General features: G+C 45.2%; 5 protein-coding genes across 5 annotated transcripts; 1 reads left to right on the plus strand and 4 right to left on the minus strand.

Annotated features, from left to right (window-relative positions):
- Positions 1-1,453: 1,453 nt before the first annotated feature.
- LOC128848140 (olfactory receptor 52P1-like) lies at positions 1,454-20,660 on the plus strand. Its single transcript, XM_054047976.1, has 4 exons — positions 1,454-1,567; positions 19,782-19,926; positions 20,047-20,343; positions 20,470-20,660. Exons 1-4 carry the CDS (start codon positions 1,454-1,456, stop codon positions 20,658-20,660), a joined length of 747 nt encoding a protein of 248 aa, XP_053903951.1.
- A 7,738-nt stretch (positions 20,661-28,398) lies between these two features.
- Positions 28,399-29,346, minus strand: LOC128833818 (olfactory receptor 52E4-like). Its single transcript, XM_054021982.1, has one exon. The coding sequence runs from the start codon at positions 29,344-29,346 to the stop codon at positions 28,399-28,401; it is 948 nt and encodes a 315-aa protein (XP_053877957.1).
- Positions 29,347-37,514: 8,168 nt separating this feature from the next.
- On the minus strand, positions 37,515-38,450 carry LOC128833855 (olfactory receptor 51E1-like; the record flags this gene model as incomplete). The annotated part of the gene is made up of 1 exon (XM_054022068.1): positions 37,515-38,450. A coding segment is annotated over exon 1 (936 nt), but the record flags the coding sequence as incomplete, so codon positions are not given.
- Positions 38,451-49,894: 11,444 nt separating this feature from the next.
- On the minus strand, positions 49,895-50,842 carry LOC128833861 (olfactory receptor 52E4-like). The gene has a single exon (XM_054022081.1). The coding sequence runs from the start codon at positions 50,840-50,842 to the stop codon at positions 49,895-49,897; it is 948 nt and encodes a 315-aa protein (XP_053878056.1).
- A 15,227-nt stretch (positions 50,843-66,069) lies between these two features.
- On the minus strand, positions 66,070-67,017 carry LOC128833869 (olfactory receptor 52E4-like). The gene has a single exon (XM_054022095.1). The coding sequence runs from the start codon at positions 67,015-67,017 to the stop codon at positions 66,070-66,072; it is 948 nt and encodes a 315-aa protein (XP_053878070.1).
- Positions 67,018-71,611: the final 4,594 nt, after the last annotated feature.

The following is a 71,611-nucleotide window of genomic DNA, read 5'->3' on the forward strand; positions in this document are numbered from 1 at the left end:
CCAGCTGGAGGAGAGGGATCGCTTGGATGAACCGAGCCCTGTCCCAGAGAGAAGCCGCCCGGCGGATGCAGCATGGTCCCTGGGGCCTGACATGGCTGGGAGGGGTCAGACTGCTGCCGAGGACATCCCAAGACCCTGCCTACCTATACTTAAGGGAGGGGTTGGGGGAAGCCCAGCGAATACCGAGGGCACCCTGACCCCGGCAGCCAGCAGGGGATTGTCCCGGCAGAGCTCCCCGTCCCAGGAGTGGATGCGGCTGGAATGTGAATGGGAGATGAGACAGGAAGAGCTCGAGTTAAGGCAGCAAGAACTGAAGCAGGAGTGGGAAGAGAAAGAAAAACAACGTCAGCAGGAGCGGGAAGAACGGGAAAAACAACGTCAGCATGAGGCGAACCAGCATCAGCATGAGCTGGAACTGGCCAGGCTGAGGAGCAGTTGGGCCCTGGCTGAGGTGAGCGAGGGGGGACCCAAGACTGCAAAGAGCTTTGATAAGGGCTTCCTGCCCCAGCGTAAGGAGGGGGAGGACATGGATACCTTCCTGAAGGCCTTTGAGGATACCTGCGAGCTGCTCCAAGTTGACCCTGCAGAGAGGCTCCAGTTTCTCATTCCCTCACTGAACCCCACAGCCAGGGAGCTGTACAGCCGACTGAAAGGGGTGGAGACAGGGGACTACGAACTGTTCAAAAAGGCCCTGCTCCGCGAGTTTGGGCTGACCCCTGAGATGTACCGGAAAAGGTTCCGGAGTCAGCATAAAACCCATGAGGTCACATACCTACAACTAGCCAACCGGGCGCAGGGGTATGCCCGCAAGTGGACGGCCGGGGCCCAGACTAAAGAAGACCTGCTTGACCTAGTCGTACTGGAGCACGTGTATGAGCAGTGCCCATCCGACCTGAGGCGATGGTTGATGGTCCAAAAGCCAGGGAACCCGCAGCATGCAGGCCAGTTGGCCGACGACTTTGTGAACAGTCGGGCAGGGGATAACCGGGAGGAGTCCCAAAGGAACAGGCCCACCACAACGCAGAGAGAGATTCATCATGGGACCTCCCAGCGAGGAAATATGGAGAACCCCCACCAAAGGGGAACATCCAGCGTCAGGTCCATCCGACCCGCTCGAGGGGACCCACGGGACATGGGCTGCTATCACTGTGGCCAGAAAGGCCACATACGGGCCCAGTGCCCCAGGCTCAGGGACAGACTGAGCAGACCGAACCCACAGAGGGTTGACTGGGTAGAGGCCCAGCCGGGCAAGAGGCAGCATTCCCAGGGAAGGGGGGCTGGCAGAGTACCACCTGCTAAGGAGGGAGGAGAGCTCCAGGCCAGCTCCTCTGGGGGGCTGGATGCTCCAGACTCAGGGTTTTTGGTTTATACGGTGGGCGCGGGGTTGTCCCTCCGCAGAGAGTGCCTTGTTCCCCTGGAGGTGGATGGGAGAAAGGTCAATGGATACTGGGATATGGGCGCAGAGGTGACGTTGGCCCAGCCCGAGGTGGTGGCTCCAGATCGGGTGATGCCCGACACCGACCTGACCCTGATGGGGGTGGGTGGGACCCCATTCAAGGTGTCTGTGGTGAGGGTACACCTGAAGTGGGGGGCCAAGGAGGGCCCCAAGGATGTGGGGGTGCACCACCATTCACCCACTGAGGTGTTGATGGGGGGGACCTGGAGGACTGGCCAAGCGACCCTCCGGGTGCCCTGGTCATGACCCTAGTCAGAGCCATCGAGGGGCACTGCACCCTGACCTTGGGGAGGGTACTTTGCCCCAGGCGCAGGACCCTAACCGGGTGGGGAGGGACCACCCAGGGACACAGCTCAGGGGGGCTACGGCCTAAGACCCAGCCGGCGAGAAAGAGCACTTGCCCAGCCCTGTCCCAGCTGCTGAGTCCCAGGCCGAGTTGCAGAAAGATCCCTCCTTGCAGAAGATAAGGGACCTGGCGGACCTCAGGGTGGTACAGACCATGGGGAGAGGCTGCCAGGAGAGGTTCCTGTGGGAGAAGGGGTTCCTGTACCGAGAATGGGCTCCCCCAGGGGACGTGGAGTCATGGGGGATCAGGAGGCAGCTGGTGGTTCTCCAAAAGTTTCGTAACAAGATATTGTACCTGGCCCATGACATCCCTCTCGCAGGGCAGCAGGGAATCCGGTGCACCAGGCAGAGGCTGCTACAGAACTTTTACTGGCCTGGGGTCTTTACCAACGTCCGACAGTACTGCCGATCCTGTGACCCCTGTCAGAGGGTAGGAAAGGCCCGGGACAAGGGGAAAGCAGAGTTGAGGCCTTTACCCATCATAGAGGAGCCTTTCCAGAAGGTGGCCATGGACATAGTGGGACCTCTCAGCAAGACGACGCGGTCAGGGAAGAAATACATTTTGGTGGTGGTAGATTTCACCACACGCTACCCCGAGGCAGTGCCCTTATCGTCCATCGAAGCGGAAACTGTGGCAGATGCGTTGCTGACCATTTTCAGCCGAGTGGAGTTTCCCAAGGAAGTCTTAACGGACCAAGGGTCCAACTTCATGTCGGTGGTGCTTGTGTGAGAAATGCGGAGTCCGGCACAACTGGGCCTCAGCGTATCACCCCCAATCCAATGGGATAGTGGAGAGGTTCAATGGGACACTAAAGATGATGCTAAAAACATTTATGAACCAGCACCCGCAGGACTGGGAGAAGTACTTACCTCACCTGCTGTTCGCGTACAGGGAGGTACCCCAGGAGTCTACCAGGTTTTCGCCTTTCGATCTGTTATATGGAAGGCGGGTAAGGGGGCCCCTGGACCTGATGAGAGATGAATGGGAGGGTGTCATAACTATAAAAGGAAGGGTAACAGCTGTGCTGTGTACAGTACTATAAAATCCCTCCTGGCCAGAGACTCCAAAATCCTTTTCCCTATAAAGGGTTAAGAAGCTCAGGAAACCTGGCTGGCATCTGACCTAAAGGACCAATAAGGGGACAAGATACTTTCAAATCTTGGGCGGGGGGGGGAAGGCTTTTGTTTGTCTTTTTGTTTGGGAGTTTGTTCGCTCTTGGGACTGAGAGGGACCAGACATCAATCCAGGTTCTCCACATCTTTCTAAACAAGTCTCTCCTATTTCAAACTTGTAAGTAAATAGCCAGGCAAGGCGTGTTAGTTTTCCTTTGTTTTCTCAACTTCTAAATGTACCTTTTACTAGAGTGTTTATCTTTGTTTCCTGTACTTTGAACCTAAGACTAGAGAGGGGTCCTCTGAGCTCTTTAAGTTTGATTACCCTGTAAGGTTAATTTCCATCCTGATTTTACAGAGATGATTTTTACCTTTTTCTTTAATTAAAAGCCTTCTTTTTAAGAACCTGATTGATTTTTCCTTGTTTTAGATCCAAGGGGGTTGGATCTGTATTCACCAAGAGTTGGTGGGAGGAAGGAGGGGGAATGGTTAATTTCTCCTTGTTTTAGATCCCAGGGGGGTTAGAACTGTATTCACCAGGGAATTGGTGAAGGTTTCTCAAGGCTTCCCAGGGATGGGAATTCTTGGGATGGTGGCAGCGGACCAGAGCTAAGCTGGTAGTTAAGTTTAGAAGTTTTCACGCAGGCCCCTACATTTGCACCCTAAAGTTCAAAGTGGGGATACAGCCTAGACATGGTGGCAGAGCGGTGGGATTCATTTTAAACCCAAAAGCCGGTGAGATTTTTTTCTCCTTCTAGATGCTTGGAAAGCAGAGCTGAAGGTAGATGCATATCTTATCTCTCCTTGCCTGAAGGCAGAGGTGTTAAGTTTTTTTAACAAGATCCTTTGTTAAGAGAAGGCATCGCTTCCAGAGGGACCAAGCCCCAGTCCACAGTCCAAGGAGAACTGATGTCTCCAGCATCAAGGGAACAGTTCCAGGCCGAGCAGGAAGCAGACGACAGCCTTCAGAAAGCTTGGGCGGCGGCGCGGAGCACCCCACCGCCTCTCAGCTCTTCTAACCGATCCCCATTTGTTGTAGAACAAGGACTATTATACAAGGAGACTCTTTCTGGTGGGCACCAGGAAGAATGGCATCCTCAAAGACAGTTGGTAGTTGCCATTAAGTATCAGGTAAAACTCTTGAGCTTAGCCCATGATCATCCCAGTGGCCATTCTGGGGTGAACAGAACCAAAGACAGGTTGGGGAAGTCCTTCCACTGGGAGGGAATGGGCAAGGACGTTGCTAATTATGTAAAGTCTTGTCAGGTGTGCCAAAGAGTGGGAAAGCCCCAAGACCAGGTTAAAGCCCCTCTCCAGCCACTACCCATAATTGAGGTCCCATTTCAGCAAGTATCTGTGGATATTCTCGGTCCTTTCCCAAAGAAGACACCCAGAGGAAAGCAGTATGTACTGACTTCCATGGATTTTGCAACCCGATGGCCGGAAGCAGTACCCTTAAGCAACACCAGGGCTAAAAGTGTGTGCCAGTCATTAACAGACATTTTTGCCAGGGTAGGTTGGCCCTCTGACATCCTTACAGATTCGGGAACTAACTTCCTAGCAGGGACCATGGAAAACCTGTGGGAAGCTCATGGGGTGAATCACTTGGATGCCACCCCTTACCACCATGAAACCAATGGCCTGGTAGAGAGTTTTAATGGAACTTTGGGGGCCATGATATGTAAATTTGTAAATGAACACTCCAATAATTGGGACCTAGTGTTGCAGCAGTTGCTTTTTGCCTACATGGCTGTACCACATCCCAGTTTAGGGTTTTCACCATTTGAACTTGTGTATGGCCGCGAGGTTAAGGGGCCATTACAATTGGTGAAGCAGCAATGGGAGGGGTTTAGGCCTTCTCCAGGAACTAACATTCTAGACTTTGTAAGCAACCTACAAAGCACCCTCCAACACTCTTTAGCCCTTGCTAAAGAAAACCTAAAGGATGCTCAGGAAGAGCAAAAGGCCTGGTATGATAAACATTCCAGAGAACGGTCCTTTAAAGTAGGAGACCAAGTCATGGTCTTAAAGGAGCTCCAGGCCCATAAAATGGAAGCATCGTGGGAAGGACCATTGACGGTCCAGGAGCACCTAGGGGTTGTTAATTATCTCATAGCCTCCCCCACCTCCAACATAAAGCCTAAGGTATACCATGTTAACTCTCTTAAGCCCTTTTATTCCAGAGAATTAAACGTTTGCCAGTTTACAGCCCAGGAAACAGATGATGCGGAGTGGCCTGAAGGTGTCTACTATGAAGGAAAAAAGGATGGTGGCGTAGAAGAGGTGAACCTCTCCACAACCTTTGGACGTCTGCAGCGACAGCAGATCAAGGAGCTGTGCACAAGCTTTGCACCAATTTTCTCAGCCACTCCAGGACGGACCGAACGGGCATACTACTCCATTGACACAGGTAATGCTCACCCAATTAGAACCCCACCCTACCGGGAGTCACCTCATTCCCAAACTGCTATACAAAGGGAGATCCAGGACATGCTACAGATGGCTATAATCCGCCCCTCTAATAGTACATGGGCATCTCCAGTGGTTCTAGTTCCCAAACCAGATGGGGAAATACGCTTTTGCGTGGACTACCGTAAGCTAAATGCTGTAACTTGTCCTGACAACTATCCAATGCCACGCACAGATGAGCTATTGGAGAAATTGGGACATGCCCAATTCATCTCTACTTTAGACTTAACCAATGGGTACTGGCAAGTACCCCTAAATGAACCCGCTAAGGAAAGTTCAGCCTTCGTTACCCAGGCAGGGGTGTATGAATTCAATGTACTCCCTTTCGGGTTGCGAAATGCACCCGCCACCTTCCAAAGACTTGTAGATGGTCTCCTAGCGGGATTGGGAGAATCTGCAGTTGCCTACCTCGATGATGTGGCCATTTTTTCTGATTCATGGGCAGAGCACCTAGAGCACCTGGAAAAAGTTTTCGAGCGCATCCAGCAGGCAGGACTAACTGTTAAGGCTAAAAAGTGTCAAATAGGCCAAAACAAAGTGACACCAGGTGGGTCGAGGAACTATAAATCCCCTACAGGCCAAAGTGGATGCTATCCAAAAGTGGCCATTTCCAAAGTCTAGGAAACAGGTCCAATCCTTCTTAGGCTTGGCCGGATATTATAGGCGATTTGTACCCCACTACAGCCAAATCGCCGCCCCGCTGACAGACCTAACCAGAAAGAAACAGCCAAATGCAGTTCAGTGGACTGATGAGTGTCAAAAGGCCTTTAACCAGCTTAAGGCAACACTCATGTCTGACCCTGTGCTAAGGGCCCCAGACTTCGACAAACCATTCCTAGTAACCACAGATGCGTCCGAGCGAGGCGTGGGAGCAGTTTTAATGCAGGAAGGACCGGATCAAGAATTCCATCCTGTCATGTTTCTCAGCAAGAAACTGTCTGAGAGGGAAAGCCACTGGTCAATCAGCGAAAAGGAATGCTATGCCATTGTGTACGCGCTGGAAAAGCTATGCCCATATGTTTGGGGACGGCGTTTCCAACTACAAACAGACCATGCTGCGCTACAGTGGCTTCATACCGCCAAGGGAAATAACAAAAAACTTCTTCGGTGGAGTTTAGCTCTCCAAGATTTTGATTTTGAAATACAATACATTTCGGGAGCTTCAAACAAATTGGCTGATGCACTCTCCCGGGAAAGTTTCCCAGAGTTAACTGGTTAACAATTGTTCTTGGAATGAAACATATTGTTAGTTTTTATATAATCAGTAGTATGTCTAAAGGTACATGTGTCTTATTAACTCTGTTTTCTCCTAGAATTCCAGGAAGAAATCACAGCCAGTGTGGAACCGAACGTCCAATACTATCTGTGATTTGGGGGGCGTGTCATAACTATAAAGGGAAGGGTAACAGCTGTCCTGTGTACAGTACTATAAAATCCCTCCTGGCCAGAGACTCCAAAATCCTTTTCCCTGTAAAGGGTTAAGAAGCTCAGGTAACCTGACTGGCATCTGACCTAAAGGACCAATAAGGGGACAAGATACTTTCAAATCTTGGGCGGGGGGGCGGAGGCTTTTGTTTGTCTTTTTGTTTGGGAGTTCGTTCGCTCTCGGGACTGAGAGGGACCAGACATCAATCCAGGTTCTCCACATCTTTCTAAACAAGTCTCTCATATTTCAAACTTGTAAGTAAATAGCCAGGCAAGGCTTGTTAGTTTACCTTTTACTAGAGTGTTTATCTTTGTTTGCTGTACTTTGAACCTAAGACTAGAGGGGAGTCCTCTGAGCTCTTTAAGTTTGATTACCCTGTAAGGTTAATTTCCATACTGATTTTACAGAGATGATTTTTACCTTTTTCTTTAATTAAAAGCCTTCTTTTTATGAACCTGATTGATTTTTCCTTGTTTTGGATCCAAGGGGGTTGGATCTGTATTCACCAAGAGTTGGTGGGAGGAAGGAGGGGGAATGGTTAATTTCTCCTTGTTTTAAGATCAAAGGGGTTTGGATCTGTATTCACCAGGGAATTGGTGAAGGTTTCTCAAGGCTTCCCAGGGATGGGAATTCTTGGGATGGTGGCAGCGGACCAGAGCTAAGATGGTAGTTAAGCTTAGAAGTTTTCATGCAGGCCCCTACATTTGTACCCTAAAGTTCAAAGTGGGGATACAGCCTTGACAGAGGGGAAGGCCACTCCCGATGGAGAGTCAATGGTGGAGTATGTCCTGACCTTCCGGGAACGACTTGCCGAGCTCATGGGCCTGGCCAGAGAGAATCTGGTCCGAGCCCAGAGGAAGCAAAAGGTCTGGTATGATCACACGGCGCGGGGCCTGTGCCTTCGCCACTGGGGATCAGGTGATATTCCTCATCCCCATGAGGAAGAACAAACTCCAGGCCTCATGGGAAGGGCCCTTCAAGGTTGTCAAGCAACTAAATGGGGTAAACTATGTGGTGGAGCTGTCGAACCAGGCGCACCACCGCCGGGTGTACCATGTGAATATGATGAAGCCATATTATGACAGAGGGAATGTGGTGTTGGCCGTTTGTGTGCACTGGGAGGAGCAGGGAGGTGATCCTTTAGTAGATCTATTCCCTGGGACAAGAGCTGGTCCCCCCTGGAAACAATTCCCCTCTCTGATCGGCTAACCCCTACCCAGCAAGCTGAGATCAGAGGGGTGCTGCATCTGTACCGAAGGCTGTTTTCCAACCAGCCTGGATGCATTAATCTGACTGTCCACCGGGTTCAGACAGGATCGCACCCGCCTATAAAATACTCCCCCTTCCAAGTCACAGGGAAAACCGCTCAGGAACTGGAAAGAGAGGTCAATGACATGCTGGCTTTGGGGGTGATTCAGCCGTCCTCCAGTCCTCGGGCCTCGCTGGTGGTGCTGGTCCCCAAAAAGGACGGGTCGATCCGGTTCTGTGTGGACTATCGGAAGCTCAATGCCATCACTGTAGCCGATGCCTACCCCATGCCCAGGCCTGACGAGCTCCTAGACAAGCTGGGAGGTGTTCGGTACCTTACCACCATGGATCTTACAAAGGGCTATTGGCAAGTGCTGCTGGATGCAGATGCCAGGCTGAAATCGGCCTTTATCACCCCTCTTGGGCTCTTTGAGTTCCTGACCCTGCCTTTCGGCCTCAAGGGAGCGCCGGCCACCTTCCAGCGCCTGGTGGATCAGCTACTAAGGGGGATGGAGAGTTTTGCTGTGACATATATTGACGACATTTGCGTCTTTAGCCAGACCTGCGAGGACCATGTGTCCCAGGTTAGACAAGTGCTGGACCGACTACAGGAGGCTGGGCTGACCGTAAAAGCTGAGAAGTTCAGGGTGGGGATGGCTGAAGTATCCTACCTAAGTCACCGGGTGGGGAGCGTCTGCCTAAAGTCAGAACCAGCCAAAGTGGAGGTGATCAGAGACTGGCCCGCTCCTCAAACCAAAAAGCAGATTCAAGACTTTATTGGGATGGCGGGATACTATCGAAGGTTCGTGCCCCACTTTAGCGCCATAGCCGCCCCCATCACTGAGCTGTGCAAGAAGGGGAAGCCAGACAAGGTGATCTGGACCGAGGAGTGCCAGAAAGCACTCCGGGCGCTGAAGGAGGCTCTAGTCAGTGGCCCAGTTCTGGCGAACCCAGACTTTGACAAGCCCTTTTTGGTGTTCACCGACGCCTCAGACACGGGACTGGGGGCGGTGTTAATGCAGGAGGATGAAAAGAGGGAGAGACACCCGATCGTGTACCTGAGCAAGAAGTTCCTACCTCAGGAGCAGAACTACTCGGCCATCGAGAAGGAATGCCTGGCCATGGTGTGGGCCCTCAAGAAACTAGAGCCATATCTCTTTGGGCAACACTTCACCGTGCACACCGACCACTCTCCCCTGACCTGTCTGCACCAGATGAAAGGAGCCAACGCCAAGCTCCTGAGGTGGAGCCGGCTCCTGCAGGATTATGACATGGACGTGGTTCATGTGAAGGGAAGTGACAACCTGATAGCGGATGCGTTGTCCCAGAGACGGGGCCCTGAACTTCCCCAGGTCACTGGGCAGAGTGACCCCGCTCAGTTCAGTCTCGAAGGGGGGAGAGATGTGACGGAGCAGGGAGCAGGCCGGATTTGACCTGGGAATGTAGCCTGGGAGTTACATTGAGTTACCTGAGCTGTAACCTGAGCCAGGAGGGGGGTGGGAGAAGTGACACCTTCTGCCCGGGAGACTGAACAAAGGGGAGGAGGAGCAGAGGGGATGGGGGAGAGAGCTGCTGGAGGGTTTTGGGAGTTCTTCAGTTTTGGGCTGGGAGGTGCAACACAGGGAATCCCAAGCTGGGATCTAAGCTCCCTGCGCTCCCCAAGAGGTCCTCGTTGTATCTACAAGCTCTGCTGTAGACTGTGTTCCTGTTATCCAATAAACCTTCCACTTTACTGGCTGGCTGAGAGTCACGGTGAATTGCAGGAAGCCGGGGGTACAGGGCCATGAGTCCACCACACTCCTCGACACTCCCTTAGCTCCTCCAGTTCCGCCACCCTGGCCTCCAAAGTCCATACGTGGTCTCTGAGGGCCAGGAGTTCCTTACACCGCTTGCACACATATGCCACCCACCCACAGGGCAGGTAATCATACATGCTGCACTCAGTGCAATAAGAAGGATGTGGAAAAATTGGAAAGAGTCCAGCGGAGGGCAACAAAAATTATTAGGGGCCTGGGGCACATGACTTATGAGGAGAGGCTGAGGGAACTGGGATTGTTTAGTCTACAGAACAGAAGAATGAGGGGGGATTTGATAGCTACTTTCAACTACCTGAAAGGGGGTTCCACAGAGAATGTATCTAGACTGTTCTCAGTGGTACCAGAAGACAGAACAAGGAGCAATGGTCTCAAGTTGCAGTGGGGGAGGTTCAGGCTGGATATTAGGAAACACTATTTCACTAGGAGGGTGATGAAGCACTGGAATGGGTTCCCTAGGGAGGTGGTGAAATCTCCATCCTTAGAGGTTTTAAGACCTGGCTTGACAAAGCCCTGGCTGGGATGATTTAGTTGGGGATTGGTCCTGCTTTGTGCAGGGGGTTGGACTAGATGACTTCCTGAGGTCCCTTCCAACCCTGATACTCTATGATTCTATGATTCTATGATCTCTTTCTGCCGTACTCCTTCCTACTACATGTTAGCAGCTTCTGCCTATGCAGCTCGCCTGTGTGCCTCTTTGATCCTTGCCCGAGTAATTGAAGAATGGGGCGGAAAAGTGTCACTCAATGGGGGAAGGAATAAAGCAGCTCTGCCAGAGACCATTGTGTGGCTTATTTCCTTAGCTTTCAGTTCCCTTTTGCTCCTCCTGGCTGGGGGCCTGTAGCTGGCAGTGTCCCTGCAATGGGTATGGGCTGGGAGTCCCTTGCCCTAAGCCAGGTCTTGGGGTCAGGGTAAGAGAGGACAACAGCTGTAAGCTGGGAAGGCCGGATGCTGGGTAGATGCCAGGGAGGTTCTTGTAGCTCACAGTGAAGAAGCTAAATGGCAGATCTTGCATTATTTGGCTATGAAGCTGAACACTGAAGGTGACTCTAACATACGCTCTGCATGACAGTTTGATCACTACACCCAGAAGCTGTTTAGCTAAGCTGCTAGGCAGAGTCATGATAGAATCATAGATTCACAGAAGATTAGGGTTAGAAGAGACCTCAGAGATCATCTAGTTCAACCCCCTGCTCAAAGCGGGACCAATCCCAACTAAATCCTCCCAGCCAGGGCTTTGTCAAGCCGGGCCTTAAAAACCTCTAAGGATGGAGATTCCACCACCTCCCTAGGTAACGCATTCCAGTGCTTCACCACCCTCCTAGTGAAATAGTGTTTCCTAATAGCCAACCTAGACCTCTCCCACTGCAACTTGAGACCATTGCTCCTTGTTCTGTCATCTGCCACCACTGAGAACAGCCGAGCTCCATCCTCTTTGAAACCACCCTTCAGGTAGTTGAAGGCTGCTATCGAATCCACCTTCACTCTTCTGTTCTGCAGACTAAACAATCCCAGTTCCCTCAGCCTCTCTCATAAGTCGTGTACCCTAGGCCCTGAATAATTTTCATTGCCCTCCGCTCTACTATCTCTAATTTGTCCACCTCTTTTCGTAGTGTGGGGCCCAAACTGAATGCAATACTCCAGACCTGGCCTTACTAGGGCCGAATACTGGGGATAATCAGTTCCATCGATGTGCTGGTAATATTCCAACTAATGCAGCCCAATATGCCGTTAGCCTTCTTGGCAACAAGGGCACACTGCTGACTCATATCTAGCTTCTCATCCACTGTAATCCCCAGGTCCTTTCTGCAGAACAGCTGCTTAGCCAGTCGGTCCTCAGCCTGTAGCAGTGCCTGGGATTCTTCCTTCCTAAGTACAGAACTCTGACTTCTCCTTGTTGAACCTCATCAGATTTCTTTTGGCCCAATCCTCCAAATTGTCTTGGTCACTCTGGACCCTATCCCTACCCTCCAGCCTATCTATCTCCCTCCCGCCCCAGCTTAGTGTCATCTGCGAACTTGCTGAGGGTGCAATCCGTCCCATCGTCCAGATCATTAATGAAGATGTTGAACAAAAATGTTATTCCCATGTCCTGGAGGTACTGAAATACACAGCAGTAAAGTGATTGTCCCAAGGCCACACAAGGAGTCACTGCAAGAGCTGACAATAGAAACCAGGAGTCCTGGCCCTCCCGCACCATTGCCGTGTCCATGAACTGGTATTGTTCCTCTGGGTTGTTTTAGATGCAGTGAGGCTATTTGTGTGTTGTGATCAGTGGAGTTGACGTCCTTCTTAAACAGGAGAAATTTATTAAACAAACAGCTAAAAACTAAAGCCACAAAAACAGGTTTCCACACAATTCAGTCTTCCCTGTTTACCATGGACCACATGCTGCTTGGAACGCTGCACGGTGCATAGAACCCAACCATGTTCTGTGAGCAATCACATCAGTACAACGTGTGCCTGTACAGCCCCAATTAGGGACTTTCGGTAGCAGCACACTAGAGATAATGATTAATAATCTCCATTTAATACATGGAGAGGCTGTGGTTTGTGAGGAAGTGGTTTTCCCAAGGTCACCCAGTGAATGCATGGCTGAGCTAGGACTCTTCACTCCCAGCTCACTGGTCTCTGGTGATGTTTTATCTCTAGTTAAATGTCTTGGATTCAATCCTCAGCTGCTGTAAGTTGTGCAGCCCATTGAAATCAGGGGAGATCCTTTCACTAGAGAAACCAATGGAGAGAGAGCACCAGCCTCTGTTCTGCTGCGTGGACCATAGGAGCCAGGTCTGAGAGAGACTAAGCAAGAGATTGGCAGCTAGGGACTCCTGGGCTATGTTCCTGGCTCAAGACAATTCCCTTCCTGCTGCCTCAGTTTCCCCATCTGTAAAAGTGGGATACCTCCTGGGAATAGTGAGAAATAGTCTGTGAAACACCTATCAATAGTGAACCCTGTGTCCATGTATTACCGTGCTTCAGTGGGACACAGCTGAGGATGCCAAATTGATGACAAGCTGCTGAGAAATAGGGCAGAGTCACCCCAGACTGGTGGTTATTCTATCATTAGATTATACCAAGCCAACAACAAATGTAAATGTCTGTCTGACTTTTAGAGCTGATTATAAGTTCAGCTGTCATTTGAAAAGCTGTCGGCGGGGGTGGAGTGGAGGGGAAAGCATGATGTCCCTGACATCTGAAAGGAATGTCTGGCTGGAGTTTGGGGAGGTGTAACAGGGCGTATCAGCCCCGCACTGGTGCAGCATGAGTTGTCTCTTCTCTCCTGCCCGGGGAGGCCATGCCGCCTCAGCTCCGTACCATGGATTTATAGAGCGGCAATATGATATTTTCTATCTTATTATCTGTCCCTTTCCTAATGATTCCCAACATTCTGTTTGCTTGTTTTGTCTGTCACTGCACACTGAGCAGATGTTTTCAGAGAACTTTCCACAATGACTCCAAAATCTCTTTCTTGAGTGGTAACAGTTAATTTAGACCCCATCATTTTGTATATGTAGTTGGAATTATATTCTGCCCTGTGCATTACTTTCAATTTATCAGCATTCAATTTCATATGCAATTGTGTTGTCCAGTCACCCAGTTCTGTGCAATCCCTTTGTAACTCATTGCAGTCTCCTTTGTACTTAATTATCTTGAATAGTTTTGTATCATCTGCAAGTTTTGCCACCACTAGTACTGTTTACCCCTTTTACTAGATCAAGGTCCTCTCATGGACTGGTAACTGGCTAAAAGATAGGAAGCAAAGGGTCGGAATAAATGGTCAGTTTTCAGAATGGAGAGAGGTAAATAGCGGTCTCCCCCAGGAGTCTGTACTCGGACCTGTCATATTCACAAATGATCTGGAAAAAGGTGTAAGGGTGAGGTGGCAAAATTTGCAGATAATAAACTACTCAAGATAGTTAAGTCCCAGGCAGACTGCAAAGAGCTACAAAAAGATCTTTCAAAACTGGGTGACTGGGCAAGAAAATGGCAAATCCCAACTATACATATAAAAGGATATGGTCCAAATTAGCTGTTACCACTCATTCGGCAGCAGCACTCAAAAAAGCGAACAGAATGTTGGGAATCATTAAGAAAGGGATAGACAATAAGACAGAAAATATCATATTGTCTCTCTATAAATCCATGGCACACCCACATCTTGAATACTGTATGCAGATGTGGTTGCCCTATCTCAAAAAAGATATTTTGGAATTGGAAAAGCTTCAGAAAAGGTCAAGAAAAAAATATTAGGGCATGCAACGGGTGCTGTATGAGGAGACATTAATAAGACTGGGACTTTTCAGCTTGGAAAAGAGATGTCTAAGGGGGGATATGATAGAGGTCTATAAAATCATGACTGGTGTGGAGAAAGTAAATAAAGAACTGTTGTTTACTCCTTTTTCATACCACAAGAACTAGGGGTCACCAAATGAAATTAATAGGCAGCAGGTTTAAACAAACAAAAGAAACTATTTCTTCACACAATGCACAGTCAACCTGTGGAATTCTTTGCCAGAGGATGTTGTGAAGGCCAAGACAAAGAGTTCAAAAAAGAACTAGATTAATTTATGGACAATAGGTCTATCAATGGCTATTAGCCAGGGTGAGCACGGATGGTGTCCCTAACCTCTGTTTGCCAGAAGCTAGGAATGAGTGACAAGTAATGGGTCATGTGATGATTACCTGTTCTGTTCATTCGCTCTGGTGTACCTGACATTGCGCGCTGTCAGAAGACAGGATACTGGGCTGGATGGACCTTTGGTCTGACCCAGTCTGGCCGTTTATATATTTTTATGTTCTTTATATATACTGTGAACATCAATGGTCCAAGGACTGACTCCTGGGGGACACGCTCTTTAACTCTCTCCGTGTGTAAAATGGCCCCTTTATTTGTACACTTTGTTTCCTATCTTTTAATGGAAGTGCCTGTCAATGCTTCCAGGATCATCTAATGATCCTTAATTTAATTTAATGACTTCAGGTAGGAAAACTGGGGGGGGGTCTAGAACCCCCGCCAGCTCCCCTAAATGGCACCCCTGCCCAGCTAGGTGCTTTCTGCTCCCAGGCTGGGATGGGAGCTGCTGCAGCCTGAAAAGGAGCCTCCCCGCAGGTAGGAGGCAGCCCCGGCTGACCAGGGGCTGGCTTGGGTTAATGACCCGATGCCTCCCCCCATCCTGCAGTAACTGGATACTGTCGGGTTCCATTTCCTACTTGACGTTCTGGTTTAAAACTAGGTACCTGGCAACCCTAAATGGCACCCAGACACAGAAGCAAAAAGACAGATTGTACAGGCAAAATCATGATGATGTGTGCCTTTATTTCTTAGATAGCCAACTTTGTAGATAGCCAAGTTCAACAAGGACAAGTACAGCTGGGTGTGTCCCTGTCTGTCAAAAACTGCATACGTGCAAGACCTGGAGAGGATTGCAGCTTGTCACAGCTTGTCACAGTGACACTCACAGTGTCAGTGGGGCTTCATACTGGTATGCCAGAGGGCTTGGCGGTACCCCAATTCCAGGTTGCACCGTGCAGAAGTCATCACACCCACCCAATGAACAGGCCCTGGGAGATTGTGAGTCCATTTCCCGTTTCTAGTGCACACAGTTACTGACGGAGAGACCGTCGTTTTAGCCGGGAAATCAGGACTCCTGGGTTCTGTCTGTTATTCTCTGTGTGACTTTGGCCAACTCATATCTCCCTGCACCTCAGTTTACCAATGGGTATAATGGGGATATGTATATGTTCATAGTGACTTTCCTTTGCTAGGTGTTTTGAACATCCTTCAATTAAAGTTTCTACGTTGTATGATGATAATTACTGATGAGAATTACTGATCTCTGATCCCTTAGCCACAACCCCGGTGCCAAGAGAAAGTGTTCATGTCTCCCATCAGTCATCTTTTTCCAGCTCTGTCTGTCTACTACTGTTTAGCCTGGGCATTTACACAGTATCAGACCCTATGGGACCTAGGCATTATCCCTAGCTTTTTAGTAATCAACTATAATTTTTAAATATACTCAATTACAAAGAACAGGTAATTCCTCTCTGACTCAGTGAGGAGCCCAAGGGGTCTCAACTCCCTCTGGGAAGGTCCCTTAATTATTGTTTACTGCTAACCCTGGATAACAAACACAGAAGCATGGACATAGAGAGAGAGTCATTGGGTAGAGTGTCTCTAGTCTCCAGCCTGTTTACATCCAGATGCCACTTCTCCCCAGAGGCTGAGCGAAACCCACTGGGATTGCATACAGCTATATTTAAACGGTGCACACCCCTGTTTTGGCTATTAGCGTGGGATTCTGCTGCAGATGCTGGGGTCAGAGAGGTTCAGGGCACAGCCACTGGAGGGTGATTCCCAGGGAAGACACTTCCATCTCAGAAATCACAGGTACCCATCTCTTTCTGTTTGACATGCGCAGTGCAATGTGAGCATGATGGGACAGGGAATAGGTCTGTAGTCATTTCCACTCTGCACGGGCGTTAAACATCCCACAGCCCTTTCCACAGCGGATGAGTTTGCTCCAGTATCAGGGGCCAAAATGTTGCTAGGACTCCTCACTAGAATAAATATAACAATTTTTCAACATGGGCAAGACATCATTTCTCCTGCTGCATTCGAGAAGTTGGCTGAACCGTTATGCCTTAAACTTTCAAAATGCAATTCTACTTGATGCAGACAACCAACATGGTAAATTTCAATCCATACAGTTAATATTTGGCAAATGCATAAGCATCTTAAATTGCGGTCTTCTCCTTGAAGTTGTCAGAGAGCCTTAACTAACTGTCATGCCACCAGCACCACTTACAATGGCCAATCCCTTTGTGAATCCCATTCAGCTAAGCTCTTTGCTCTAATAAGAGCTGTGGTAAGGAGTTCCACAGGCCAAATATGGGTTATATAAACAATTTTATTTTTTCAGTGTTATATGTTCAGACTATTAATGTAATTGAATGTTCCCTTCTCGTGTTTTATGAGACAGAGTAAATATAAATGCCTGATCTACTTTCGTTATCGATAGATTCATAATGTTCAAGGTCAGAAGGGACCATTAGATCATACAGTCTGACCTGCATAATGCTGGCCACTAAATTTCACAGTTACGCTGGTATTGAGCTCCATAACTTGTGTTTGACAAGGATCTGGTCTACATTAGGATTTTATATTATGGAATAATAGATATACACTAGCATTGAGTGGTGGGATCGCATCATTATGCAGGTCTGGAATGAGGAGCAGTGGCTGCAGAACTTTAGGATATGGAAAGCCATCTTTCCGGAAGTGTGTGCTGAACTCATCCCTTCCCTGCAGTGTAAGGACACAAAAATGAGAGCTGCCCTCTTGTTGCAGAAGCACTTGGTGATCACAGAGTGGAAGCTGGCGACACCAGGCTGCTACCGGTCAGTTGCAAATCAATTTGGAGTCGGAAAATCAGCCACTGGGGCTGTGTTAAGGCAAGTGTGCAGGGCCATTAATCACATCCTGCTACGAAGGACTGACTCTTGGCAATGTGTATGAAATTGTGGATGGCTTTGCAGAAATGGGGTTCCCTAACTGCGAAGGGGAGATAGATGGCATGCATATTTCAAATTTGGCACCAGACCACCTTGTGATGGAGTACATCAATTGGAATAGGTACTTCTCCATGGTGTTGCAAGTGCTCATAGATCACCAAAAGCGTTTCATTGACATCTATGTGGGGTGGTCCGGAAAAGGGCATGACGCACGAGTGTTCAGGAACACCGGCCTTTACTGAAAGCTGCCAGTGAGGACTTTCGTTCCAGACAAGAAAATCCCACAGCAGATGTCGACATGCCTATAGTGATCCTGGGAGACCCGGCATACCCCTTAATGCCATGGCTCATGAAGCCGTACATGGGAAACCTGGATAGCAGTAAGGAGCATTTCAACAATAGGCTGAGTAGGTGCAGGATGATCGTGGAATGTGCCTTTGGCAGATTAAAGGCACAGTGGTGATGCCTTTATGGCAGGTTAGACCTCAATGAGGATAATATTCTCATGGTCATAGCCACATATTACATGTTGCATAATATTTGGGAAGGAAAGGGTGAAGAAATTGCTTAGGAGTGGACTGCTGAGGCAGAACGCTTGGCTGCTGATTTTGGGCAGCCACATACCAAGGCTATTAGAGTGGCACAAGAGGGGGCAACTTGAATCAGGAGGCTTCGAGGCAACACATTGAAGATGAGAACCAGTAATGTTTGTTGCTATGCTTGGGATTGCAATGCATAATGAAGTCCAGTTTCCGTAGAGTAGGAACCAGTTCTGATTGTTCAGGCCCAGGATGCAATGTAAGGAAATGATAAAAATGCTTCTTTGTTTGCTGCTGCCAGATGCTGTCATAACTTCCATGGAAACAAATAAAGAATGCTTATTAATGAAATCACTTTGCTTTTGTAGCCAAAAAAACACAACACTATGAGCTCACACACAGACACACACACATTCATGGTTGTGGGGGGTTACCAGAGGAGAGGTGAAGTTTAGAGTTAAGCGTAAGTCCAGCAGTTGTTTGAAAAGCTGTTTGTGGGGGTGCAGTTTAGGGGAAAGCGTGAAGTCCCAGTAATCGGAAATCAATGTGTGGATGGAATATGGGGAGGGCATGGGAAAGAGCTCTGAATGTTCTGAAGGGGAAGGCAGACATGCATCTTCTCAGTGTGGAGGGTTATGAGGGACAGCAGTATGTTGGTTTGCTGCTTGTATCAGCCTCTCTGTTGCATCCCTAGTTTATGCCTCAATTTTTTTTCTTTCCTGCTTGTCGCTTTCCCTCCACAGTCTGCGTTCCCTCTTGTCTATATCAGAGTACTGCAGCACCTCCCAGAACATATCTTCCTTGCTCCCTCTTGGGAGCTTTCATATCCAGGAGATGCTCAGCTTGAGCGGAGGGGGTGTCTCCTTTCAAGGACATATCTGGTGAATCACAAGTAACTGTGAAATTCCTTTGGCTGGAGCACAGCTGGGACTGCACAGCCTCCTCTCCCCAAATACTGAGCAGGTCCAGCAGCTCCGCAGGGGTCCAAGGTGGAGAGCGTTTGCTGTGTGGATCCACAATGGTCCCCTGAGAACAGGCAGTGTGAGCGCTCCACGCCAAACCGGAAGGGGGATTTCAAAATTCCCAGGCCTTTAAGCGGGGAGGGTCAGAAGGTGTTTACCTAGCTGCAGGGCAGAGGAGACAACAGAGTCAGGATGGGCATCGTGGGATGCCTTTGGGAGAGGGGCGCAAGGGTCCATGCTATCACGTTGTCGACAAAACTTTTGCGTAAAATATCTCACAACTCTTGTCAAGGTGGTTTTATTATGTCATTGAAACTGAGGCATTCCATCATCAATAGTGGCCTTGCAGTGTGGACACCTCCACTGTTTCCTTGCCAAAAGCTGCTTTTTAACAAAAAAAAAAAAAAAAAAAAAAACTTGACAGTGTAGAGAAGGCCTAAGGAACAGTGATGGATAATCAGTATCCACCATTGTGTTTCCTGCTGGTGTCTATTAAGGTTTCCCACACCAAGAGGGGTAGGAATTATTGACACAGAGAGCACCATAAAATATGGAATTCTCATTAGTTGGATCATGTATTCATAATTCATTTATCTGAATAATGAAAATGTCATTTTTCAGTGTGTGAAGAGCGACCAATCTGCTTCACCCATAAGAACAGCCTCCAGTAATGCATGTAGTGTCTCATTTGAATATTCTCTCTTCATCCAGGTATTTGTACTGTGACCATCACCCTAAAACCTGGGCACATACAGGAAGCCTGTGGAACATACAGTATATGCAGGAGACACCGTTCAGCCTCAGAGTTGGACACCTTCCCCCTACTCCATGTCAGATTCCAACACAACAGACTTCACCAACCCCTCCACCTTTATCCTGTTGGGCATTCCTGGGCAGGAGGCAGCCCACATCTGGATCTCCATCCCCTTCAGCACCATGTACACCATAGCCATCTTGGGGAACTTCACCATCCTGTTCATTGTGAAGAGGGAGCCGAGCCTCCATGTGCCTATGTACTATTTCCTCTGCATGCTGGGCGTCAGTGACCTGGTTGTGTATACATCCACACTGCCCAAAATGCTGGCAATTTTCTGGTTCAATTCCAGGGAGATCGATTTTAGTGCCTGCCTCACCCAGATGTACTTCATTCGCTGCTTCACAGTGATGGAGTCTGGGATCCTTGTGGCCATGGCTTTTGATCGCTACGTGACCATCTGCAATCCCCTGAGACATTCCACCATCCTGACAAACCCCTTTGTGGCCAAGATTGGCCTGGCCGTGGTGCTGCGCGGCGGAATGGTCTCACTGCCCTATCCCTTCCTGGTGAGGCAGTGGCCATATTGCACAACCAACATCATCCCCCAGCCGTTCTGCACACATAAAGCCGTGGTCAAGCTGGCCTGCGCTGACACCCACGTCAATAGTTACTATGGCTTCTTTGTGCTTTTCTGTGTGTTTGGTCTGGATGGGATTTTTATTGCCATCTCCTATATTCTGATCCTCAGGGCCATCTTCAGCCTCCCCACAAAGGACGCCCGGCTCAAGACTTTTGGGACCTGCGGCTCCCACCTCTGTGTCATTTTAGCCTCTTACTTCCCAGGGCTCTTCATCTCCCTCATGTACTGGTCTGGCCCGAATGTGCCTGGGCATATCCACGTTCTCATTGCCAACTTGTACATCTTTATGCTCCCCACGCTAAACCCCATAATCTACGGGGTGAGGACCAAACAGATCCAGGACAGGCTGCTCCGGCTCTTTACTCATAAAGGGGCCTAATGTTTTCTCCTGGTCCGATGGCTCTGAGATTGAGTTTCCGTTCAGAGCTGGCTGGTGACATAGTGCTGGGCCCTCTTCCCTGAAACACTGACTGCACTGTCAAAGGGACATGAAATCCTTTCCTGGCCTCACTGTGCTGTGTCTGCCTGACAAACAGAGGAATCAGTCTGGGTACACCCCATTAATTCATAGGGTTGCCACCTTTCTAATTGCTGGTAACTGGACACCTGAGGCCCTGTGCCCTGCTCCACATATTTTCCCTTGCCCCCTAGCCCCTGTCCCATGCATTTCCATAAGGCCCCTCCCACTCTCCCACCTATTCCTCCAAAGCTCCACTCTCTTATCCACCTCTTCCTTCAGGCCCCTCCTCACTTCTGCCTCTTCCCCAAAAGCGCCACCCCTGCTGCTGGCTCCTCCCCTCCCCAGCCCCAGTCACTCTCTGGATTATCTCCACCTCCCTCCATGCCCCCCCCCTCCCAGCTGGGGTCCCTCTGCTCTGGGGCTGGGACAGGAGCTGCTGCAGCCTGACAAGGAGCCTGTAGTGAGTGCAGTGAGGACACAGTGCTGGGGCCGACAGACCAATGAGGAGCGGAGAGGGAAGCTAGGAAACCCTATAAGAGCAGTGGATGGTTGGTAGCAGGGTTGTAAGGCAGGTGGGTGAGATTGTGCATCATACAACTTGTGGGCCCTAAAGGTCAGCCACAAAGTCCTGAGGGAAGAGACCCTTGTGTGGCTTGTTTCCATAGCTTTCAGTTCCCTTTTGTTCCTCCTGGCTGGGGGCCTGTAGCTGGCAGTGTGTGTGGGTATGGACTGGGAGTCCTTTGCCCTAACCCAGGTCTTGGGGCCGGGGTAAGAGATCAGCTTTGAAGCTAGGAGGAAAACAGCTGAGTGAGGTGACAGGATAAGCTCCCATGTTAGATGAGAAGTCGGGATGCTGGGCATAGGACAGGGCGGTTTTGGTAGGTCACAGTGAAGGAGATAAATGGCAGATCTTCTATTATCTGGCTATTTATAGACACATATGGCACCTTATCTGGAACTGCACTGCACCCATTGCCCAGGGTGAAACTGAACAGCGAAGCTGAGTCTAACATACGCTCTTCATGATGATTTTGATCACTACATCTAGATTCACTTTTGCGAAGCATCTTCAGCGTCATCATACAATTGCAGAATGATAGAATATTAGCGGTGGAAGCGACCTCAAGAGGTCATCTAGTTCAACCCCCTGCTCAAAGCAGGACCAACCCCAACTAAATCATCCCAGCCAGGGCTTTATCAAGCTGGGCCTTAAAAACCTCTAAGGATGGAAATTCCACCATCTCCCTGGGTAACCCATTCCAGTTCTTCACTCCCCTCCTAGTCAAACAGTGTTTCCTAATAGCCAACCTAAAACTCCCCCACCGCAAATTGAGACCATTGCTCCTTGTTCTGTCATGTGCCACCACTGAGAACAGCCGAGCTCCATCCTCTTTGGAACCCCCCTTCAGGTAGTTGAAGGCAGTTGTCAAATCCCCCCTCACTCTTCTCCTCTGCAGACTACACAAGCCCAGTTTCCTCAGCCTCTCCTCGTAAGCCATGTGCCCAAACCCCCTTATCATATCCGTTGCCCTCCGCTGGACCTTCTCCAATTTGTCCACATTCTTTCTGTAGTAGGGGGGATGCAAAATTTGACACAGTTCTCCAGATGTGGCCTCACCAGTGCTGAATAGAGAGGAATAATCACGTCCTTGATCTGCTGGCAATGCTCCTACTAATACAGCCCAATATGCCGTAGGCCTTCTTGGCAACCAGTGCACACTGCTGACTCACATCCAGCTTCTCGTCCACTGTAATCCCCAGGTCCTTTTCTGCAGAAATACTGCTTAGCCAGTTGGTCCCCAGCCTGTAGTGGTGCATGGAATTCTTCCATCCTAATCGCAGGACTCTGCACTTGTTCTCGTTGAACCTCATCAGATTTCTTTTGGCCCAATCCTCCAATTTGTCTAAGTCACTCTGGACCCTATCCCTACCTTCCAGCATATGTACCTCTCCCCCCAGCTTTAAGACAGGATGTAGATCTGTCATAACTATAAAGGGAAGGGTAACAGCCCTCCTGTGTACAGTACTATAAAATCCCTCCTGGCCAGAGACTCCAAAATCCTTTTACCTGTAAAGAGTTAAGAAGCTCAGGTAACCTGGCTGACACCTGACCCAAAGGACCAATAAGGGGACAAGATACTTTCAAATCTTTATGCGGGGAAGGCTTTTGTTTGTGCTCTTTGTTTTGGGGGTTGTTCGCTCTTGGGACTGAGAGGGACCAGACATCAATCCAGGCTCTCCAAATCTTTCTGAACAAGTCTCTCATATTTCCAACCTGTAAGTAAACAGCCAGGCAAGGCGTGTTAGTTTTTATCTTTTTTTTTCTCAACTTGTAAATGTACCTTTTCCTAGGGTGTTTATCTCTGTTTGCTGTAACTTTGAACCTAAGGCTAGAGGGGATTCCTCTGAGCTCTTTAAGTTTGATTACCCTGTAAAGTTAGTTTCCATCCTGATTTTACAAAGATGATTTTTACCTTTTTCTTTAATTAAAAGCCTTCTTTTTATGAACCTGATTGATTTTTCCTTGTTTTTAGATCCAAGGGGGTTGGATCTTGATCCACCAGGAGTTGGTGGGAGGAAGGGGGGGGATGGTTAATTTCTCCTTGTTTTAAGATCCAAGGGGTTTGGATCTGTATTCACCAGAGAATTGGTGAAGGTCTCTCAAGGCTACCCAGGGAAGGGAATTAGCACTTTGGTAGTTAAGCTTAGAAGTTTTCATGCAGGCCCCCCAAATTGTACCCTAAAGTTCAGAGTGGGGAAGCAGCCTTGACAAGATGCAACTGAATAAATCATTGTCTGTGATGCTGGAGAGGGAGCTTCACCTTACCGAGAAATCACAGGTTTCCACCGTAAAACGATGACGCTCATCCAGCAGCACAGTGGGGGATGGTGTTGTGGATTTATGATGATCCTCTGGTTGGGTCCCTGTCATGACCCTGTGGCCCATGGAGATGGGCAAAGAGAGAGCAGACCACCGGTTTGGTGATTGTACCGGTGGCACGGTGCAACCCATGTCTATCTCCAGAAAGGGAAAGGGAGCTGTAGGGAAGTGAGCAGCCCCTAACGTGTCAGGGAGGGGAGACAAATAAACAGCCCCCTGAGATTCATCCAAAGAGAAGGGAAATGAGACAACTCCTGGACGGCAGCTGTATGGAAGATGGAGAGGACAAAAATGAGTAGGACTTCTCTCCCCCTCTCCCCCCACAGCTCCTGCCTCCACTCTGTGGGTGCAGCTAGGGCTTGGGGCAGCCTGAACTGAGGGCTTCTTCTGCTGCTGTAGCCGGGCAACCCGGGCTCTTCCCCTCACCCGGCAGCTCCTACTGGGGTTGGAGGCTTGAACTCCTGCCAGCTGAAGCTGAGTAATCCCGGGCTCGGGGCTTCTTCCCCCTTCTGCTGAGCTGCTCCACATGAATCGCATCCTGATTGCCATGTTCTTTTTCTCCCCCTGAGCCACCTGGCACTGGGCACTGTCAGAAGACAGGCTAGTGGGCTACATGGACCATTGGTATTTCCCAGTCTGGCCATTCTGGTCTGCTTATTTAGACCCCAGATGTATCTGCCTCCTGCTGTAACCCACTATACCCCACCCTACTCCCAGAGCTGAGATACATCCCAGGATCCCTGACGGGGTCTCTCTCTCCACAGAGTTAGTAACAAATTAAGAATAAACATTAAAATGTTAACACTAACCAGTGTCCTTAATTGACTTGCTATAAGATGTGAGCACATATTGGTTTTAGAGATGACTGGGTCATGGCTGACAAGGGGAGGGGAAGACAGGAGCAAGTGACAGGGGCAGGGCATGGGGAGAAGACACACAGCAGGGTTGAGGCTTGACAGAAGAGATGAGGCAAGGTTACAATTTCAGGGATCCAGCTACCAGCAATTAGAAAGGTGATAACCCATTGGAGTGTGCATAGACTGACGCCCCAGTTCATCACATTGACACAGCACAGTAAGGACAGGGAAGGGTTTAATGTCTCTTTGTCTGTCCAGTAACTGATTCAGGGAAGAGGCCCCAGCACCAGGGCCGTCCTTAGCCATAGGCAGAGTAGGCAGCCGCCTAGAACACCACTCTGCCTGGGGGCACCGCTCTGCTGGGAGCCTGGACAGACCGGAAGCAGTGGAGCATGTAAGAGCAGGGCTGCTGGGTCCTAGAGAGAGCCGAATGCTGCAGGCTCATGGGTGAGCCAAGCATGAAAGCAGGACTGTGTTGCCATTTAGATGGTCATTTAACAACTTTGTTTGCCAAAAATCCTGCTTGCTAACAATCCTGAATTCAATTTCAATATTTTTTTTTTTAAAAATCAATATCTTAGCCAAAAACAGAAAATGAAGTTGTTGACAATTATTTGTGACAGGTTTGGTTTGGGGCAGGGAGTTGGCCAGTTTTCATCAGAGAAACAAAAAATGTTGACTGACTTCCCTATAGCCCTGTTACTGCGAAATAGAGCCTCCAACCACTGTAATATCGCATCCCCTTACTAGTGTACAGAGCAGGGGTCGGCAACCTACGGCACACGTGCCAAAGGTGGCACACAAGCTGATTTTTGATGGCACGTGGCGGCGGGCTGAACAGCTCAGCTCACCATTGCTCTGGGGTTCCGGCTGCTGCCCCATTGCCAGCCGGGGTCCTGGCCGCCGGCCCCACTGAGCGCCTGCTGCTGGCCTGGGGACCCCCAAGGAACCCCAGGCTGGCAGCGAGCTGAACAGGCCGGCGGCTGAGACCCCAGCTGAGCTGCTCAACCCGCTGCTGGCCTGGGGTTCCATTCACTCAGCCGGCAGCGGGCTGAGCGGGCCGGTTGCGGGCTGAGCGGGGCCGGCGGGGGGCTGAGTGGCTCAGTCCGCTGCCAGTCTGGAGAGCCGGCAGCACTCAGTCTGCTGCCGCTCTGCGGTTCTGGCTGCCGGCCCCTTGCTAGTCAGAGGCCCAGCCGCTGGCCCCGCTCAGGCTCCTGCCAGCCTGGGTGAGCACAACCCCAGACTGGTAGTGGGCTGAGGGGGGCCATTGGCTGGGACCTCAGACCGGCAGCAGACTGAGCCGCTCAGTCTGGGGTTCCGTCCACCAGCTCCTGCCAGACAGAATCCCGGCCGCAATCTTTAAACAACAAATTCCATGTCATTATACTTGAGAAAGGCCCTGTGAGAATAAAAGGTCTCGAATATCCTAAAGACATTAGAGGTAGGAAATTCACAGAAAACAATTACTACAAAAGACTTTCTATATTGGTGAAATTGTCAACAGATGGTGGCTTGTGTACTCTAAATGCAAGGATGCTGTAGTTTGTTTCCCATGCAAGATTTTCAATAGTTGCAATTATAAAATAGCAACCATGGGTATTAATGATCGGAAAAATCTTAGTCACATATCACCGCAACATGAAAAGGCACAACACCACATTGAAAGTATGTGAGCACAAATGGTGTGAGCTGAGTGTAAGGTTAAAAAATCAGACAACTCTTGCTGCCTAAAATCAAAGATTGCTGGAGTCAGAGAAGCAGCATTGGCGTCGTGTTCTTGAACGTCTATTATCTATTGTTGAATATCTATCAACAAACAATCTTGCTTTTAGAGGAAGCATTGAGAAATTATTCCAGCCCCAAAATGGCAATTTTTGGGGCCTTGTACAACTGCTGGGAAAATTTGACACAGTGATGAGTGAACATCTCCGAAGAGTAACTGAAAATGAAATACATGACCACTATTTGGGACCAAGAATTCAAAATGAACTGATCATGCTACTGAGCGATAAAGTGAGAGACAAAATTGTTTCTTGGTTACTTTGGCAAAACATTTTGCCATAATTCTAGATTGCACTCTGGACATAAGTCATCAAGAACAGATGTCGTTAGTAGTGAGATTTGTTGACATTAGTGATTCAGCACAAATTACAGTTAAGGAATCGTTTTTCACATTTTTAGAAGTAGAAGACACTACAGGTTTTGGACTTCTTCAAGCTGTCCTTGATGAACTAAAATGAATGGGATTGTCCATAATGAACATTAGAGGACAAGGCTATGAGAATGGTGTCAATATGAGAGGATGCATTTCTGGCGTGCAAGCTAGATTGCTGACAGAAAATTCACAAGCCTTTTTTGTTCCGTGTGCATGCCACAGTCTTATATGATTTTGTGTGATATGGCCAAGTCTTCCGTAGAAGATATATCTTTTTTTGGTTTGCTGCAATGCATTTACGTTCTCTTTTTAGCTTCCACTCAACAATGGCAAATATTCAAAGCACATGTCAATGGTATTACCATTAAGCCTCTATCTGAGACACGCTGGGAAAGCAGAGTAGAAAGTGCAAAAATGTTGCGATATCAATCTGAGGAAGTTTACGAAGCACTGGTTGCTATTTCGGAAGAAGCCAGAGATCCAAAAGCTAGAAGTGAAGCACAGTCATTGGCCTCTGACATATCCAGCTGAAAGTTTCTAACATCTGTCGTAATCTGCTATGACATTCTTGTTAAAATCTCAAGTGTAAGCAAAATAATGTAGAGTCCAATGATGCAGCTTGATTCAACACTTTCCTTACTAAACAACACACAAGACTTTTTAGTGAAATACAGAGAAAATGGATTCAAAGAAGCACAGGTTACAGCAAGAGAGCTTGCACAGGCACTCGGTGTGGAACCAAAATTTCCATGTCCGAACGTGACACGAGTTTCAAGGAAAAAACGGCAAGCGGAATATGAAGGAGAAGATGAGCCCATAGACGATCCAGAAAAGAAATTTGAGGTTGAATTTTTTAATGTTGTGATGATTAAAGCAATCTCTGCCGTTGATTAAAGGTTTAATACCTTATGAGTACACTATGAACAATTTGGATGTTTGTATGTCATAACTAAATTCAATGAAATAGGAAAACAAGAGCAACTAATGACAAAGTGCAAGAACCTAGAGAGCGCCCTGAAGCACGGTGATAGTTTTGATTTAAATGGACTTGAACTGGACGAAGAATTGAGGACACTGTTATCAATGTTGCCACATGCAAAATCGGTGATGGACATTGTACAGTTTATTCATACCAACAAACTTGTTGACATATATCCTATTGTGTACATTGCCACTCGTATTCTACCGACAATTCCTGTAACAGTCGCATCAGAAGAACGGAATTTCTCAAAACTAAAGCTCATTAAAAACTATCTCCGTTCTACAATGAGTCAGGAACGCTTGACTGGTATTGCTATTCTTGCAATCGAACAAGACACCACATTCTCTTTGTCATACGATGACATTATTACTGATTTTGCAGCCAAAAATCCAGAAACATTGCTTTTAATTAAAAACAAATCCTTGTTTCAATACCTCTTCATAGAAATTTCCAAGAAAATGTTGACAAATATATAAAAAAATATTATTTGCATCATTCTGTCAAATCAGAATTTTTTCTATAGCGCTACTTCTTTAGTGCTAGTCCATCAGCATTAGAGTGTGCTTAATTAAGGTAAACTGGTTTTCATAACGTGCATGGGGCAAGTTTTCCAATACTGTAAGCTTATGTTTGTGTTGCTAAGAGCAAGTCAAGCACGGGACACCAGATTAATAATCCTGTCTAGGACATCATAAAACCTAAGGATGGCCCTGCCCAGCACCATGGACCAGACAGCTCTGCACAGAGCTCAACCTGAGAGCCAGAGCACAAGGAGAAAACATTTAGCTCCCTTTATGAGTGAGGAGCTGGAGCAGGCTGCCGTGAATCTGTTTGGTCCGCACCCCGTAAATAATGGGGTGTAGCACAGGGGGCACCAGGTGGTACAGACTGGTCATGAGAACAAGGAAGTGCAGTGGCACATTGTGCCCAAACCGCTGAATGAGGGAGGACAAGAAATCTGGGACATACAAAGCTGAGATGGCACAAAGATGAGAGATGCAGGTCCCAAAAGTTTTGAGCCGGGCATCCTTTGTGGGGAGGCGGAAGACGGCCCGGAGGATCAGAGTATAGGACACGGCAATAAAAAACACGTCCATTCCGATCACAGAGAAAAGATCAAACAGGCCATAGTAACTACTGATGCGGATGTCAGCGCAGGCCAGCTTCACCACAGCTATATGCCCACAATAGAAGTGGGGGATAATGTTGGTTCTGCAATATGGCCACCGCCTCGCCAGGAAGGGATAGGGTAATGCGAGTATGCCACTGCGCAGCACCACAGCCAGGCCTATCTTGGCCACAACTGATTTTGTCAGGGTTGTGGAATATCTCAGAGGATTGCAGATGGCCACGTAGCGATCAAAAGCCATGGCCACGAGGATTCCAGACTCCATCGCTGAGAAGGAGAGAACAAAGTACATCTGGGTGAGGCAGGCACTGAAACTGATCTCCCTAGAATTGAACCAGAAGATGCTCAGCATTTTTGGTATGGTTGATGTGGACATGACCAGGTCCTTGATGGCCAGCATGCAGAGGAAATAGAACATGGGCCCATGAAGGATCGGCTCCCTCTTCACGATGAACAGGATGGTGAAGTTCCCCAACACAGCTATGGCGTACATAGCGCAGAAGGGGATGGAGATCCAGATATGGGCTGCCTCCAGGCCAGGAATGCCCATCAGGATGAAGGTGAAGGGGTTGGTGAAGTTGGTTGTGTTCAAATCTGACATAGCGTAGGAGAGAAAGTGTCCAACTCTGAGGCATAAGGGTGTCTCCTGCATGTACCATATGCTCCCCTGACTTTCTGTGTGTTCCCAGGATCTCGGGTGATTGTCCCCGTAGAAATGCTTGAATGGAGAGACAAAGTTAATATGAGACACTGCATGCACTAGTGGAGTCTGTTCTCATGGCAGAAGCAGATTAATCGCTCTTCACACACTGATTTATGACATTTTCATTATTCTGAGAAAATAACTATGAACAATGACCCTACTAAATACTATTCCATATTTTTGTTGTGCTCCCTGAATTAATAATTTCTACACTTTTTCATGGGGGGACCTTAATAGGCACCAGCAGGAAACACAAGTATGGATACTGGTTATCCATCATTGTTCCTTAATGCAATGAGAGCTATGATAGGGTGTCTATACCGAAGGGAATTCCCCATTCATCCATTTGCTCAAAATCAGAGAGGGGAATAAACCAAACCTTTCCACAGACATGTGCTCGGAGAAACTTGTCAACTAGAACATACCTCAGGGGAAAGACCTGGGCGCCATTGATAGCAGCTCAAGAGAATCACCTGCTCATTCGCAGCAGTGGACAAAAACAAAACAATGTTCAGATCTCTAAGATATGGGATGGAGAATAACATGTTCGGGAATGTGTTCAATTTGGGTCACTCTCTATAAGGATAGAAAAATCTGCGATTCTTTAGTTCACACAAGAGACAAAGAAGGGAGCATATGATATACGAGAGGAAAATAAAAAATGAAACTGATTTACATTCAAAAGGACAGTTCCGAACCAGTCCTATCTATAGACACTTAGTGCTCCAAGACGACTAATTCCCCAAAGCTGAGCAAAATTGTCAGCAAAACTGATTGGGAGGAAAAATTTAGACAAAAAATATCAATGAATTTTGGTAATTCTTTGATAATAGTTTCTTAGATATAAGAAAACTCATAATTCCAGAGTCAACAAAGTGAACAACTTTCGTACAAACTCAGTTTAGTGGTAAAGTGAAGGCAGCATTTAGGGGGAGGGAAGCAATATGTAACAAAGAGGAAAACGGGAAAATAGCGAGTCAAGAATAGAAATCGTAAGTTAAGTAAATGTATCAGGAATGTTAAGACATCAGGGAAAACTCCAAGTTTGGCAGGGCTATGGATTACAAAAAGGAGGTTATTATGTATATTAAGAACAAATGAAATCCTAGAAAAGATTTATGTCAATTCCTGTGTTAAATGTAAAGCATTAAAAAATAAAGGGAAAGGGTTTTTTTTATAAAAGAATTGACAAGGTAAAGAAACAATGGAAAATTGAGTATGGAATTAGTTCAAAAAAAAATCTAGAAATGTAAGTAATGCCAGTCACCAAGAGGGTCTATGCAAAACAGATCTTGTCAAATAAACCTGATTTCATCCTTTTATGAGAGTACACATTGGTTGATCACGGGTTCACATGTGGTGGATCAAGGGAACAGTGCAGATGCAACGTACCTTGATTTCTCAGAGTCATTTGATTTAGTAGGGGAAAATATTGAGTTGGTTAGTTGGAGCTGGGGAAGGATTTTACCTCTTCACATTCAGTTGGTGAAATACACTGCATCCAGTTCTAGGGTCCACATTTGAAAAAAGATGTTGAAAACTTGGAGAGGGTGCAGGAAAGAGCCACAAAAATTCTTGGAGGATAGAGAAAAAGCCGGATTCTTAGACTTGAAGGTGTATATCTCTTTAACTTATCAAAAAGGTGATCAAGCGGAGACTTTCATAAGGGAGAAAATCATGGGTAATAATGAGCTGTGTAATCTACCAGACAAAGGCTGAGGAAGACCTAAGGGCTGGAAGCTGAAGCCAGGCAAATTCCAGCTCGAAATTAGGGTTTTCACAAAGATGGTTAGTGGTGTTTGGACACCTAACATAAAGAATGCCAATGAAAATGGGTAGGTTCAGATGCTAAAATACGGAAAGAATAAGTTAAAAATTACTTGGACAAGTTAGATGTCTTCAAGTCACCAGGGCCTGATGAACTGCTTGCTAGAATATTCCTAAGGAACTGACTGAGGAGATATCTGAGCCATTAGCTCTTATCTTTGAAAAGTGATGGGACACAGGGGAGATTCCAGAAGACTGGAAAAGAGCACATATAGTGCCTATCTATAAAAAGGAATAATGGAAACCCAGGCAATTACAGACCAGTCAGCTTAACTTCTGTACCAGGTAAAAGAATAAGTGATAGTCCCCATATCTCGATGCATTTTATTTATTTATTTTTTAACCTGAGGGCGTTACCACAATTTTTTTGTTCGGACTGAACACTCCTGTATTTTTATTTGTGGGTGTTACCACAACACCCAATAAGGCCTAACACAGGAGGTTGTTACTACAACCCCGTAATTTAAATAGGTTTGACCTAAACCCCTTATTGGCTTATCTTGGGGATTTGAGGGATTACCACAACACCTTAACTTAACCCCGCGTACGCATACCACTAACCTTACATGGGGCAACTACGTTTCCACCACAGTTTTGCATTTGATTTTGTTGCATAAGCAAAAGTTTGTATGGGGTGAGCCCAAAAGGACAGACGGCCCCACGGTCAGTTTTTTTTTTTTGACACCCCAACAGATTTCAAAAGGTTTTTTACCTTTGGCTTGGCGCCTGGCGTTTGAAGGGGAACTGTCCGTAGTAGCGGTTGCTGCCTTAGCCGGGCATAGCCATCCGAGTCACAGGGCACTAAATATTGTGGAGGAAAACCTGAGTTTTTACCTTTAGGTTGAATACAACAAATTAGAGACAGCTTTCAATAAAAAATTGCAAGGGAAGAAATACAATGGACACAGCGTACCTTTGCCTGAATAGTTTTTTTTAAAATATAAGCAATATTACACAAGCATTTATACATTTTAGTGGCATGCATTAATTAAAAACATCTGCAATTTGTTTATTTTATGTTTTGCCTATTTTTGTTTTTAAAACATTGCTATTTTAATATTTTAAGGCTGGGTTACGCTGACTTTACTTTGTTGTGTCATCCTTGATAAGAAGGAAAATTAGGGATAATGCCTAATTCTCAGGATAGATGGGTAGATAATAGACAGAGAGATCTTGTGTCTCTAAGAGGAGACACAAACAATTACAGGAAATACATGGGGCTGTTGCTAAGGGATCAGAGATCAGTACTTCACATCAGCAACTATCATCATACTGTATAACACTTTTCATTGATGGATATTCAAAACACCTATCAAAGGCAAGTCACTATGAACCACCCCCATTTTACTGATCAGTAAACTGATGTCCAAGGTCACACAGAGACTGTCTGACGGAACTCAAGTGTCCTGACTTCATAAGAGCTTAAGAACGACCATACTGGGTCAGACCAAAGATCCATCTAGCCCAGTATCCTGTCTACCGACATTTGCCAATGCCAGGTGCCCCAGAGGGAGTGAACCTAATAGGTAATGATCAAGTGATCTCTCTCCTGCCATCCATCCCCACCATCTGACAAACAGAGTCTACGGACACCATTCCTTACCGATTGTGGATAATAGCCATTAATGGACTTAACCACCATGAATTTATCTAGTTCTCTTTTAAACGCTCTTATAGTCCTGGCCCTCACAACCTCCTCAGGTAAGGAGTTGCACATGTTTACTTTGCGCTGTATGAAGAACTTCCTTTTATTTGTTTGAAACCTGCTGCCTATTAATTTCATTTGGTGACCCCTAGTTCTTGTATTATGAGAATAAGTAAATAACTTTTCCTTCTCTACTTTCTCCACATCACTCATGACTTTATCAACCTCTATCATATCCCTCCTTAGTCTCCTCTTTTCCAAGTTGAAAAGTCCTAGCCTCTTTAATCTCTCCTCATGTGGGACCTGTTCCAAACCCCTAATCATTTTAGTTGCCCTTCTCTGATCTTTTTCTAATGCCAGTATATCTTTTTTGAGATGAGGAGACCACATCTGGACGCAATATTCAAGATGTGGGCGTACCATTGATTTATATAAGGGCAATAATATATTCTCCATCTTATTCTCTATCCCCTTTTTAATGATTCCTAACATCCTGTTTGCCATTTTGACCGCCTCTGCACACTGTGTGGACATCGTCAGAGAACTATCCATGATGACTCCAAGATATTTTTCCTGACTTGTTGTAGCTAAATTAGCCCCCATCATATTTTATGAATAGTTGGGGTTATTTTTCCCAATGTGCATTACTTTACATTTAACCACATTAAATTTCATTTGCCATTTTATTGCCCAATCACTTAGTTTTGTGAGATCTTTTTGAAGTTCTTCACTGTCGGCTTTGGTCTTAACTATCTTGAGCAGTTTAGTATCATCTGCAAACTTTGCCACTTCACTTTTTACCCCTTTCTCCAGATAATTTATGAATAAGTTGAATAAGATTGGTACTAGGACTGACCCTTGGGGAACACCATTAGTTACTCCTTTTCATTCTGAGAATTTACCATTAATTCCTACCCTTTGTTCCCGGTCTTTTAACCAGTTCTCAATCCATGAAAGGACCTTCCCTTTTATCCCAAGACAACTTAATTTACATAAGAGCCTTTGGTGAGGGACCGTGTCAAAGGCTTTCTGGAAATCTAAGTACACTATGTCCACTGGATCCCCCTTGTCCACATGTTTGTTGACCCCCTTCAAAGAACTCTCATAGATTAATAAGACACGATTTCCCTTTAGAGAAACCATGTTGACTTTTGCCCGACAATTTATGTTCTTCTATGTGTTTGACAATTTTATTCTTGAATATTGTTTTGACTAATTCGCCTGGTACCGACATTAGACTTACCGGTCTGTAATTGCCGGGATCACCTCTGGATCCCTTTTAAAATATTGTCGTTACGTTAGCTGTCTTCCAGTCATTGGGTACAGAAGCCGATTTAAAGAACAGGTTACAAACTATAGTTAATAGTTCCGCAACTTCACCTTTGAGTTCTTTCAGAACTCTTGTGTGAATGTCATCCTGTCCCAGTGTCTTGTTAATGTTAAGTTTATCAGTTAATTCCAAAACCTCCTCTCGTGGCACTTCAATCTGTGACAGTTCCTCAGATTTGTCACCTACAAAAGCCTGATCAGGTTTGGGAATCTCCCTAACATCCTCGGCCGTGAAGACTGAAGCAAAGAATTTGTTTAGTTTCTCCGCAATGACTTGATTGTCTTTAAGTGCTCTTTTTGTATCTCGACCGTCCGGGGGCCCACTGGTTGTTAGGCAGGCTTCCTGCTTCTGATGTACGTAAAAAACATTTTATTATTACCTTTGGAGTTTTTGGCTAGCCGGTCTTCAAATTCCTCTTTCTCTTTTCTTAATACATTTTTACTCTTAATTAGGCAGTTTTTATGCTCCTTTCTATTTACCTCACTAAGATTCAACTTCCACTTTTTAGAAGAAGTCTTTTTATCTCTCACTGCTTCTTTTACATGGTTGTTAAGCCATTGTGGCTCTTTTTTAGTTCTTTTTCTGTGGTTTTTAGTTTGGGGTATACATTGAAGTTGGGCCTCTATTATGGTGTCTTTGAAATGTGTCCATGCAGCTTGCAGGGAATACACTCTAGTCACTGTACCTTTTAATTTCTGCTTAACTTACCTCCTCATTTTTGCATAGTTCCCTTTTTTTAAATTAAATGCCACAGTGTTGGGCTGTTGAGATGTTCTTCCCACCACAGGGAATGTTACATGTTACATGTTATTATGTTATGGTCACTATTTCCAAGCAGTCCTTTTATAGTTACTTCTTGGACCAGCTTTTGCGCTCCATTCAGGACTAAATTGAGAATTTCCTCTCCCCTTGTGGGTTCCTGTACCACCTGGTCCAAGAAGCAGTCTTTTAAAGTATCCAGAAATTGTATCTCTGCATTTTGTCCTGAGGTGACATGTACCCAGTCAACATGTGGATAATGGAAATCCCCCATTATTATTGGGTTCTTAATTTTGATAGCCGCTCTAATCTCCCTTAGAATTTCATCATCACTATCACTGTCCTGGTCAGGTGGTCGATAATAGATCCCTGATGTTATATTCTTATTAGAGCATGAAATTTCTATCCGTAGAGATTCTATGGAACATGTGGATTCATTTAAGATTTTTACTTCATTTGATTCTACATTTTCTTTCACATATAGTGCTAATTCCCCCCTGCATGACTTTTTCTGTCCTTCCAATATATTTTGTACCCCGGAATGATTGTGTCCCATTGATTGCTCTCAGTCCACCAGGTTTCTGTAATGCCTATTATATCAATATCCTCCTTTATCACAAGGCACTCTAGTTCACCCATCTTATTGTTTAGACTTCTAGCATTTGTGTACAAGCACTTTAAAAACTTGTCACTGTTTATTTGTCTTCCCTTTTCTGATGTGTCAGATTCTTTTTGATGTGAATGTTTCTCATCTGATCTGGCCCATAGTTTATCCTCTTCCATCCTCTGCTCCTGACTAGAACCTACAGAATCTCTATCAATAGACTCTCCTCTAAGAGAAGTCTCTGTCGGATCCATGTGCTCCACTGCAGCAGTTGGCTTTCCCCCATCTCCTAGTTTAAAAACTGCTCTACAAGCTTTTTAATGTTAAGTACCAGCAGTCTGGTTCCACTTTGGTTTAGGTGGAGCCCATCCTTCCTGTATAGGCTCCTCCCATCCCAAAAGTTTCCCCAGTTCCTAAATCTAAACCCCTCCTCTGTGCACCATCGTCTACACCATTCCCCTCCACTCCTCCAAAACAGCCCTCGTGGCCCAGAAGACGAGATGGAAGTCTCCCCAACGCTGGAGAGGGAGCTTCACCTTACCCTTGAAATTGTGGGTGTCCACCAGAAAATGGTGAAGGTCACCCCGTAGAACAGTGTGGGACGATGTCGTGGACTCATCTTGATCCTCTGGCGGGGCCCCTGTTATGAGCCTGTCACCCACGGAAATGGGCATAGAGGGAGCAGACCACCGGTGCAGTGACAATACCAGTGGTGCCACGAACCTGCCTATATCTCCAGAAAGGGTAAGGGAGAGGAGGGAAGTGAGCAGCCCCTAAAGAGTCCAGGAGGGGAGACATAAAATCTACCCCATGAGGTTCATCTAAGGACCGGGGAAATGAGACAACCCCTGGTTGGCAGCAGTATGGAAGATAGAGAAGACAGAAATGAGTAGGGCTTCTCTCCCCCCACCAATGGTCTGTGTCTGCGGCTAGGGCTCAGGGCAGCTGGAACTGACAGATTCTTCTGCCACTCCATCCGGGGCAGCCTGGGCTCTTCCCCTCCTCCAGACGCTCCTACTAGAGGTGGAGGCTTGAACTCCAGCCTGCTGAAACTGAGACAGCCCAGACTCAGGGCTTCTGCTCCCTTCTGCTGACCTGCTCCACAGGAATCACATGGTGATTGCCATGTTCTGTTCAATCCCTCTGAAGCACCTGGCACTGGGCACTGTTAGAAGACAGGCTACTGGGCTACATGGACCATTGGTTTTACCTGGAATGGCCATTCTGCTCTTCTTATTGACACCCCAGATGTACCTGCCTCCTGCTGTAACATGTTATAGCCCATCTCCCTCCCAGAGCTGACATAGATCCCAGGAATCATAGAATCCTATAATATCAGCGTTGGAACCCAGGAGGTATCTAGTCCAAACCCCTCCTCAAATCAGGACCATTCCCCAACTAACACATCCCAGCCAGGGCTTTGTCAGCCAGGAGTCCTGATGGGAACTCTCTCTCTCCACAGAGTTAGTAACAAAGAAAGAATAAACATTAAAAAATTAACCCTTAAGTGACTTGCCAGATGTGAGAACATATTGGTTTTAGAGATGACTGGGTCGCAGCTGACAAGGGGAGGGGAAGACAGGAGCAAGTGACAGGGGCATGGCCTTGGGGAGAAGACACACAGCAGGGTCGAGGGTTGACAGAAGAGATGGGGCAAGATTGTAATTTCAGGGATCCAGCTACCAGCAATTAGAAAGGTGATAACCCAGTGTAGTGTACACAGACTGAATCCCCAGTTCATCACATTGACACAGCACAGTAAGGACAGGGAAGGGTTTAATGTCTCTCTGTCTGTCCAGTAAGTGATTCAGGGAAGAGGCCGCAGCACCATGGACCAGCCAGCTCTGCACAGAGCTCAATCTGAGAGCCAGAGCACAAGGAGAAAACATTTAGTTATTTTTATGAGTAAAGAGCTGGAGCAGCCTGTCCCGGATCTGTTTGGTCCTCACCCCGTAAATGACAGGGTGCAGCACAGGGGGAACGAGGTGGTACACACCGGTAATGAGAATGAGGACGTGCAGTGGCAGATTGTGGCCAAATCGCAGCATGAGAGAGGAAAATAAATCTGGGATGTACAAAGCTGAGATGGCACAAAGATGAGAGATGCAGGTCCCAAAAGTTTTGAGCCGGGCATCCTTTGTGGGGAGGCGGAAAATGGCCCTGAGGATCTGGGTATAGGACACGGCGATAAAAAACGCATCCATTCCAATCACAGTGAGAAGATCAAACAGGCCATAGTAACTATTGATGCGGATGTCAGCGCAGGCCAGCTTCACCACAGCTATATGCTGACAATAGAAGTGGGCGATGATGTTGGTTCTGCAATATGGCCACCGTCTCACCAGGAAGGGATAGGGTAATGCAAGTATGCCACTGCGCAGCACCACAGCCAGGCCAATCTTGGCCACTACGGGGTTTGTCAGGATGGTGGAATGTCTCAGGGGATGGCAGATGGCCACGTAGCGATCCAAAGCCATGGCCACGAGGATTCCAGACTCCATCCCTGAGAGGGAGTGAACAAAATACATTTGGGTGAGGCAGGCACTGAAACTGATCTCCCTGGAATTGAACCAGAAGATGCTCAGCATTTTGGGTACGGTGGATGTGGACATAACCAGGTCAGTGACAGACAGCATGCAGAGGAAATAGAACATGGGCCCGTGGAGGCTCGGCTCCCTCTTCACAATGAAGAGGATGGTGAAGTTCCCCAATATGGCTATGGCGTACATAGCACAGAAGGGAATGGAGATCCATATATGGGCTTCCTCCAGGCCAGGAATGCCAAGTAGGATGAAGGTGGAGGGGTTGGTGAAGTTGGTTCTGTTAGAATCTGACATGGTGTAGGGGAGAAATTGTGCAATTCTGAGGCATAAGAGTGTCTTCTGCATTTACCATATGCTCCCCTGACTTTCTATGTGTTCCCAGGATTTCGGGTGATGGTCACAGTAGAAATGCCTGCATGGAGATACAATGTTTATATGAGATACTGCATGCAGTAGCGGAGGCTGTTTCAAACACTGAAAAATGACATTTTCATTATTCAGAGAAAATAACTATGAATAATTACCCTACTAAATCCAATTCCATATTTGTATTGTGCTCCCTGGATTAATAATTTGTACACGTTGTGGTGGGGGAACCTCAAGAGACACCAGCAGAAAACACAAGTGTGGATACTGGTTATCCATCATTGTTCCTTAATGAAATGAGAATCAGGAAAGGGAGTCCATAATGAAAGGAGTTCCCCCATTCATCCAGTTGCTTGAAATCAGTGAGGGGAAAAAAACAAAATTTTGCACAGGTATGTGCTGAGAGAAACATCCCAACTAGAACATACATCAGGGAAAAGACCTTGACACCATTGATAGCAGCTCAAGAGAAACCCCTGCTCACTCACAGTAGTGAACAAAATAAAAGAAATGTTCAGATCCCTAAGATATGGGATGGAGCATAACATGTTCGGGAATGTGTTCAGTTTTGGTCACCCAGTCTCTATTGAGGAACTAAAAGTCTGGGACTCTTTAGTGTATACAAGAGACAAAGAAGAGACCACATGATATAGGAGAGGAAAATAAACAAGGAAACTGATATACATTCAAATGCACAGTTCCCAACCAGTACTATCTATACACACTTAGTGCTCGAAGAGGACTAATTCCGTAAAGCTGAGGAAAATTGTTAGCAAAACTGATTGGGAGGAAAAATTTAGACAGAAAAATATAAATGAATATTGGTAATTCTTGATAAGAATTTATTAGATATCAGAAAACTCACAATTCCAGAGTCAACAAAGTGAAGAACTTGGGTAAAAATTCAGTTTATTGGTAAAGTGAAGGCAGCAATTGAAGGGAGGGGGGAAGCAATATGTAACAAAGAAGAAAAAGGGAATATAGCTAGCCAACAATATAAATCAGAAGAGGTTTTATTATAAAAGAATTGACAAGGTTAAGAAACAATGGAAAAGCGGGTATGGGATTAGTTAAAAAAAGTCTAGATGTGTAAGTAATGCCATTCACCAACAGGATTTATGCAAAATAGATCTTGTCAAATAAACCTGATTTCATCCTTTTATGAGAGTACAAATTGGTTGATCAAGGGTACACATTTGGTGGATCAAGGGAACCACGCAGATGGAATGAACCTTGACTTCTCAGAGGCATTTGATTTAGTAGTGGAAAATACTGAGTTGGTGAATTGGAGCAGGGGAAGGATTTTACCTTTGCACATGGGATTCGTGAAATAAACTGCATCCAGTTCGGGGATCCACATTTGAGAAAAGATGTTGAAAACTTGGAGAGGGTGCAGGAACGAGCCACAAAAATTCTTGGAGGATAGAGAAAAAGACGGACGGTTAGACTTGAAGGTATAGAGCTCTTAACTTATCAAAAATATTATCAAGTGGAGACTTTCATGAGGAGAAAATCATGTAATCTACCAGACAAAGGCCGAGTGAGTCCAAAGGGCTGGAAGCTGAAGCCAGGTAAATTCCAGGTTGAAATTAGGTCCAAATATTTAGCACTGATGGTGATTAACCTTTGGGACACACTGAAAAGGGAAGTGTTGGATTCTCTAATTCCCCCTATTGGCAGATCCAGACTGGATGTTTTTCTGGAAGATCTGCTTGAAGGGTTGTTTACATTTAAAATGTAACAAAAGTGCTGCCATAGTTCTTCACTATAGACACTACTTACATGGATGGAAGGGTTCTCACATCAGCACAGGTCATGTCCGAGAGGTGGTAGCTAGGTCAATGGAAGAATTCATCTCATGCTGTCTACACCAGGGCACAGATTATCCAATAAGTTCTTGAAATGTATTCGAGACAATTTTTTTTTTCCAGAAGCTGGAGAAACCTACTTGGAGAGAGGCTGTTCTAGACTTGATTTTGACGTATAAGGAGCAACCAGTTGATAATTTGAAAGTGGAAGGCAACTTGCGGAAAAGTGATCATGAAATGATAGAGTTTATGATTCTAAGGAATGGTAGGAGGGAGAACAGCAAAATAAAGACAATGGATTTCAAGAAGGCAGATTTGAGCAAACTCAGGGGAGTAGGTAGGCAAGATGTCATGGGAAGCAAGTCTAAGGGTAAAAACAATAGAAGACAGGTATTTTTTCAGGGAGACATTATTAAGGGCACAAGAGAAAACTATCCCCCTGTGTAGGAAAAATAGGAAGTATGGCAAGAGATTGCAATGACTTTACCAGGAGATCTTGAATGATTTAAAAATCAAAAAAAGGATCCTACAAAAAGTGGAAACAATGTCACACTACAAAGGAGATATATAAGCAAATAATACATGTCTGTAGGGGCAAGATTAGAAAGGCCAAAGCACAAAAGATCAAAATAACTAGAGACCAAAGGGTAACAAGAAAACATTCTACACATGCTTTAGAAGCAAGCGGAAGACCAAGGACAGGGCAGGTCCATTACTAAATAATAAGAAGAAATGTGGAAATGGCAGAGTTGTTTAATGACTTATTTGTTTCGGTTTTCACCAAGACAGTTAGTGGTGTTTGGACACTTAACATAGAGAATGCCAGTGAAAATGGGGTAGGTTCAGATGCTAAAATAGGGAACGAACAAGTTAAAAGTTACTTGGACAAGTTAGATGTCTTGAAGTCATGAGCGCGAAATGAAATGCATCCTAGAATACTCTGAAGGAACTGACTTAGGAAGGATCTGAGCCATTAGCTATTATCTTTGAAAAGTCATGGGAGACAGGGGAGATTCCGGAAGACTGGAAAAGAGCACATATAGTGCCTATCTATAAAAAGGGAAATAAGGGAAACCCACGCAATCACTGACCAGTCAGTTTAACTTCTGTACCAGGTAAGATAATGTCGCAATTTATTATAGAATCAATTTGCAAACGTCTGGAAGATAATGAAGTGATAAGTGATAGTCAGCATGGATCTTTCAAGAACAAAACATGTCAAACCCATCTCATAGCTTTCTTTGACAGGGTAACAAGCCCTGTGGATGTGTGGAAGCAGTAGATGTGGTATCTTTAGACATTGTTACAGCTTTTGACACAGGTTTGCCTAACTGTGGGGAGGGATAGCTCAGTGGTTCAAGCAGTGGCCAGTAAATCCAGCATTGTGAGTTCAATACTTGAGGGGGCCACTTAGGAGCCTGGGGCAAAAATCAGTACTTGGTCCTGTTAGTGAAGGCAGGGGGTTGGACTCAATGACCTTTTGAGGTCTCTTCCAGTTCTATGAGATAGTTATATCTCCATATTTTTTTTTACCTTTCTCATTAGTAAACTAGGGAAATACCACCTAGATGGAGCTACTATAAGGTGGATGCATAACTGGTTGGATAACCGCTCCCAGAGAGTAGTTATCAATGGTTCACAGTGATGCTGGAAGGGCATAACAAGTGGGGTTCCGCAGGGAGTAGTTCAGGGTCTGGTTCTTTTCAATGTTTTCATCATGATTTAGATCATGGCATAGAGAGTACACTTATGTTTGCAGATAAAAAAAGTTGGGAGGCATTGGAAGTCTTTGAGAATCAGATAAACATTCAAAATGATCTGGGAAAACTGGAGAAAAGGATGATTAGAGGTCTTGAAAACATGACCCATGAAGGAAGAATGAAAGAGATAGGCTTGTTTAGTCTGAAAAGGAGAAGACTGAGGGGGGGAAATGATAACAGTTTTGAAATACCTAAAAAGTTTTTACAAAGAGGGAGAAAAAGTGATCACTTTAACTTCAGAGATAAGAGAAGAAGCAGTGGACTTAAATTGCAGCAAGGGAGGTTTAGGTTGGACATTAGAAAAAATGTTTAAAAAAAGGCAAATGCAATCTTCTGTTAGATTAGCAGAAATATCAAATGCAAGTCATGGTACAAGATAGTATTCCTCTACTCAGTGTGGGTTAGGTCTCAATTGGAGTAATGTGTCCAATTTTGCACACCAATTAACAGAAAGGATGTAGAGAACCTGGAAAGGATCCGTAGGCAAATAACAAATGTTATGCAAGGGATGGAATATGAGCCGTATGAGCAAACCAAAGAAACTAATATGTTTACTTGGAAAAGAGGAGATTAAGGGGGGACAGGATAGTGGTCTTCAAACACGTGAAAGGCTGCCATAAAAAGGTGGTGGAAAGTTATTCTGTCTTACTACAGAGGGGCAGGACAAGAGTCAATGGGTTCAAATTTCAGCATAGCAGATTTAAATTAAATTTCAGGAAAATCTTCCGAACTTTAACTACAGGAGGCCAATGGAACAGACTCCCAGAAAAGTCATGGAAGCTCCCTCTATGGAGGTTTTCCAAAGATGTGTGAATAGCCATCAGTCTTAGATGACTAAGACAAAACAAATCCTGCATCATGTCAGGGGGATAGACAAGCTGTCCTTTGAAGAAGTGAGGTTGTTACTCACGAAAGCTTATGCCCAAATAAATCTGTTAGTCTTTAAGGTGACACCAGACTCCTTCTTGTTTTTGGAGATACAGACTAACACGGCTACCCCCTGATACTTGCATTCCCTTATAACTCTATGGCTCTATCATTCTATGATGTAAAATCCTAGTGTAGACCAGGCCTTAGTCACACACAAGTCTTTGGCTCAATCCAGAGGTAACTGAGTGAAATTTAATGGGCCTGTGTTTTACGGGAGGTCAGACTGGATCATCAAATGGTCCCTTCTGACCTTAAACCCTATGGATCTATTGATAAAGAAAGTAGATCAGGCATTTCTATTTCATGTGTCTCATAACATGAACATGGGAACATTTAGTTAAATTGAAAGTCTGAACATATAACATCGAGAAAAGGTAATTGATACCGTAATTCATATTTGGCCAGTAGAACTCCTTCCTACCAACATTATTGGCATAAAGAACATAGAAAAATGGAATCACAACTGGATTGGCCTTTGTAGGTGGTGCTGGTGACATCACCTGTAGTTAAGGCTGTCTGACACCTGCCATTAGAAGACCTCATTTTCACTTGCTTATAAGTTGCCAAATTTTTTGAGATTGGACTGAAATATCACATGTTGGGTGTCTGCTTCGAGAAGAATTTTTTTTTGTTTGTTTGTTTGTTTGTTTTTAATTTCAGGCATAACAGTTCAACTGACTTCTCAAACGAAGCTAGGAGAAATGTGCGTTATCCATGTTGAAAAAAATTAATTATTTTTCTATCGAGGAATAATAGCACCTCCAAGCTTTCCTGCAGATAAAGGTCAGGTAACCACCCCTGTCCCTATGCCCCGTTAACAGACAGAGACCTCATATGTAAGAGGATAGGGTGACAGTGTCTGTATTAACACACAGTTGGCTCCTGACATCTGTACTCAGTTCTTGCTCCAAGGGGAGTTTTGCCTCACTGGGGCCTGAGCAAAGTATGGGCCGTGTCTCAGAATTTGGCCTTGTATTTCACATCTACTAACACCTTTCATTCTGAAGGATTCACTGTGCCACTGAAATGCACCACCTTGGGGCTGGAGGCCACCAGGCGGGATGCGCAGGGGTGCACAGAAATCAGTGACATTTTGTCCAGTGATACTTTAGCAAACTCACCACTTATGGCAAGGGCCCTGGGATGATTCATGATTGTGTGGAACGGAAAGGACCACAGACTTTCTCTCTATCCCCCCACACCCACGTTACAAAGGGTTTTTTGATCACATGAGCTCCTCATCAAGAGATGGTCCTTTGGATGATTCAATGTCAGCCCCTCCACACAGGTCTGGAGGTGCAGCAGACGACCTGGCATGACCTCAGCAACTCCCAGCATCTCAGGCTGTAGATAGGGGGACAGCAGAGTGGCCACCGAAGCAGAATGAGCACTGAGATGTCTAAAATATACCTGGTCCCACCGCTCCAGCTGCCAACTAGTCTCAGCAGCTGGATCCATCTGGGTTTTCTGCAGGCAAACCACAGAGTCCCCTATGTCACAAAGGAAGGAGAGCACCTGGCAACTGTGGAGACCCACCCTAGAGCCTCTGGTGTTCAATGTTGAAAAGATGGTTGGCTTCATTCTGAGGGCTGAGGAGGATCCTCATGGGCAGGAAATCCCCATCCAGCCCTTTGCAACAATCAATGACCTGCCTGAAGGGCTTTTCACAGAGTCATGGGCCCACCTGTAGACCAGGATGTCCTGCCTCCCGGTTAATAAGAACTTAAGAACATAAGAACGGCCATACTGGGTCAGGCCAAAGGTCGATCCAGCCCTGTATCCTGACTTTCAACAGTGGCCAATGACAGGTGCCACAAAGGGAGTGAACCTAACAGGTAACAATCAAGTGATCTCTCTCCTGCCATCCATCTGCACCCTCTAACAAATAGAGGCTAGGGACACCATTCCTTTCCCATCCTGGCTGATTGCCATTAATGGACTTAACCTACAGGAATTTATCCAGTTCTCTTTTAAACCTTATTATAGTCCTAGCCTTCACAACCTCCTCAGGCAAGGTTCACTGTGCGCTGTGTGAAGAAGAACTTCCTTTTATTTGTTTTTAAATTGCTGCCCATTAATTTTATTTGGTGGCACCTAGTTCTTATATTATGGCAACAAGTAAATAACTTTTCCTTATTCACATTCTCCACATCACTCATGATTGTTTATACCTCTATCATACCTCCCCTTAGTCTCCTCTTTTCCAAGCTGAAAAGTCCTAGCCTCTTTAAACTCTCCTCATATGGGACCCTTTCCAAACCCCTAATCATTTTAGTTGCCCTTCTCTGAACTTTTTCTTATGCCAGTATACTTTTTTTGAGATGAGAATAGCACATCTGTATTCAGTATTCAAGATATGGGAGTACCGTGGATTTATATAAGTGCAATAAGATATTCTCCATTTTATTCTTTATTCCTTTTTAAATGATTCCTAACATTCTGTTTGCTTTTTTGCCTGACGCTGCACACTGGGTGGATGTCTTCAGAGAACTATCTTCGATGACTTCAAGATCTCTCTCCTGATAAGTAGTAGCTAAATGAGCCCCCATCATATTGTATGTATAGTTGGGATATTTTTTCCAATGTGCATTACTTTACATTTAGCCACATTAAATTTCATTTGCCACTTTGTTGCTCAATCACTTTGTTTTGTGAGATGTTTTTGAGGTTCTTCACACTCTGCTTTGGTCTTAACTATCTTGGACAGTTTAGTATGATCTGAAAATTTACCATTTATTCCTATCTTTTATTCCCATCTTTTAACCAGTTCTCAAATCATGAAAGGATCTTCCCTCTTATCCCATTACATCTTAATTTACATAAGAGCGCTTGGTGAGGGACCTTTTCCCTTTTCTGGAAATCTAAGTACACTATGTCCACTGGATCCCCCTTGTCCACATGTTTGTTGACCACTCTTTAAAGAACTCTAATAGATCGTAAAAAATAATTTCCCTTTCAAGAAACCATGGTGACTTTTGGTCATCAAGTTATATTCTTTTATGTGTCTGACAGTTTTATTCTTTACTCTTGTTTCGACTAATTTGCCCGGTACCGACATTAGACTTATCGGTCTGTAATTGCCGGGATCACCTCTAGAGCCCTTTTTAAATATTGGTGTTACATTAGCTATCTTCCAGTCATTGGGTACAGAAGCCGATTTAAAGGACAGGTTACAAACCATAGTTAATAGTTCCGCAGTTTAACATTTAAATTCTTTCAGAACTCTTGGGTGAATGCCATCTGGTCCTGGTGGCTTGTTACTGTTAAGTTTATCAATTAATTCCAAACCACCTCTGGTGACACTTCAATCTGTGACAGATTTGTCACCTATAAAGGATGGTTCAGGTTTGGGAATCTCCCTAACATCCTCAGCTGTGAAGACTGAAGGAAAGAATTTATTTAGTTTCTCCACAATGACTTGATCATATTTAAATGCTCCTTTTGTATCTCGATCATCCAGGGGCCCCACTGGTTGTTTAGCAGGCTTCCTGCTTCTGATGTACTGAATAAACATTTTGTTATAATGTTTTGAGTTTTTGGCTAGCTGTTCTTCAAACTCCTTTTTGGCTTTTCTTATAAAATTTTTACACTCATTTCTATTTACCTCACTAGGATTTGACTTTCAATTTTTAAAAGGTGTCTTTATCTTTCTCTGCTTCTTTTACATGGTTGTTAAGCCAGGGTGGCTCTTTTTTAATTCTTGTTCTGTGTTTTTGAGTTTGGGGTATACATTTAAGTTGGGCCTCTATTATGGTGTCCATGCAGCTTGCAGGGATTGCACTCTAGTCACTGTACCTTTTAATTTCTGCTTAACTAACCTCCTCATAGGTCCCCTTTTTGAAATTAAATGTCACAGTGTTGGGCTTTTGAGGTGTTCTTCCCACCGCAGGAATGTTAAATGTTATTATGTTATGGTCACTATTTCCAAGCGGTCCTGTTATAGTTACATCTTAGACCAGCTCCTGCACACCACTCAGGACTAAATTGAGAATTGCCTTTCCCCTTGTGGGTTCCTGTACCAGCTGGTCTAAGAAGCAGTCATTTAAAGTATCCAGAAATTTTGTCTCTGCATTTCGTCCTGAGGTGACACGTACCCACTCAATATAGGGATAATTGAAATCCCCCCTATTATTGAGTTCTTAATTTTGATAGCCGCTCTAATCTCCCTTAGCATTTCATCATCACTATCCTGTTCCAGTGGTCGATAATAGATCCCTAATGTTATATTCTTATTAGAGAATGGAATTATTATCCATAGAGATTCTATGGAACTTGTGGATTCATTTAAGATTTTTACTTCATTTAATTCTACATTTTCTTTCACATATAATGCTACGCCCCCCACCCCTGCAAGATTTGTTTGGTCCTTCTGATATATTTTGTACCCCGGAATGATTGTGTCCCATTGATTGTCCCCACTCCACCAGGTTTCTGTGATGCCTGTTATATCAATATCCTCCTTTATCACGTGGCACTCTAGTTCACCCATCTGATTATTTAGACTTCTAGCATTTGTGTACAAGCACTTCAAAAACTTGTCACTGTTTATTTGTCTGCCGTTTTTTGATGTGTCCGATTCTCTTTTATGTGAATGTTTCTCATCTGATCTGGCCCATAGTTTATCCTCTTCCATCCTCTCCTCCTGACTAGAACCTACAGAATCTCTATCAATAGACTCTCCTCTAAGAGAAGTCTCTGTCGGATCCATGTGCTCCGCTGCAGCAGTTGGCTTTCCCCCGTCTCTTAGTTTAAAAACTGCTCTGCAAGCTTTTTAATGTTAAGTGCCAGCAGTCTGGTTCCACTTTGGTTTTGGTGGAGCCCATCCTTCCTGTAGAGGCTCCCCCATCCCAAAAGTTTCCCCAGTTTCTAATAAATCTAAACCACTCCTCTATACACCATTGTCTACACCATTCCCCGCCACTCCTCCAAAACAGCCCTCGTGGCCCAGAAGACAAGATGGAAGTCTCCCCAATGCTGGAGAGGGAGCCCACCTTACCCTTGAAATTGTGGGTGTCCACCAGAAAATGGTGAAGGTCATCCCGTAGAACAGTGTGGGACAATGTTGTGGACCCATAATGATCCTCTGGCAGGGCCCCTCTTATGATCCTGTAGCCCACGGAAATGGGCATAGAGGGAGCAGACCACCGGTGCGGGGATGATACCAGTGGTGCAGTGAACCTGCCTATATCTCCAGAAAGGGTAAGGGAGAGGAGGGACGTGAGCAGCCCCTAAAGGGTCCAGGAGTGGAGACAAAAAACAGCACCCTGAGGTTCATCTAAGGACCAGAGAAATGAGACTACCCCTGGTTGGCAGCAGTATGGAAGATAGAGGGGACAGAAATGAGTAGGGCTTCTCTCCCCCTGCCTCCGCTCTGTGGCTAGGGCTCGGGGCAGCCTGAACTGACAGATTCTTCTGCCACTCCATCCGGGGCAGCCTGGGCTCTTCCACTCTTTCACCCGCTCCTACTGGGTTTGGAGGCTTGAACTCCTGAAGGCTGAATGTGAGACAGCCCAGACTCGGAGCTTCTTCCCTCTTCTGCTGAGCTGCTCCACATGAATCATATCCTGATTGCCATGTTCTGTTCATTCCCTCTGAAACACCTGGCACTGGGCACTGTCAGAAGACAGGCTACTGGGCTACATGGAACATTGGTTTTACCCGGTATGGCCATTCTGATCTTCTTATTTATACCCAAGATGTATCTGCCTCCTGCTGTAACACACTATACGCCACTCCCTTCCCAAAGCTGACATAGATCCTAGGTATCATAGAATCATATAAGGGCTGGAAGGGACCTCAGCAGGTAATCTAGTCCAATCCCCAGCTCAAAGCAGAACCAATCCCAACTAAATAATCCCAGCCAGGGCTTTTTCAGCCAGGAGTCCTGATGGGGTCTCTCTCTCCACAGAGTTAGTAACAAATTAACAATAAACATTAAAATTTTAACACTAACCCATGTCCCTTAAGTGAATTAAGGAGATAGAGAATAAGACAGAGAATATATTATTGCTCCTGTATAAATCGATGGTACGGCCACATCTTGAATACTGTATAGAGATGTGGTCTCCTCATCTCAATATATATATATATATACTGGCACTATAAAAGGTTCAGAGAAGGGCAAATAAAATGATTACGGGTTTGGAACAGGTCCCATATCAGGAGAGATTCAAACAGTGCAGAGTCAACTGGTGGAATTCTTTGCCTGAGGAGGTTGTGAAGGCTAGGACTATAACAGCATTTAAAAGAGAACTGGATAAATTAATGGAGGTTAAGTCCATTAATGGCTATTAGCCAGGATGGGTAAGGAATGGTGTCCCTAGCCTCTGTTTGTCAGAGGGTGGAGATGGATGGCAGGAGAGAGATCACTTGATCTTTACCTGTGAGGTTGAGTGCCTCTGGGGCACCTGGCATTAGCCACTATTGGTAGACAGGATACTGGGCTAGATGGACCTTTGGTCTGACCCAGTATGGCCGTTCTTATGTTCTTATGACTTGCTACAAGAAATGAGAACATATTGGTTTTAGAGATGGCTGGGTCACAGATGACAAGCAGAGGGGAAGAGAGGATCAAGAGATGGGGAAGGGCCTTGGGGAGAAGACACACAGCAGGGTCGAGGGTTGACAGAAGAGATGGGGCAAGATTGCAATTTCAGGGATCCAGCTACCAGCAATTAGAAAGGTGACAACACAGTGTAGTGTACACAGACTGAATCCCCAGTTCATCACATTGACACAGCCCAGTAAGGACAGGGAAGGGTTTAATGTCTCTCTGTCTGTCCAGTAAGTGATTGAGGGAAGATGCACCAGCACCATGGACCAGCCAGCTCTGCACAGAGCTCAATCTGAGAGCCAGAGCACAAGAAGAAAACATTTAAATCTCTTTATGAGTAAAGAGCTGGAGCAGCCTGCCCCGGATTTGTTTGGTCCTCACCCCGTAAATGATGGGGTGCAGCACAGGGGGCACCATGTGGTACACACCGCTAATGAGAACGAGGAAGTGCAGTGGTACATTGTGGCCAAATCGGAACATGAGAGAGGAGAATACATCTGGGATGTACAAAGCTGATATGGCACAAAGATGAGAGATACAGGTCCCAAAAGTTTTGAGCCGGGCATCCTTTGTGGGGAGGCGGAAGATGGCCCTGAGGATCTGAGTATAGGACACGACGATAAAAAACCCATCCATTCCGATCACAAAGAGAAGATCAAACATGCCATAATAACTACTGATGCGGATGTCAGTGCAGGCGAGCTTCACCACAGCTATATGCTGACAATAAAAGTGGGGGATGATGTTGGTTCTGCAATATGGCCACAGCCTGACCAGGAAGGGATAGGGTAATGCGAGTATGCCACTGCGCAGCACCACGGCCAGGCCTATCTTGGCCACAACAGAGTTTTTCAGGATCGTGGAATGTCTCAGAGGATTGCAGATGGCCACATAGCGATCAAAAGCCATGGCGACGAGGATTCCAGATTCCATCCCTGAGAGGGAGTGAACGAAATACATCTGGGTGAGGCAGGCACTGAAACTGATCTCCCTGGAATTGAACCAGAAGATGCTCAGCATTTTGGGAAGGGTGGATGTGGACATGACCAGGTCAGTGATGGCCAGCATGCAGAGGAAATAGAACATGGGGCCATGGAGGCTTGGATCCCTTTTTATGATGAACAGGATGGTGAAGTTCCCCAACACGGCTATGGCGTACATAGCACAGAAGGGAATGGAGATCCAGATATGGGCTGCCTCCAGACCAGGAATGCCAAGTAGGATAAACGTGGAGGGGTTGGTGAAGTCAGTTCTGTTCGAATCTGACATGGTGTAGGGGAGAAAGTGTCCAACTCTGAGGCAGAACGGTGTCTCCTGCATTTACCGTATGATCCCCTGACTTTCTGTGTGTTCCCAGGATCTCGGGTGATGGTCGCAGCTGAAATGCCTGCATGGAGAGACAACGTTAATATGATACACTGCATGCAGTAGTGGAGGCTGTTCTCATGGTAGAAGCAGATTGATCACTCTTCGCTCACTGAAAAATTAAATTTTCATTATTCAGAGAAAATAACTATGAATAATTACCCTACTAATTCCAATTCCATATTTTGGTTGTGCTCCCTGAATTAATAATTCCTACACTTTGTGATGTGGGATCCTTAAGAGTCACCAGCAGGAAACACAAGTGTGGATACTGAGTAGCAGCCGTGTTAGTCTGTATCCTCAGAAAGAACAGGAGTACATGTGGCACCTTAGAGACTAAAAAATTGGTTATCCATCATTGTTCCTTAAGGAAATAAGAGCCAGGATAGGGATTCCATACTGAAGGCAGTTCCCCATTCATCCAGTTGCTCGAAATCAGAGAGGAGGAAAAAAAAAACAAAATTTTTCAAAGATATGTGCTTAGAGCAACATCCCAACTAGAACATATGTCAGGGAAACAACACCGGCACCATTGATAGCAGCTCAAGAGAAACCCCTGCTCATTCCCAGCAGTGGACAAAACAAAACAATGTTCAGATTTGGGATGGAGCATAACATGTTCGGGATATGTGGTTAGTTTTGGTCACCCAGTCTCTATTGAGGCTACAAAAGTCCGGGACTTTTTATTTTTACAAGAGAGAAATATGAGAACATATGATATAGGAGAGGAAAATAAAAAAGAAACTGATTTACATTCAAATGGACAGATCCCAACCAGTACTATTGATAGATACTAGGTGCTCCAAGAGGACTAATTCCCCAAAGCTGAGGAAAATTATCAGCAAAATTGATTGGGAGGAAAAACTTAGACAAAAAATATGAATGAATATTGGTAATTCTTTGATAACAGTTTAATAGATAGTGGAAAACTAATGATTCCACATTCAACAAAGTGAACAACTTTGCGTAAATCCCAGATCAGTGGCAAAGTGAAGACAGCAATTTGGGGGAGGGAAGCAATATGTAACAAATAGGAAAAAGGGAAAACAGCTAGCCAAGAATAGAAATCAGAAGTTAAGAAAATTGATAAAGAATGTTAAGACATCTTTGAAAACTCCATGTTTGGCAGGGCTATGGATCACAAAAAGGAGGTTATTAATTATATTAAGAACAAATAAAATCCTAATGAAGATTTATGTCAATTACCTTGTTAAATATAAAGTATTAAAAAATAAAGGGAGAGGGTTTTTTTATAAAAGAATTGATGAGGTTAAGAAACATTGGAAAAGCTGATATGGGATTAGTTCAAGAAAAAGTCTAGAAATGTAAGTAATGCCAGTCACCAACAGGGTTTAAGTTAAACAGATCTTGTCATCCTTTTATGAGAGTACACATTGGTTGATCAAGGGTATACATTTGGTGGATCAAGGGAACCACGCTGATGCAATGAACCTTGATGTCTCAGAGGCATTTGATTTCGTAGTGGAAAATACTGAGTTGGTGAGTTGGAGCAGGGGAAGGATTTTACCTCTGCACATGGGATTGGTGAAACAAACTGCATCCAGTTCTGCGGTCCACATTTGAAAAAAGATGTTGAAAACTTGGAGACGGTGCAGAAAAGAGCCACAAAAATGATTGGAGGATAGAGAAAAAGCTGGATCGTTAGACTTGAAGGTGTATATCTCTTTAACTTATCAAAAAGATGATCAAGCAGAGACTTTAATTTGGAGAAAATCATGGGTAATAACAAGCTCTGTAATCTACCAGAGAAAGGCTGAGCAAGATCAAGGGGCTGGAAGCTGAAGCCTAGAAATTAGGGCCAAATATTTAGCAATGAGGGTGATTAACCATTGTTTGTTTCAGTTTTCACCAAGATGGTTGGTGATGTTTGGACACCTAAAATAATGAATGCCAGTGAAAATGGGGTAGGTTCAGAAGCTAAAATAGGGAAAGAACAAGTTAAAAGTTACTTGGACAAGTTAGATGTCTTCAAGTCACCAGGGCCTGACAAAATATATCCTAGAATACTCTGAGAGGACTAACTGAGGAGATATCTGAACCATTAGTTATTATCTTTCAAAAGTCATGGAAGATGGGGGAGATTCCAGAAGACTGGTGCCTATCTATAAAAAGGGAAATAAGTGCATCCCAGGCTATTACAGACTAGTCAGCTTAACTTCTGTACTGGGTAAGAGAATGGAGCAAATAATTATGGAATCAATTTGTAAACATCTAGAAGATAATAAATTGATAAGTGATAATCAGCATGGATTTGTCAAGAACAAATCATGTCAAACCAACCTGATAGCTTTCGTTGACAGGGTAACAAGCCCTGTGGATGGGGGGAAGCAGTAGATGTGATATATGTAGACGTTAGTACAGATTTCAATACCATCTTGCAGCATAACTGATTGAAAAATCGCTCACATTGAGTAGTTATCAGTGGTTCACAGTGATGCTGAAAGGGCATAACAAGTGGGGTTCCTCAGGGATGAATTCTATGTCCGGTTCTTTTCAATGTCTTCATCAATGATTTAGATCATGGCATAGAGAGTACACTTATTAAGTTTGCAGACGATACTAAGTTGGGAGGGTTTGCAAGTCTTTTTGAGAATTGGATAAACATGCAAAATGATCTGGAAAAACTGGAGAAAAGGATGATTAGGGGTTTTGAAAAGATGACCTATGAGGGAAGACTGAAAGATCTAGGTTTGTTTAGTCTGAATAAGAAAAGACTGAAGGGGGACATGATCACAATTTTCAAATATCGAAAAGGTTGTTACAATGAGGGAGAAAAACTGTTCTCCTTAACCTCTGAAGGGAAGACAAGAAGCAATGTAAAAACTAAAAACCTTAAACACCAGCAAGAATGGTTTAGGTTGGACATTAGGAAAAATGTTTCAAAAAAGGCAAATGCAATGTTTGGTTATATTAACAGAAATATAGCATGCAAGTCATGGTACGTGATAGTATTCCTTTACTCGGTGTGGGTTAGGTCTCAATTCAAGTAATGTGTCAAATTTTGCACACCAGTTAACAGAAAGGATGTAGAGAACCTGGAAAGGATCTATAGGCAAGTAACAAATGTTACACAAGGGATGGAAAGCAAGCCATATGAGCAAGCCAAAGGAACCAGTATGTTTATTTGGAAAAGAGGAGATTAACGGGGGACATGATAATAGTCCTCAAGCACTTGAAAGGCAGCCATAAAAAGGTGGAGAAAGTTATTCTATCTTACTACAGAGGGACAGGACAAGAGGCAATGGGTTCAAATTCCAGCATAGCACACTTAAATTAAATTTCAGGAAAATCTTCCTAACTTTAAGTACAGGAGGCCAATGGAACAGTCTCCCAGGGAAGTTATGGAAGGTTTTCCACAGACCTGTGAATAGCCGTCAGTCATAGATGACTAAGACAAAACAAATCCTGCATCTTGTCAGGGGGATAGACAAGCTGTCCTTTGTGTTCCGTTATAACTCTATGGCTCTATCATTCTATGATGTAAAATCCTAATGTAGACTTGGCCTTAGTCACACACAAGTCTTTTGGCTGAATACGGAGGCAACTGAGTGAAATGTAATGGGCTTGTGTTTTATGGCCATTCTTATGTTCTGATGTATGTTTTTATTTTAACAGCCAGAGCTCTGACAGACTCTTTGACAGGGTAACAAGCCCTGTGGATGGAGGGAAGCAGTAAATATAGGAGAGCAAAATAAAAAAAATAAACTGATTTACAGGCCGGATGCGCAGGGATACACAGAAATCAGTGACATTTTGGCCAGTGATTCTTTAGCAAACTCAATGCTTCTGGCAAGGGCCCTGGGGTGTTTCATGGTTATGCAGAGCGGAGAGGACCACAGACTTACTCCCTATCCCTCTACACCCACGTTACACTGGATTTGTTGCTCAGGTGAGCTCCTCAGCAAGAGATGGGTACCTGTGAATTCTGAGACAGAAGTGTCCTCCTTAGGAATCCCCCTCAGGTAGCCGTTTCCCACACCTCTGTCATTCCAGTATCGGCAGCAGCATCCTTTGCCGAGAGCCGACACAGGGGTGCGCACAGTTTATAATATAGCTCTGTGTAATCCCAGGGGAGTTTGCTCGGCCTCTAGAGGAGAAGGGAGGATCTGAGTGTGAACAGGCTGTAGACAAGCAACTCTCCACTTCTGTGCTAATTATCCAGCTTTAGAGTAAACAGTAATTAAGGAACCTTCCCAAAGGGAGATCAGAGCGCGTGTTTGCTCTGTGCTGAGTCAGGGAGGAATTGGCTGCTCTGTACGTTTGTGTGTATGTATTTAAAAATGATAGTTGTTGAGAAAGAAAATTAGCGATAAAGCCTAATTCTCAGGATAGATGTGTAGATAGTAGACAGAGAGATCTTAAGTAAGTTGACTAAGAGGAGACACAAGCACTTACAGCAAACACATGGGCTGTCACTAAGGGATCAGAGATCAATACTTCTCTTCAGTAACTATCATCATACTGTGTAGCACCTTTCATTGATGGATCTTCAAAACACGTAGCAAAGAAAAGTCACTATGAACCATCCCCATTTCACCGATCGGTAAACTGACGCACAGGGAGACATGACTTGTCCAAGGTCACACAGTGAATGACTGACAGAACCCAAGTGTCCTGACTTCCCCTGCATAACCACAGTCTCTGTGTTTGTAAGTGACCACATGACAACAGGGAAATTGACTTACGGTCTTGCAGGGCCTGTTCACTGGGGCACGGGAAAGGGGGGAAGGAATTCCCTGGAATGCAATCTGGAACTGGGGACCGCCAAGCCCTCTGGCATACCAATCTGGGCCCCCTCACACTGTGAGGCTGTGACAAGCTGCAATCCTCTCAGGTCCTGCACTTAAACAGCCATACACAGACAGGGACACACCCAGCTCCAGGTACATGAATGCTTTCACTAGCCATCCATGAAACAACAATAGAGAGTCTCCAACCAATTCCCCTCAGCTCTCCAGCCTAGGAACCAAGAGCTGTACCGTCTGGCCCTAGCTAAAAGCCTGACCAGTATACGTTTATTTCCCAGTCTGCCCCTCCGTCAATGTGGAGAGGACAATAAATCAGCCTGATCAGATTTCCCTTTTACTTTTCAAACAACATCCTGTATTAAGTAAAGCAATATAAAACAGATTTATTAATTACAGAAAAATCGATTGTTTATGTGATTATAAGTAATAATGTAAAGAACAAAGTTGAAATCTGAGAAATAAACAACATCACAATCTAAGTTCTATACACTAGACAGGTTTTGAATCAAACAGTGTGTCACCCTGATGGGACAAACAATCCACCCATCTCCCATACACAGGCTAGAAACCCCTTCAGCCTGGGACCACAGCCCCAGTTCAGTCCCAGTTTCTAACGTGTTTGGTGTTGAGTTGTATGGGAGTGAGGCCAAGTGATGATGTCGCTTCCACATTTTATAGCTTCTGCCATGTAGAAGGAGCTTAATTTTTCCAAGCCAAAGCCCCCAGCACAATTAGTAGAAAAGTACAGACACAATATCGAGTCCAGTGTACAGGAGCTGGTCACATGCCCTTGCATCCTTTCAGAGCTTTAGGTACAAAAATGATATATGTATACAAATACATCACATATTTTATATACTTTATAAAAACTAACATCATAGTCAGATCACCATGGTAAATATGGGGGCGACTGGGTGTTGCTTTGGGGCACAGAATGTCACACATTTCCCCTTACTTTACTGCAGGACTGTTAGTCACTGACTGATGCAGAAGCAGTGTGCTCAAGGCCCTTTTTATTTTTTGACCATACAACTCCCAAGTGTTACAATCATTATAGTGTTACCCACAGATGTTCCTCCAAACTTCTATGTACCTTTCAACACTTTGTAGATGAGCCTCAGGATCTCAAAAGTCAGCAAGTGTGCTTTCTGTGCAGTATTGTTAACCATTGTGTTTTTCCAACTAGTTGTAACTCAATACATATATTCATCAACACCATGAGTTGTTGTGCCTCAGTTTCCCCCTCCAGACAGCACACCAGGTATATTATAATTTCCCTCCTATGACAAGCTTTTAGCCTGTGAACAGGTGTTCTCTGAGAAGCAATAGTCATGTACGGCTTCTTGTTGATTACTTCTAGTATGTCCAAAAGCTTTCTCTCAAAATCCTGCCTGCTTCACCTTTTCATAGGTTTACCATCAGTACTAATTTTTTTTGGTCATAAGATTTACCATTAGCAACTAACTTGCCATCATGATATTTACCAATACCATCAAATCTTTTATTACAGCTAGGTATTTTCAAGTATAATTATTACACCACGCCTTCTGCTTCGACAGTGTGGTTTGTTGAAATTGCATTTTGGCTTTCAACTACTTCCTGAACCTTAACATATGTTTAGTTATTGGCTTTCCTTACCCTTCAGTGTCCCCTTAAGTAGGGATCTCAGTTCAAGGTCATCATTGAGTAAGTGTTATTCAACGGTCTGATGAGGTAAGGATGTAAGGGCACTTTGCATGTTATCTAGCCCTCACTGAAGCTATTTTCCAACCTAGGGTTATGCCTATGGAAAAAGTCCACCTCCCTTAGGCTTTCCCTGCGATCCTCACTCATGACACTGTTCCTAGAGGGTTGTGATGGTGATCTGTGCTCTCTGGGCAAAGAGTTGTGCCTTCTGCCAGCAGATCATTCATGGCCTCTTTCTGTGTCTTACCAGGCCAGAGAATTTCCTCCTCCCCTCTGTCAGGTGGGTCATTAGCATTTTCACAGACAGATCTACATCCTCTCTTAAAGCTGTGGGGGAGAGGTAGATATGCTGGAGGGTAGGGACAGGATACAGAGGGACCTAGACAAATTGGAGGATTGGGCCAAAATAAATGTGATGAGGTTCAATAAGGACAAGTGCAGAGTCCGGAAATTAGAATGGAAGACCCCCATGCACCGCTACAGGCTGGGGACTGACTGGATAAGCAGTATTTTTGCAGAAAAGGACCTGGGGATTTCAGTGTATGAGAAATGCAATATGAGTCATCAGTGTGCCCTTGTTACCTAGAAGGCTAACAGCGTATTGGGCTGCATTTATCTCTCGTTTCCCTGTGACATCGTGTCACAGCTCTGGAAGGGGAGTGGGTTCCAGTGTGGGGAGGAGATAAATCTTGGGACTGCATAAGAACATTGGAATGCCCATATTGGGTAAGACCAAAGCTCCATTTAGCCCAGTATCCTGTTTGCCGACAGTGGCCAATGTCATGTGCCTCAGAAGGGCTGAACAGAAAATGGAAATCATCAAGTGATTCATGTCACCCACACCCAGATTCTGGCAACCAAAAGACACCATCCCTCCTCATCCTGGCAAATAGCCATTGACTGACCTTATCTAGCTCTTATTAGAACCCTGTTACAGTCTTGGCCTTCACAATATCCTCTGGCCCAGAGTTCCACAGATTGACTGTGAAGAAATACTTTATTATTTTTTTTGTTTTAAAGCTGCTGCCTATTAATTTCATTGGGTGACCTCCAGTTCTTCTGTTATGTGAAGGAGTAAACAACATTTCCTTATTAATTTCTTTTTCCAAATCATGCGTGATTTACAAACCTCATATCCCACCCTCGTCATCTCCTAATTGCCTTCTATGATGAGATAACTGGCTCTGTGGATGAGGGGAAAGCAGTGGATGTGTTATTCCTTGACTTTAGCAAAGCTTTTGATACGGTCTCCCACAGTATTCTTGCCGCCAAGTTAAAGAAGTATGGGCTGGATGAATGGACTGTAAGGTTGGTAGAAAGCTAGCTAGATCGTCGGGCTCAACAGGTAGTGATCAATGGCTCCATGTCTAGTTGGCAGCCGGTTTCAAGCGGAGTGCCCCAAGGGTCGGTCCTGGGGCCGGTTTTGTTTAATATCTTTATTAATGATCTGGAGGATGGTGTGGACTGCACTCTCAGCAAGTTTGCAGATGACACTAAACTAGGAGGCGTGGTAGATACACTAGAGGGTAGGGATCGGATACAGAGGGACATAGACAAATTAGAGGATTGGGCCAAAAAAAACCTGATGAGGTTCAACAAGGACAAGTGCAGAGTCCTGCACTGAGGACAGAAGAATCCCATGCACTGCTACAGACTAGGGACCGAATGGCTAGGCAGCAGTTCTGCAGAAAAGGACCTACGGGTCACAGTGGACGAGAAACTGGATATGAGTCAACAGTGTGCTCTTGTTGCCAAGAAGGCTAACGGCATTTTGGGCTGTATAAGTAGGGGCATTGCCAGCAGATCGAGGGACGTGATCCTTCCCCTTTATTTGACATTGGTGAGGCCTCATCTGGAATACTGTGTCCAGTTTTGGGCCCCACACTACAAGAAGGATGTGGAAAAATTGGAAAGAGTCCAGCGGAGGGCAACAAAAATGATTAGGGGTTTGGAGCACATGACTTATGAGGAGAGGCTGAGGGAACTGGATTGTTTAGTCTCCAGAAGAGAAGAATGAGGGGGGATTTGATAGCAGCCTTCAACTACCTGAAGGTGGGTTCCAAAGAGGATGGAGCTCGGCTGTTCTCAGTGGTGGCAGATGACAGAACAAGGAGCAATGGTCTCAAGTTGCTGTGGGGAAGGTCCAGGTTGGATATTAGGAAACACTATTTCACTAGGAAGGTGGTGAAGCACTGGAATGTGTTACCTAGGGAGGTGGTGGAGTCTCCTTCCTTGGAGGTTTTTAAGTCCTGGCTTGACAAAGCCCTGGCTGGGATGATTTAGTTGGGAATTGGTCCTGCTTTGAGCAGGGGGTTGGACTAGATGATCACCTCTTGAGGTCCCTTCCAACCCTGATATTCTATGATTCTATGATTCTATGATCTCTTTTCCAAATTGAAACGTTCCAGAATTTTAATCTCTCCTCATGTGGAAAGTGTTCCATACCCCTTATCATTGTTGTTTCCTTTATCTGTGCCTTTTCCAATGCCCCAGAAAAGGGATCAGACAGAGGAAGTGTTGTTCAGCCCTTCAGAACCAGAGAGACTGGATGAGTCAGGAGCTGCTGGGGCAGGAGAGAGGCAAGAGGGTGGCAGAGGGGACTCTTCGGTTGCAGGGCTATGGCTGCAGCAGACAGACAGTCTCAAGCTGGAGGAGAAGCCATGAATTGAAGGAGGGACAAAGTATGCTCCAGGGACTTGTGGACACTGTAATGGAAAACATAATCCCAACTGTACATATAAAATGAGGGGGTCTAAGCTATCTGTTACCACTCAAGAAAGAGAGCTTGACTTCACTATAGATAGTTCTCTGAAAACATCCACCCCTTGTGCATCACGGAATCAGTTAGAAAGTGAAAGATAATAAGACTGAAAATATCATATTATCTCTATATAAATCCATGGTAAGCCCACACCTAAAATACTGCCTGCAGATCTGGTCTTCCCATCTCAAAAAGATATATTGGAATTTTAAAAGTTATAGAAAAGGGCAACCACAATGATTGGGGGTATAGAACAGCTGCCATATGAGGAGAGACAACTTGGAAAAGAGACAACTAAGGGGGGATATGAGAGAGATCTATAAAATCATGACTGGTGTTGAGAATGTAAATAAGGAAGTGTTATTTACTCTTTGTCATAACACAAAAACTAGAGGTCATCCAATGAAATTAATTGGAAGTGGGACTATTAGCCAGGAGGGGCAGGCATGAAGTCCCTAGCCTCTGTTTGCTGGAAGCTGGGAAAGGTTGATGGGGAATGGATCACTTGAGAATTACACAGGCAGACAGTGATTTTGATTCTTCTTTTACACCTCTATAACTAGCTTAGTGATAAGAATACACCTAAATTCCTAAAGTCTAGGCCTCTGCAGACAGGCCTGAATCATAGAATCATAGAATCATAGATTATAGGACTGGAAGGGACCTCGAGAGGTCATCGAGTCCAGTCCCCTGCCCGCATGGCAGGACCAAATACTGTCTAGACCATCCCTGATAGACATTTATCTAACCTACTCTTAAATATCTCCAGAGACGGAGATTCCACAACCTCCCTAGGCAATTTGTTAAAGTGTTTAACCACCCTGACAGTTAGGAACTTTTTCCTAATGTCCAATCTAGACCTCCCTTGCTGCAGTTTAAACCCATTGTTTCTGGTTCTATCCTTAGAGGCTAAGGTGAACAAGTTCTCTCCCTCCTCCTCATGACACCCTTTTAGATACCTGAAAACTGCTATCATGTCCCCTCTCAGTCTTCTCTTCTCCAAACTAAAGAAACCCAGTTCTTTCAGCCTTCCTTCATAGGTCATGTTCTCAAGACCTTTAATCATTCTTGTTGCTCTTCTTTGGACCCTTTCCAATTTCTCCACATCTTTTTTAATATGCGGCGCCCAGAACTGGACACAATACTCCAGCTGAGGCCTAACCAGAGCAGAGTAGAGCGGAAGAATGACTTCTCGTGTCTTGCTCACAACACACCTGTTAATGCATCCCAGAATCATGTTTGCTTTTTTTGCAACAGCATCACACTGTTGACTCATATTTAGCTTGTGGTCCACTATAACCCCTAGATCCCTTTCTGCCGTACTCCTTCCTAGACAGTCTTTTCCCATTCTGTATGTGTGAAATTGATTTTTCCTTCCTAAGTGGAGCACTTTGCATTTGTCTTTGTTAAACTTCATCCTGTTTAACTCAGACCATTTCTCCAATTTGTCCAGATCATTTTGAATTATGACCCTGTCCTCCAAAGTAGTTGCAATCCCTCCCAGTTTGGTATCATCCGCAAACTTAATAAGCGTACTTTCTATGCCAATATCTAAGTCGTTGATGAAGATATTGAACAGAGCCGGTCCCAAAACAGACCCCAAGTGTTTGCAGATGATTTCCTTAATTACTTGCTCCATTATCTTCCCTGGCACAGAAGTTAAACTAACCGGTCTGTAGTTACCTGGGTTGTTTTTATTTCCCTTTTTATAGATGGGCACTATATTTGCCCTTTTCCAGTCTTCTGGAATCTCTCCCGTCTCCCATGACTTTCCAAAGATAATAGCTAGACGCTCAGATACCTCCTCTATTAGCTCCTTGAGTATTCTAGGATGCATTTCATCAGGCCCGGGTGACTTGCAGGCATCTAACTTTTCTAAGTGATGTTTAACTTGTTCTTTTTTTATTTTATCCGCTAAACCTACCCCCTTCCCATTAGCATTCACTATGTTAGGCATTCCTTCAGACTTCTCGGTGAAGACCGAAACAAAGAAGTCATTAAGCATCTCTGCCATTTCCAAGTTTCCTGTTACTGTTTCTCCCTCTTCACTAAGCAGTGGGCCTACCCTGTCTTTGGTCTTCCTCTTGCTTCTAATGTATTGATAAAAAGTCTTCTTGTTTCCTTTTATTCCCGTAGCTAGTTTGAGCTCATTTTGTGCCTTTGCCTTTCTAATCTTGCCCCTGCATTCCTGTGTTGTTTGCCTATATTCATCCTTTGTAATCTGTCCTAGTTTCCATTTTTTATATGACTCCTTTTTATTTTTTAGATCATGCAAGATCTCGTGGTTAAGCCAAGGTGGTCTTTTGCCACATTTTCTATCTTTCCTAACCAGCAGAATAGCTTGCTTTTGGGCCCTTAATAGTGTCCCTTTGAAAAACTGCCAACTCTCCTCAGTTGTTTTTCCCCTCAGTCTTGATTCCCATGGGACCTTACCTATCAGCTCTCTGAGCTTCCCAAAATCTGCCTTCCTGAAATCCATTGTCTCTATTTTGCTGTTCTCCCTTCCACCCTTCGTTAGAATTGCAAACTCTATGATTTCATGATCACTTTCACCCAGGCTGCCTTCTACTTTCACATTCTCAACGAGTTCCTCCCTATTTGTTAAAATCAAGTCTAGAACAGCTTCCCCCCTAGTAGCTTTTTCAACCTTCTGAAATAAAAAGTTGTCTCCAATGCAGTCCAAGAATTTGTTGGATAGTCTGTGCCCCGCTGTGTTATTTTCCCAACATATATCCGGATAGTTGAAGTCCCCCATCACCACCAAATCTTGGGCTTTGGATGATTTTGTTAGTTGCTTGAAAAAAGCCTCATCCACCTCTTCCACCTGGTTAGGTGGCCTGTAGTAGACTCCTAGCATGACATCTCCCTTGTTTTTTGCCCCTTTAAGCCTAACCCAGAGACTCTCAACACTTCCGTCTCCTATGTCCATCTCTACCTCAGTCCAAGTGTGTACATTTTGAATGTATAAGGCAACACCTCCTCCCTTTTTCCCCTGTCTATCCTTCCTGAGCAAGCTGTACCCATCCACACCAACATTCCAATCATGTGTATTATCCCACCAAGTTTCAGTGATGCCAACAATGTCATAGTTGTATTTATTTATTAGCACTTCCAGTTCTTCCTGCTTATTCCCCATACTTCTCGCATTTGTATATAGGCATCTAAGATACTGGTTTGATCTTTCCTCCCAGTTTTGTCCTGACTCTCCTTTCTCAGTATAGCCCACACTCCCTCTTGTTTCCGACCCATCTCCCGGGTCTCCATGTTCCCCACTTACCTGTGGGCTTTGCTCACCTGTCCCCGTCGAACCTAGTTTAAAGCCCTCCTCACTAGGTTAGCCAGTCTGTGTCCGAATAGGGTCTTTCCTCTCCTCGAAAGGTGAACGCCATCTCTGCCTAGCAGTCCTTCCTCGAATAGCATCCCATGGTCTAGGAAGCCAAAGCCCTCCTGGCGACACCATCTTCGCAGCCAGGCTATATCCTAACAATCACCTCCCAGGTGAATGAATATTTTAGATATTACCCAAATACTGACTTAGAGCCAATTAACCTCCAACAAGCTGTTGGTAAACAGAGACTACTAGAGTCACTAACTTCTTCCAGTTCTTTAATAATACAAGTCTACATTTCAAAGCTGTAGCCTATCTAACATGGAATGGTTTTAACTACCATTTACATACTTTTCTAACCTGTCTCTAAAGGGTCAATCTGGGTCAATGACCTGCAAGTTGCTTAACTCTTTCTGGCCATGTGTCACACAACCCCTTTTCCATGGCCTGGGGCTGTTTGCTTTTGCGACCATGTGATCCAAAAAGGAGCGCCTGGAAACAGAGTGCGCCCAAGGGGAAGCTCTGGGAACAGTGGTCTGAAGTCATTGGAGTGTCTGGGGGAGCCAAGCCAGAGATAGTGTCAGGGCCTTGCTGCTTTGTGTGCAGGTTTCTGCTCCCAGAGGAAGGCACTAGAACAGAAGCTGCACTGTGAGACTGGGCCTAGAAACCCAGAGCCAGAGGCAGGGCCTGAACAGTGTTGTGACTCAAAAGCACATGGGTCTTGTTTGTGGGCTCTAAACACGCTCAGCTGGTGAGTGTCCAGCTATACAAGCTTGAGCAGAGCTGTAACAGCAAACCTGGAGCTGCTACACAGATGTGGAAGGGGAGTGGGCCTGGCCGGGAAAGTTCCACAAGATATTTCCTTAACCTATATGTGGCTCCTCTGCCATCTGTGCTTCCCCAAGTGCTCTCGTTCCAGAACTGATCCATCCGGGCTTCCCTGAAGGAAATGTTTCTGGCACACACACTGCCTGTTTGGGGTCAGGGAGAGAGTTTGTGTCTCCCTCAGAAAGTGCTCCCCAGAACGGCAGAGACAGGGAGTCCCTGTTCTAGTGGGTTTTTTCCCATCTCTCTCTCTCTCTTTCACTCTCTCTCTCTTTCTCTTCGTGCATTTAGGACCAGCTCTCTCTTTCCTTTGTAACTCACCCCCACACACACACGTGCCTCCCTCTCTCTGTCACTTCTAAGTCCTTGGCCATTACCAACTAGCAGCCTGCAGCTGTGGTAGCCTATAGTCTAGTCTACTTGCTTGCCTATATAACTTTTCTTATAAGTTTCTTATTTTCTTATGGGTTTGATTATTTGTTTTATTGATATGTTTACAGATTTCACCTGTAACACAAGAGACCTGCAGGCCACATCCTGTATGTTGAGCTAAAGCAGGGAGCATATATGAAAAGGTGTGGGGAAAAGTGCAGCCAGAGCCTCCTGTTGAAGTTGTGGAGGAGTTGGAAGAGGGGCTGCAACCTTGCACATTCTAAATAGGCATGCACCAGGGTCTGCCTCATGCTACAAAATGGGCAGGCATCTGGAATGGGGGTGAACTGTGCCATGTACATGCCTGTGATCATGGCTCCATGAACAAGCCACCAACCGATAGGTTCATCTAAGGACATGGGGAAAGGAGAAAACCCCTGGTTGGCAGCAGTATGGAAGGTGGAGGGGACACAAATGAGTAGTGCTTCTCTCCCCCTTCCCTCCCGCAGCTCCTGTCTCTGCTCTTTGGCTGTGGCTAGGGCTTGGGGCCGCCTGAACTGAGGGCTTCTTCTGCCCCTGCTGCCAGGGCAGCTTGAGCTCTTCCCCTTCCCCAGTGGCTCCTACTGGGGCTGGAGGCTTGAACTCCTGCCAGCTGTAGCTGAGGCAGCCTGGGCTCGGGACTTCTGGCCCCTTCTCCTGAGCTGCTCTACAAGAATCAGATGAGGATCGCCATGTTCTGTCCATTCCCTCTGAAGCCCCTGGCACTGGGCACTATCAGAAGACAGGCTACTGGGCTACATGGACTATTGGTTTTACCCAATATGGTCCTTCTGATTTTCTTATTTAGACCCCAGATGTATCTGCCTCCAGCTGTAACACACTATACCCCACTCCCCTCCCAGAGCCGAGATAGATCCCAGGAGTCCTGATGGGGTCTCTCTCTCCACAGAGTTAGGAACAATGTAAGAATAAACATTAAAATTTTAACACTAACCAGTGTCCCTTAAGTGACTTGCCATAAAATGTGAGCACATATTAGTTTTAGAGTTGACTGGGTCGCAGATGACAAGGGGAGGGGAAGACAGGAGCAAGTGATGGAGCAGCGCCTTAGGGAGAAGACACACAGCAGGGTCGAAGCTTGATAGAAGAGATGAGGCAAGGTTACAGTTTCAGGGATCCAGCTACCAGCAATTAGAAAGGTCACAACCAGTGTACTCTACATAGACTGATTCCACAGTTCATCACATTGAGACAGCACAGTAAGGACAGGAAAGGGTTTAATGTCACTTTGACTGTCCAGTAAGTGATTCAGGGAAGAGGCCCCAGTACCATGCACCAGCCAGCTCTGCACAGAGCTCAATCTGAGAGCCAGAATACAAGGAGGAAACATTTAGGTTTCTCCCTGTGTAAAGAGCTGGAGCAGCCTGCCCCGGATCTGTTTGGTCCTCACCCCGTAAATGATGGGGTGTAGCATGGGGGGCACCAGCAGGTACACACTGTCAAAGAGAACAAGGAAGTGCAGTGGCACATTGTGGCCAAATCGGTACATGAGAGAGGAGAAGAAATCTGGAACGTACAAAGCTGAGATGGCACAAAGATGAGAGATGCAGGTCCCAAAAGTTTTGAGCCGGGCATCCTTTGTGGGGAGGTGGAAGATGGCCCGGAGGATCTGAGTATAGGACACGGTGATAAAAAACACATCCATTCCGATCACAGTGAGAAGATCAAACAGGCCATAGTAACTACTGATGCGGATGTCAGCGCAGGCCAGCTGCACCACAGCTATATGCCCACAATAGAAATGGGGGATGATGTTGGTCCTGCAATATGGCCACTGCCTCGCCAGGAAGGGATAGGGTAATGTGAATATGCCACTGTGCAGCACCACGGTCAGGCCTATCTTGGCCACAACAGAGTTTGTCAGGATTGTGGAATATCTCAGAGGATTGCAGATGGCCACATAGCGATCAAAAGCCATGGCCACGAGGATTCCAGACTCCATCCCTGAAAAGGAGTGAACAAAGTACATCTGGGTGAGGCATGCACTGAAACTGATCTCCCTGGAATTGAACCAGAAGATGCTCAGCATTTTCGGTATGGTTGATGTGGACATGACCAGGTCGCTGATGGCCAGCATACAGAGGAAATAGAACATGGGCTCGTGGAGGCTCGGCTCCCTCTTCACGATGAACAGAATGGTGAAGTTCCCCAACAAGGCTATGGTGTACATAGTACAGAAGGGAATGGAAATCCAGATATAGGCTTTCTCTAGGCCAGGAATGCCAAGTAGGATGAAGGTGGAAGGGTTGGTGAACTCGGTTGTGTTCAAATCTGACATGGAGTAGAGGAGAAAGAGTCCAACTCTGACACGTTAGGGTCTCTCCTGCATTTAGCGTATGCTCCCCAGATTTTCTGTGTGTTCCCAGGATCTCAGGTGATGGTCGCAGTGGAAATGCCTGAATGAAGAGACAATGTTAATATGAGACACTGCATGCAGTAGTGGAGGCTATTCTCATGGGAGAAGCACATTGATCACTATTCACACACTGAGAAATTATATTTTCTTTATTCTGAGAAAATAACTATGAACAATGACCCTACTAAATCCAATTCCATATTTTGTGGTGCTTCCTGCATTAATAATTCTTACACTTTTGGGGGGGGGAACCTTAAGAGGCATCAGCAGGAAATACAATTGGGGATACTGGCCATCCATCATTGTGCCTTAATGCAATGAGAGCCAGGATAGGGAGTCCATACTGAAGGGAGTATCGCATTTATCCAGTTGCTCGAAATCAGCAAGGGGAAAAAAACAAACTTTTGCAAAGACATGCTGAGAGAAACATCCCAACTAGAACTTACCTCAGGGAGAAGACCTGGGTGCCATTAATAGCAGGTCATGATAAACACTTGCTCATTCACAGCAGTGGACAAAATAAAACAATGTTCAGATCCCTAAGATATGGGATGGAGAATAACAGGTTTGGGATATGTGTTCAGTTTTGGTCATCCAGTATCTATTAAGGGTATAGCTATATGTAAAAGGGATTTGCAAGACAGCCTTTGAGAATGGGGGAGGCTGCCATATGCAAACAGATAGAAGAGTCTGGGACTCTGTAGTTTGCACAAGAGACAAAGAAAAGAGTATGATATAGGAGAGAAAAATAAAAAATAAAACTAATTTACATTTAAATGGACAGTTCCTAACCATTACTACTGATAGACACTTAGTATTCCAAGAGGACTATTTCCCCAAATCTGAGGAAAATTATCAGCAAAACTGATTGGGAGGAAAAATGTAAACAGAAAAATGTGAATGAAAATTGGTAATTCTTTGATAACAGTTTATTAGATAGCGGAAAACTGATGATTCCACAGTCAACAAAGTGAACAACTTTGGGTAAAAACCCAGATCAGTGGCAAAGTGAAGGCAGCAAGGTGGGGGGGGGGAGGGAGGAAGCTATATATAAGAAAAAGGAAAAAGGGAAAATATATATCTAAGAACAGAAATTGGAAGTTAAGAAAATTCATAAGGGACGTTAAGATATCAGCGAAAACTCCATGTTTGGCAGGGCTATGAATCACAAAAAGGAGTTTATTAAGTATATTAACACCAAGAGAAATCCTGGAAAATTTTATGTGTTAAATATAAAGTATTAAAAAATAAAGGGAAAGGGGTTTTTTATATATAAAAGAATTGACTAGGTTAAGAAACAATAGAAAAGCTGGTATGGGATTAGTTAAAAAACAAGTCTAGAAATGTAAATAATGCCAGTCAGCAACACGGTTTATGCAAAACAGATCTTGTCAAATAAACCTGATTTCATCCTTTTATGAGAGTACACATTGGTTGAGCAAGGAAAAATGCTGATGCAGTGAACCTTGATTTCTGAGAGCGATTTGATTTAGTAGGGGTAAATATTGAGTTGGTGAGTTGGAGCAGGGGAAGGATTTGACCTCTTCACATGGGATTGGTGAAACAAACTGCATCCAATTCTGGGGTCCACATTGGAAAAAAGATGTAGAAAACTTGGAGAAAGGGCAGAAAGGAGCCACAAAAATGATTTAAGGATAGAGAAAAGGCCGGGTTTTTAGACTTGAACATGTATATCTGTTCAATTTATCAAAAAGATGATCAGTGGAGACATTCATGTGGAGAAAATCACAGGTAATAATGGGCTATATAATCCACCAGACAAAGATTCATAGATTCATAGATTCATAGATTATAGGACTGGAAGGGACCTCGAGAGGTCATCGAGTCCAGTCCCCTGCCCGCATGGCAGGACCAAATACTGCCTAGACCATCCCTAATAGACATTTATCTAACCTACTCTTAAATATCTCCAGAGACGGAGATTCCACAACCTCCCTAGGCAATTTGTTCCAGTGTTTAACCACCCTGACAGTTAGGAACTTTTTCCTAATGTCCAATCTAGACCTCCCTTGCTGCAGTTTAAACCCATTGTTTCTGGTTCTATCCTTAGAGGCTAAGGTGAACAAGTTCTCTCCCTCCTCCTTATGACACCCTTTTATATACCTGAAAACTGCTATCATGTCCCCTCTCAGTCTTCTCTTTTCCAAACTAAACAAACCCAGTTCTTTCAGCCTTCCTTCATAGGTCATGTTCTCAAGACCTTTAATCATTCTTGTTGCTCTTCTTTGGACCCTTTCCAGTTTCTCCACATCTTTTTTAAAATGCGGCGCCCAGAACTGGACACAATACTCCAGCTGAGGCCTAACCAGAGCAGAGTAGAGCGGAAGAATGACTTCTCGTGTCTTGCTCACAACACACCTGTTAATGCATCCCAGAATCATGTTTGCTTTTTTTGCAACAGCATCACACTGTTGACTCATATTTAGCTTGTGGTCCACTATAACCCCTAGATCCCTTTCTGCCGTACTCCTTCCTAGACAGTCTTTTCCCATTCTGTATGTGTGAAATTGATTTTTCCTTCCTAAGTGGAGCACTTTGCATTTGTCTTTGTTAAACTTCATCCTGTTTAACTCAGACCATTTCTCCAATTTGTCCAGATCATTTTGAATTATGACCCTGTCCTCCAAAGTAGTTGCAATCCCTCCCAGTTTGGTATCATCCGCAAACTTAATAAGTGTACTTTCTATGCCAATATCTAAGTCGTTGATGAAGATATTGAACAGAGCCGGTCCCAAAACAGACCCCTGCGGTACCCCACTCGTTACGCCTTTCCAGCAGGATTGGGAACCATTAATAACAACTCTCTGAGTACGATTATCCAGCCAGTTATGCACCCACCTTATAGTAGCCCCATCTAATTTGTATTTGCCTAGTTTATCGATAAGAATATCATGCGAGACCGTATCAAATGCCTTACTAAAGTCTAGGTATACCACATCCACCGCTTCACCCTTATCCACAAGGCTCGTTATCCTATCAAAGAAAGCTATCAGATTGGTTTGACATGATTTGTTCTTCACAAATCCATGCTGGCTATTCCCTATCACCTTACCACCTTCCAAGTGTTGGCAGACGATTTCCGGAGCAAGACCGAAGGGTTGGAAGCTGAAGCCAGGCAAATTCCAGCACGAAATTAGGGGCAAATATTTAGCACTGAGGGTAATTAAGCATTGGGACACACTGTGAAGGGAATTGCTGGATTCTCCAATTCCCCATATTGGCAGATCCAGACTGGATATTTTTTTGGAAGATCTGATTGAAGGCTTGTTTACACTTAAAATGCTACAGCCGTGCTGCCATAGCACTTCAATATAGACATTACTTACACAGATGGAAGGGGTTCTCATCATAGGTAATCCCCGAGAGGTGGTAGCTAGGTCGATGGAAGAATTCATCTCATGCTGTCTACACCAGGGCACAGATTATCCAACAAGTTCTTGGAATGTCTTGGAGACAAATTTTTGTTCCAGGAGCTGGGGAAAGGTACTAGGAGACAGGCTGTTCTAGACTTTATTTTGACATATAAGGAGCAACAGGTTGAGAATTTGAAACTGGAAGGCAGTTTGGGGGAACGTGATCATGAAATGACAGAATTCACGATTTTAAGGAATGGTAGGAGGGAGAACAGCAAAATAAAGATAATGGATTTCGAGAAGGCAGACTTGGGCAAACTCAGAGAAGAGAGTTGGTAGGTAAGATCTCATGGGAAGCAAATCTAAGGGGAAAAAAGGTTTTAGGAGAGACATTTGTAAGGCCACAAGCGCAAACTATCCCACTGCGTAGGAAAGTTAGGATGTATGGCAAGAGACCAGAATGGCTTAACCAGGAGATCTTGAATGATCTAAAAAACAAAAAAGGATCCTACAAAAAGTGAAAACAAATTCAAGTTACAAAGGAGGAATATAAACAAATAACACATGTATGTAGGGGCAAAATTTGAAAGACCAAGACACAAAACAAGATCAAACTAGATAGAGACATAAAGGGTAGCAAGAAAATATTCTACAAATACATTAGAAGCAAGCAGGAGACCAAGGACTGGGTAGATCTGTAACTAAATGAAGGGGGGGAAACAAGAACAATAAACATGGAAATGGCATAGGTACTTAATGACTTCTTTGTTTAGGTTTTCACCAGAAAAGTTGTTGGTGTTTGGACACCTAACATAGAAAATGACAGTGAAAATGGAATAGGTTCAGATGATAAAATAAGGAAATAACAAGTTAAAAGTTAGATGGAAAAGGCAGTTGTCTTCAAGTCACCAGGGCCTGACGAAATGCATTCTAGAGTACTCTGAAGGAAGTGATTGAGCAGATATCTGAGCCATTAGCTATTAGCTTTTAAAAATGATGGGAGTCAGGGAAGATTCTGGAACACTGGGAAGAGCACATATAGTGAATATCTATAAAAAGGGATATAAGGGAAACCTAGACTATTATAGACCAGTAAGCTTATCTTCTGTACCAGGTAAGATAATGGAGCATATAATTAAGGA

Source organism: Malaclemys terrapin, chromosome 1, assembly GCF_027887155.1.
Source record: "Malaclemys terrapin pileata isolate rMalTer1 chromosome 1, rMalTer1.hap1, whole genome shotgun sequence".
Lineage (NCBI taxonomy): Eukaryota > Metazoa > Chordata > Testudines > Emydidae > Malaclemys > Malaclemys terrapin.

Coding starts and splice junctions, on each gene's coding strand:
- LOC128848140 (XM_054047976.1), top strand. CDS start 1,454: ATGGGCGCAGAGGTGACGTTGGCCCAGCCCGAGGTGGTGGCTCCAGAT. Junction 1,568..19,781: donor CCCCATTCAAGGTGTCTGTG/GTGAGGGTACAC, acceptor ATTCCTGGGCAG/GAGGCAGCCCACATCTGGAT. Junction 20,344..20,469: donor TGTGCTTTTCTGTGTGTTTG/GTCTGGATGGGA, acceptor GTGTCATTTTAG/CCTCTTACTTCCCAGGGCTC.
- LOC128833818 (XM_054021982.1), bottom strand. CDS start 29,346: ATGTCAGATTTGAACACAACCAACTTCACCAACCCCTTCACCTTCATC.
- LOC128833861 (XM_054022081.1), bottom strand. CDS start 50,842: ATGTCAGATTCGAACAGAACTGACTTCACCAACCCCTCCACGTTTATC.
- LOC128833869 (XM_054022095.1), bottom strand. CDS start 67,017: ATGTCAGATTTGAACACAACCGAGTTCACCAACCCTTCCACCTTCATC.